The sequence below is a fragment of the Lotus japonicus genome, chromosome 4 (assembly GCF_012489685.1).
Source record: "Lotus japonicus ecotype B-129 chromosome 4, LjGifu_v1.2".
Classification (NCBI taxonomy): Eukaryota; Viridiplantae; Streptophyta; class Magnoliopsida; order Fabales; family Fabaceae; genus Lotus; species Lotus japonicus.
The window spans coordinates 61,537,938-61,610,026 of record NC_080044.1 but is presented as its reverse complement, the minus strand read 5'-3'; the positions used below and the strand labels follow the sequence as shown (position 1 = coordinate 61,610,026).

General features: G+C 39.5%; 4 protein-coding genes across 4 annotated transcripts; 1 reads left to right on the top strand and 3 right to left on the bottom strand.

The window, feature by feature from the left end:
* Window positions 1-11,309: 11,309 nt before the first annotated feature.
* On the bottom strand, window positions 11,310-12,830 carry LOC130714549 (protein STRICTOSIDINE SYNTHASE-LIKE 12-like). The gene is made up of 3 exons (XM_057564456.1): window positions 12,578-12,830; window positions 12,157-12,432; window positions 11,310-11,856 (listed from the first exon to the last, which is right to left on the bottom strand). Exons 1-3 carry the CDS (start codon window positions 12,799-12,801, stop codon window positions 11,367-11,369), a joined length of 990 nt encoding a protein of 329 aa, XP_057420439.1. The 5' UTR covers window positions 12,802-12,830; the 3' UTR covers window positions 11,310-11,366.
* Window positions 12,831-18,523: 5,693 nt separating this feature from the next.
* LOC130713087 (putative F-box protein At1g67623) lies at window positions 18,524-19,180 on the top strand. Its single transcript, XM_057562888.1, has one exon. The coding sequence runs from the start codon at window positions 18,524-18,526 to the stop codon at window positions 19,178-19,180; it is 657 nt and encodes a 218-aa protein (XP_057418871.1).
* A 17,710-nt stretch (window positions 19,181-36,890) lies between these two features.
* Window positions 36,891-38,455, bottom strand: LOC130714503 (protein STRICTOSIDINE SYNTHASE-LIKE 11-like). Its single transcript, XM_057564403.1, has 3 exons — window positions 38,180-38,455; window positions 37,762-38,034; window positions 36,891-37,457 (listed from the first exon to the last, which is right to left on the bottom strand). The coding sequence occupies exons 1-3, from the start codon at window positions 38,419-38,421 to the stop codon at window positions 36,968-36,970; spliced, it is 1,005 nt and encodes a 334-aa protein (XP_057420386.1). The 5' UTR covers window positions 38,422-38,455; the 3' UTR covers window positions 36,891-36,967.
* Window positions 38,456-41,486: 3,031 nt separating this feature from the next.
* LOC130713086 (protein STRICTOSIDINE SYNTHASE-LIKE 12-like) lies at window positions 41,487-71,613 on the bottom strand. Its single transcript, XM_057562887.1, has 4 exons — window positions 71,457-71,613; window positions 47,393-47,588; window positions 47,051-47,314; window positions 41,487-41,865 (listed from the first exon to the last, which is right to left on the bottom strand). The coding sequence occupies exons 1-4, from the start codon at window positions 71,611-71,613 to the stop codon at window positions 41,664-41,666; spliced, it is 819 nt and encodes a 272-aa protein (XP_057418870.1). The 3' UTR covers window positions 41,487-41,663.
* Between the last annotated feature and the right edge of the window lie 476 nt (window positions 71,614-72,089).

Sequence of the window (72,089 nt, the reverse complement as noted above, 5' to 3'; positions counted from 1 at the left end):
AACGACTAATTTGCACTTAAAGACACGATGGAAACTAATTCCAAAAATCTTCAGAGAAATGTTAGAACTTCTCTTAATTCTTCCATGACAAGCGTTTTGATGCGAAACCCTGGAATGCACGAACGTCCGATTCTAATTCTCGGAGGTTTGCCGAAACTAAAACCTTGATAGCTCAAGAAACCTAGAATAAACGGTTGATGAAGACTTTTTCTATTCGGAGCTTCAAATGAAGATTCCACACGCATACACCTATTTCTCCTGATGTTTCCCATCTTTCTTCAGAGAGAAGTTTTCTCATCCGACATTCACTGCAAAAAGTAACTTTTCGGGTAAAATAGATTTACACCAACTTTGGATTGTTTACCTTAATTCCAAGAAACCTCTTTTGAGTTTTGGAATTCTGCCGCTAGAACCTATCTTAGAATTCACAGAGGAATGCGCAGGAAAAAAATCGGAATCACTCTTATATTTTTATCTTAACTCTATGAGTTAAATCCTCCGATATCTAAACTAATCTGTACCGGTTTACAAAATATCTATTCATCCTTATCTGATCTCTACAAATATCTATCCATCCTTATCTGATCTTTACAAATATCTATCCATCCTTATCTGATCTTTACAAATATCTATCCATCCTTATCTAATCTTTACAAAATATCTTCCATTTCATTCACTATATATATGTTGTAGCTTGAAAAATGAAAAACAAAAATCTCCCCAAACACCCACCCAAACCCGCGGCCAAGGAGGAGAAGAAAGGAGGAGAGTTTTTCGCCGATTCTTGCCTGATCGTCCCACAGTTCGTTGCTACTCGTAGGCCTCAAGGTACTGATGCTAATCCTTACTTCTGATCGTAAATTCTGCCGCTTTTCTCTATGTTTTTCTGTGCTCTAAGTTTTGAGCTTTTTGCAAAACTATCCAAATAACTTCATCTTTCTATCTAAACTTATTCCCTGCGTGCCCCTGAGCATGTTTACCGGATTTCATTTCGTCGATTCTCGCCGAATTGCCGCCGAGTTTCAATTCTGCTCATAATACCCATTTTTGGCTAAAGTTCCAACCTTTGGGCTTAAAACCCTCGACTGAGCTTAGCGTTAGTAAGATTAGTCGTCATAATCGTCGTTGGTATCAACCCCATCTAATTTGTTTTTTGAAATTCTGATTTTGAGTTTCCGAGCTAAAAATATTGACCAAAATACCCCTGCGACAGTTTTCGATTCGATAATTTTTCTGAGAGTTTCTCTGGCCTAGATATCGCCTAAGAATACCTAAGAATACCTAGGAATCGCCTAAGAACACCTTCGGAAACCCTATTTTACATAGTGGCCGAAACCTATTGCTTAGGGTACCGTGTTCAAAAATAATTTTTGGGTCTCTATGACCTGAGCCATTGCGTAGCTCTTTCGATTGTCGAAATTTTGGCACTGGTTTCGTGTCATTCCGAGTTCTGTAGCTCGAGTTATGCTCGTTTTAGCGAACGAAGTTCTGTTGTCAATTCGTGCCTTAAGAGGAACTCTGAAGCTTTAAAAGCTTTCTTTCCGGTTTCGATTAGCGTTATTAGATAGTGTTACTTCTAGTAGGGCTTGTGTTGATGATTGTGTTTCCTTGTTCTAGGTTCACAACTTCCATGCCCAACTTCTACTCACGAAGGTAAGGGTAACTCAGTTTTAGAGCGTCATTTGAGTCTTGCCTGCTTTTATCGTAAGGGTAACTCAGTTTTAGCGCGTCTTTGAGTCTTGCATGCTTTTATCGCACTGCATGTGTTTGAGATGAAGATGTTTATATTGATTGGCTTCGGATTATGATTATTATGCTTGCAATGTTGTATGCTTGCTTATAATGACTGTTTCTGAGGCTTGTGTCAAATGTTTCTTGAAGACTTCGGCCGAGTAAACTTATTGAGACGTGTGTCTCCGTTTTCTGAGAGGCTTCGACCGTTTACTGGTTTCTGTCATTGAACTGAGTTAGTATGTGAGTGAATTGAGTTATGTTCGTTGATAATAGGAATAACATGTGGTTACTCCGAATAAATCATTGGTTTGGGCATTGTGGTTGATTGACTTGGCATATAGGGCTTGGTCTTGAAGTGGCAATGTGGTGGTGATTGTCCCACGTGATTGTCCCGTCTTTTAAGGCGTTATAAAGTGGCGGTGTGGTGGTGATTGTCCCACGTGATCGTCCCATCTTTCGGGATGTCCTAAAGTGGCAGTGTGGTGGTGATTGTCCCACATGATTGTCCCGTCCGTAGTGGCGTTAAGTGGCATTCAGGGGAGTTCGTTCTCCGTTTGTCCCGTCTTTCATGGGCGTTATTTGGTGATAGTTCAGGGGAGTCCGTTTCCCGCTCTGTCCCGTCTTGAGAGACACTATTGATCGATCCATTTTGGTAGCAGCATATAGTTGCATTATAGGGAACTAACACCTGACCCTATGTTGTTGGATTTTAGTTATTGGTTTATTGATATCTGAATTGATATTATACTGTTGAAGTTTTTGATATCTGATTTGATGTTATATGTCAAGTTGTTGATATATGAGTTTAGTTATGTTGCTAGTTTATTTACCATGCTAGGAAATTAAATTCGAATAGCATGATTTTCTCTTTTGTACATGGTAGTTGCATGGAGTTAACCCTTTCTGTTTGCTACTTGTTGTTTGGGCGCTTAACGCTATTAGGCGATGGTGAGCCTTCCGCTGAAGCTTAGCCGTTCGAGTTGGAGACCGTGACCATGGGAGGTCGTGTAAAGGTGGATGAAGCAGTTGCTTCTTCCTTTTGGTGGACTATGTCTGAGTTTCTTTCCCCATCTGAAAACTCTGTTGTTTAAACTTTATCTCCGCCACTGTTCCAGTGAGCGTACTTATTTTGGAAACCTGCTTACGATATTGTATGACACTATTATTATATGTCGGGAACGGGTTGTTGAATAAAGTCTATGTTATGTATTCAATTATGTTCAGTTGTTTCGAAAAGGAAAAAAATATATTGTGTTTTCTTAGGATTACAAAATAGTCCTTAGATTTTGTTAGGTAACTAATGTGATTCCTCAGTTGAGAAATTGGGGCGTTACAGTTAGAGTACCCTAATTGTTCATACACAATATAAACTTGTTATCATCAAAACATAGTGTTGTACCACCTTACCAAATCTTGGTCTTACAGTGATTTTATTTCCATTTCACCTTTTCCCATTTCTGGGTCAGGTTGAGTTCTGTAAAGTTTTTTTTTTTTTTAATTCAGATATGGTTTTGAAATGAAATTTAGCTTGGAATGAATTATGGTTTTGATTTCAGTTCTGTAAATGTGTTCTTTTGGTATTCAGATTTGGTTTCACATCTAGTTTCAATTTTGATTCATTTTTATGAGGGTTCAGCTCAAGATTCTTTTCATCAAGAGAAATTATGATTTGAGGTTCTTGCTTTTAGTTCATTGGCTACGGATGGGGTTTATGGGTTTGTTCCTGAATCTGGAGTTGGGTTTGGAGCCATTAAGAAGTTGGGTTTGCGGTGAGATCCAGGAAGGTTGCTGGGAATTCAAAGATGATTGATTGAGCAAGATTTTTTTTCTGGGTTAGAGATCATGAAGGGAAGAATATTGATGATCCTCATGAAATTTCTTTTGTGTTTATTTAGGATTTCTGAAATTAGAAATTAAGAATTTTTTAATTAATAGTTTTAATTTAATTAAATATGTATCATTTAAAATTAATTAAAAATGACGTGGATAAAGCCAAATCAGCATTCATTTGCCACTTCAGCGAGGACTGACTCCATACATTTTGCGTTGATGCAGACCTTTTGCACAAATTTTTCCAGGGAGGGACTTAGATCAGACGACGAGACAAAAACACTAAGACAGTGACTAATTTGAGGATTAAGCCTATAATTTTTTAAAGTTGAAATTTCTATAAATAATAAAATATTAACTATTAGACTTAAATATGTTTTTATCCTTGAAAATATAGCAAATGACCATTTTAGTCCCTAAAAAGGTATTTTTCTTTATTTTTGATATTTGAAAATATACATGGTTATCAATTTTCATCATTGCCTTTAAATTATACCTATATATGTGTCTCACAAAAAGCTCTCACTCATATATTGTTAATTAAAAGAAATCTCTTTCTAGAAACTTTCCCTCTCTTACTCTCTCTCTCTCTCTTGACCTAAACTAGTGGTGCGGCTAAGTGGTCGCCGCGCAGCCTCTCTGCGCCGCGTTAACCACTTTTCCCTTCTTCTCCTTCTTCCCTGCGTCTTTCTTCATTTTTCCTGTGTTGTTCAAGCACGGGGCAACCATATTTTGTTGCTCTCAAACCTCTCCTCCCTGTTGCAGCGTTCGCTGGACACCGACGTATACCACTTGAAATTATGGTACTCGCACAGGACAGATGTCGAACAAAATGTCCAGAACAACGCGTACAACATGTGGCACAGGATAAATCACAGCAGCAACATCAACACAGTAAGAATAGAGAGAATTGGTAACCCAGTTCGGTGAAACTTCACCTACATTTGGAGGGCTTCAACTCGAGAAATGTGAGACCCAAGTTTTTAAGCTTAGGATAAATTGAATAAAATTCCTTTTCACGATTAGTTTGATGTAACGTGAAGGAAAACCTGAACAAGTGTTTATCGAATGGAATAAATTGTGAAGGAGAAAGTTCAGGAAACAGCTGAGGATTGTATCAAGGTCGATAAGCGTTATAGCACGATTAGTATTCGCTTTAACCTAGGACGAGAACCTTAGGAAAGGATTAATTCCACCCCTTGGAACACTATAGGAATAAATTCCAAAAATCTTCAAGAGGAATATAAGACTTTCTCTTATTCCTTTCCATAACAAGCGTTTCGATACGAAACCCTGGAATGTACGAACGCCAAATTCCAATACTCGGAAGTTTGCCGAAACCGAAACCCTGATAGTTCAGAAACCCTAAAATCAACGGACGATGAAGACTTTTTCTATTTGGAGCTTCAAACGAAGATTCCACACGCGTACGCCTATTTCTCTCGATATTTCTAATCTTTCTTCAGAACAAAGTTTTCTCATCCGACATCAACTGCAAAAAGTAGTTTTTCGGGTAAACCGATTTACACCGACTTTTGATCGTTTGATTAAATTCCAAGAAACCTGTTTTGAGTTCTGGAATTCTATCACCGGAACCTATCTTAGAATTCTCCGAGGAATACGCAGGAAAAATCGGAATCGCGAAATTTTCATTTTTCCAAATTTTCTAAAACCTATAAATAGCGAGAAAATGAAAATTTTTCCAAAAACTCACCATTTTCTTTCTCAAACCCGCGAGCAAGCCAAGGAAGGAGGGAGGATTTGATTTTTGCCGATTCTTGCCTGATCGTTGCACCGTTCGTTGCTACGCGTAGACCTCGAGGTACTGATGCTATTCCTTGCTTCTGATCGTCAGTTCTGTCGTTTTTCTCTATGTCTTTCTGTGCTCAAAGTTTTGAGCTTTTTGTAAAAATGTCCAAATAACTTGATTTCAGTGTCTAAACTTATTGCCTACGTGCTCTAGAGCATGAATATCCGGTTGTTTTCTGTTGAATCTCGCCGAATTGCCGCCGAGTTTCAATTATGAGCAAAATACCCATTTTTGGCCAAAGCTTCGTTCTTTCGGTTTAAAACTCTCGACTTAGCTTAGCGTTAGTAGGATTAGTTGTCATAAACGTCGTTGGTAACGTCCCCATCCAATTTTTTTTTCGAAATACAAATTTTGAAATTCTGAGCTGAAAATAATGACCAAAATACCCCTGCGACAATTTTTGATCCGAAAATTTTTCTGAGCTTAGATTCGTCTTAGTTACGGCTAATGATAACCTAGGAACCAAGTTTGATCGAAGAAAAATCGGCGCACCCAATTGTGAAAAGTGGCCGAGAGCTCCTCTTTAGGGGCAGGGAAATTTTGTTTTTCGAAAACTTGTCTTAACGCGTTAGATTGTCGTACTTCGGAGTTTGTAATGTTTCGTGTAACCCTAGTACGTATTGTTTGCTGAGTTTCTGACTCATTGTGATTGAATTCTGTGATTTTGCTCTAAGGTTCGTTTGTGGAAACCTTGGGCTTGACTGAACAAGCTTGTGAGCGAGACCTGCACCGCGAGACTAGAACAACTCGAGGTTAGGGCAACTTACTTACTAGCTATTGATTTATAGGCGTCGATAAATTCGACTTGAATATTGCTTGATATTGAATATTGCATTGAATGTTGTTTATCGCTTTGAACTGGAAAATGTTTTCTGGAGGCTTCGGCCGGGTGAACTTATATGAGACGTGTGTCTCCGTTTTCTGAGAGGCTTCGGCCGTTTAATGGTTTCTGTCTTATGATTTCCGCACCGTATTATTGTTGCATCGCTCTTTAGAGCTGAGTATTGTTGAATTGATATCGAATTGTGCGTGTTGACGCGATTGCGGAGCGTAGGACATTTGAGTTGATTTTGTTGATCCTTCGGGTTGAAAGAATAACCCTAGACAGGTCCTGACCTGAGGTCTGAGATCTAGCCCTCTTTGAAATACTTAGACTTTTCCCGGGGACTATATTTGGGGGATTTGGGAAACTTTGAATAGTTGGAATTTGGAACTTGAGAACTTATGGAACTTGGATTTCGATAATAAACCTCATAACTTGATTAACTCAACTTGAAATGCTTTGATTAACTAACGAGACCTTTAGGGAAACTTAAGACTTGGAAATGATTGTGAAAAACGGGAAATAGTCGAACAGCCTTGAACTTGAGATGATTTGATGGTCGTCACGGGGATGAACCATAGTGACCATGGAAATGTCACTGAGTGCAATATGTACTCCGGCTTTGCACAGCCTAGTCGCAAAGACGACTTTGACCTTCGGGTACTTTTAAATGGAGATTTGTAGTTAAACACGTACGAGCGAGGACGATTCGGTGTTTGACTAACCATATTGCATTATGCATACGTTTGGGGTTTGGGACGGTCAAAAGACCGGCCTTTATCAAAGAACACCTAGAGTGTATCTTCGACTTTGCGGCAAGAATCCGTATGTCCAAACCCGACGGGTTGGACCGATTCGGCAATAATTGTTTGACACGCGCGAGTCCGTATATTCAATCCGATGGATTGGATCGATTCGGTGATAGTCACTTAGGCACGCGTGAGTCCGTACATTCAATCCGATGGATTGGATCGATTCAGCGATCGCCATTTTAACTCGCGTGAATCTGTATGTTCAATCCGATGGATTGGATCGATTCAGCGATAACCTTTCGACACGTGCGGATCCGTATGTTCAATCGAATGGATTGGATCGATTCGGCGATAGTCATTGGACGCGCGCAACGTCCGTATGTTCGACTCTATTGAGTGAACCGACTTGGCGTTGTCATTTGTTGCGTGTGCGAGTCCGTATGTTCAACCCAATGGGTTGGATCGACTTGACATGCCTAATTGTGGGAGATGCGTGTGCGAGTCCGTATGTTCAACCCAATGGGTTGGATCGACTTTACATGCCTAATTGTTGAGATAATCTTCTGAGTTGACATTGCATGCATACATGCCCCTTATTGATTATTTGAGCCATTGTTTATTGAACTGTTGAGATAGCAGATATCGAATTGTTTATTAGAGCTTTGATAACATGTTATGTATATACCTTAGGGTAGGCAATGCATAAATTACATGTATATATACAACATATATATATATACCCCCTTATTCTTCACACGTTGGTTATATTATCTATTTTATTCCGTGAGTTGACCCTAGCGCCTTGGCTTTGTTTGTATGCTTGTGTTTGGGTGGTCGGCCTGCTGCCAGGCGTCCGTCAGTCGATTCGTGATGACTCGTCACTCGAGGAGGACCAGGAGCGTAATGACTATTACTGAAGCTTTCGACGAGGACCCGGACTGAATGCATGACCAGATGAGGGTCGATGATGGAAGTATAGGGTATGGGTGTTTAGAGCCTACTAAGGTTGGGTGTTAGTGTCATAGCTCTGATTCGTCATTTGTACTTTTGGGACAGGGTAGTTTCCGACAGGTTGCTTTCGGTGTGGTTCTCCGTAGATGGGAATCGCATGGAGTAGTCGGACGTAAGAAGTCTTTTTGGAAGCCGTTTTGGGCTGACTTACTTTTCGGAGGACTGTATTTATAAAACTTATGACTCTATTTATGAGTCGCACTTGTTTGCCGTTGGGCAATACTTTTAGTTACTTGATGTTACTTTTCGTCACTTGAGGACACTCGTGACGATGATTTTGGTTGCAACGAGGGCTGTGCTTATATTGTATATTAATCGCTGTTAATCGCGATTGAGTTGAGTCTTTATTTCGACAAGTCTTTTTATTTAAACAAAACGAAAAAAAAATACCTGCTTTTCCGCTTTATTTTATTTTTGAGTTACTAAAGTGACACCCGGAAATCAGGGTGTTACAAGAAAGATAATCCACTATTATAGAGAATCAAGTACAAAAAGGGCTTAATTGAACAGCCCATGTTCACAGTCTTTCTACCTATTCCTACCAGTGGCTAATTACTTAGGTCTCCCCTAAGTATGAGAACCCCCTCTCACTTTCTCTCACAATCACTGCCATAGGGATTGATCTCTTACACAAGAATAAAGACAGATCTCAAGATCAAACAACAAGATAAAGATGAAGAGATTACAACTCAACTAAACAAACAAACTCTATGCCTTATGATTTTCAATGCTGACAGTAGAGTGGTGTACAAATAACACAATAAGGACTCACAACCACAAACCCTAAAAACACCATCAAACGGTGCCTAACGCACATCTAGCAACTAGGGTTAAACCTCCTTAAATAGTCGTTTTTCAGCAGGCCTTGATCTTCAATGAGCTTGCACAAAAATAGAGTCCACAAAACAGATCTAGAACAAATCTTTTAAACCAGTAACAAATCTTATCAAATAAGATTTGAACACAAGAAGATATAATCTTAATCTTCTACAATTTAAACCAAATCAAATCTTCTTCAGCAGATTTGATTACACTTTAATATATTCCAGATAGCACACAGAAGCTTCTTAAAAAATCCTAACTTGTTGACCACGCAATCAATCCAAAGCTTCCAAAATAAACACGCACCACACAACAGCTACGCAGAGACAAATGTTGCACCAGATGCTCCAGCATCATGTCCGACATCTTGACAGATAAAACATCTTAGCTAAAATGTAGACAGCTAAGAAAATAGGAACAACACCATTGTCTTCCCTCTATCGTTCTGATGGGCCGTCGACGTCCACGACTCTCCTTGCTCTCGAATCTGCTCGCTCTTCCCCTGTTTTGACCATCTCTGTCAGATCTGTCGTTCCTCTTTCTCGGTGTGGCTCCTCATCACGTTGGTGGCTTATGGCTCTGGTACGTGAGGACCCGTGGTTTCATTTTATGAGCTTTTTCGGGTTGGGTTGCTCGCGCTTCTCTTGCTTTGGCCAGATCTTTCAAATCTGTGGTTCCTTTTTGCTCTCGCTGGTGTACCAGCGCGGTGGCGGTCCCTGGCCGTGGTAGGTGAGGAGGTTAGGGTCGCATTTGTTGAGCACTTTGGGTTTGGGGATGGTGCTCTAGGTTGGCAGTGTTGTTGGGTGCTCCTTCAAGGTTCGGTGCGGTGGTTTTGGGTGTTGTGGGTACGGCTGCTTGGTTCTTGCAAGGTTGGTCCTGGTGCTTCTTGAGTTTTTATGGAGGTGTTGAGGCAACGATTCCCTTCCAGCTTCAATGACTTGCTCCCTGCAGGTTTTTGGTTTATTGATCTTCATGGGGACTGCGGCAGCGGGTTTGGAGGTGTCTTGGAGGCTTCGATTGACGTTTTTCGTCGTCGTATGGGTGTTGTTTGTTCATCATTATGTGGTTTGTTGGTTTTTTATTGTTAGGTTTCTTTGTCCTTGCTCTATGGCGGTTTGTTGGTTTTCTATTGTTAGGTCTTTCTGTTGCACGCTTAGGGTCGGTTCTTGTTTTGAACTTCTGGTAGGTTTCATGCGGTTGATAGGTATCTTGTTTCTGTTGTCGTTCTTCGGTTGCAAATGAAGACCTACCCAAGGTGGCATAGACGGAGGTTGTTTGTTGGGCATTATAACATTTTCGCAATAATGATATACTCACACCTCATTTTTTTCTCCACTTCATTTCCACCTATTTTTATTTCTATCTCTCTCCTCTTATCATCTATCACATCTTATACTTTCTCCCTCTTACTTTTTCTTTTCTTCCTATCTCTCTCCTTCTTCACCTCTTTCCACCTCATTTTTTAGGTGTGAAAGAATAATTATTCGCATTTTCGCGTGTTGATGAGTTTTATGTTTGAGGGACTTGCTTGTGGGGTTATTTGCGAGGTTTACACCATAGTGGTAGAGTTTTTACCGACTTTTGTTGGCTTGATTACTAAACCCATTGTTGAGAGGGGATATTTCACAACTTTGTTATATATATATATATATATATATATATATATATTTGTTTTAAAAAAAAAGCTCTAACTCATCGTACTTCGGACATTTTAATGTGATTTGGCTATAGAACCCACTTTTAACACAACTCATTGTCACATGAGAGACACATGGAGAAATTAGGGTTCTTAAATTTCTTCTTCCCATCCCTTCGACTTTGTTTGGTAGTGCAGAAAAGGAAGAGAAAGATTAATGATAGAAAGAAAGAAAAAAAACCAATGCACTTTCTCTTGTATTGTTACATGAGAAAAGGAGTGAGAAAGAATCTATGAGTGGGGGCCGTCAAATTTCTTTTCTGCAATTTGGTTGAAAGTCTTTTTTTTTTGAAAAATAATTTGGTTGAAATATGCCCTATATGGATTTTTTTATATAAAAAGTTAAATATCATATTTATCACATTTTATAAATATTTCTTTTTATTTTTTCTCAACCAAAAAAACTTTAAAATCATTTCATTTAATATTATTTTTCTTTTCTCTTACTTTTCTTCTTCAAGTTCATGCAATACAAATGAGTAGACTAGAAAGTGTAGCATTTGTGAAGAGATTTGATTCAGGAATTTGAACTAGCCTGAAAAATTGACAGTGGACATACTGAGCGTACCTCACAACTGTATCAAAAGAGTATATTTGCAAAAGAAAGTGATATTCATGAAAAGTGTATGATATATAGACTCAGGAAACTATCCACTCATGATTGAATTCCCCAACGATATTGGTTATAGAATTATAGAAAAATATAGCATTTAACATGTCAGTATCCAAGGACAATGTTAGAAATTCCCAATGTTAGTCTATATATATGATGATGGAAAGAGAGAAGAGATTTTCAGAAGCCATTTCATGTATGATCAATAACTCCTTTAACTTATATTATACTTAAATTGTTCATAGCCATACAGAGATGTTGCAGTAATTGAGAAACTAGGGGATGAAAATGCTAGCATAGGAAACAAAGAGAGACCCAGCATAGAGGGTCCCATTAAACTCTTGAACCTCACTTGCGGGTTCAGTGCCATACTCTTGACCAAGAGACACAACCTGCAAAACCAAACCGTTCTCACTGATTCTAACTCCTGAAGGCAAAACTCGACGGATCGGGCGCCGAGGCGGTCCTAAATAACTATTCACTGCCACCCAGAACTGGCCTCTAGAATTCCTCTTGATGTTATCTGGTTTTCCTGCAAGTCTTATGAATGTGTCTGATAAATTTGCTCTTGGCCCTTTCAGCCAGAATCTCTGGATCCTGTTTTCCATGAACTCACTAACAAGCACAAATGAACCATCTCTGCTCACTGCTACCCCATTTGGCACAGCAAGATCACTCAGCAACACTGTTGTTTGGTTGGTGCTTGGATCATATTTGAGAAGTCTTCCAGTACTATCTCCACTTGTCAGAATTGTACTGATATCTCTACAAAAATCAAGCACCACATTTATTACTGGTCTAGACTAGAAAAATTAAATATGCTACAGCTTCTATGTTTTTCCTGAATTCACTGCAGTCTATTATCTAACCGATCAAAATGAATCAGATTTAAAAGCTTGATTTCAAGTGTACAATCATCTTTTTAAATCTGAGTCATCTGATCTTAATTTGACGGCCACAAAATTATGACCCTAGTGAATTTAGAAAAATTCAATTGAATGAAATGAAAATTCATGACTTTGTTAAAAAAATCCTTCTAATTATCTTAGGAACAGACAAAACTACTCACTTGATCTGGAAATAGCACTGGCTTCAGTGAAATAAACGATTCCTGTGTCAGGGTCTATATCCAAACCATCAGCAAACATAGAAGAATTGCCTTGTGCGGGTCCAACTAACTGGATTGGAGGCCCTCCATTGGCACCAATCTTGAGAAGCCCAAAATAGGCATCAGCTACATACAATTCCCCTGTCTGGTGATTGAAACCCAATCCTAAAGGCCTCCCACATGTAGCTTGGAGTGTTGAGAAGTCAGCAAGGCCATCACAAGTTGTCTTGTTCCTGCAGAACCAACAAATAACACATAATAAGAATCAGTTCAAGTACCCAGAAGCTAGTTACATAAGCTTCTCTTTAGAACTGATTTTGACTTCAGAATCAAATGTAGAAGTATTTTTGTATAAAAGAGTTCACTTTTGATATTTACCTGTTAGGGGAAGTGTAAGCATATTCCTGGAAACCCTCATTTGGACCAACATATTTGAAAATTCTTCCATCAGAAGAACTAACATAAGGCCCTGAACCATTCCTGTCAAATGCAAGTGCCTCAGGGCCTGTAAGAGGTGAAGGTAGCGGTAGCCTGTTGAGTAATAGAGCTGCTGATGGAGTACAAACGAGGAAGATGAAAGTTGCAAAGACAGAAATCATCATGGTCACAATGAGGGGCGGATCTACCTTATGTTCAGTGAACAAAAAAAAAATTGCCCTTATTTTCCTATATAATTTTTTTTGAACCCCCTGAAAATTTTAAATTATACTAGTAGACTAAGTTTTGCACCTATTTGCACCAAAAACCTATGACTTGTATACTTTCTGATGTATAAACATATTAAAGTTGTTTTTATTTATATTTTTATCGATGTGTTCATTTAAAAATTTTGAACCCCTGACCCCGGGGTCCTGGATCCGCCACTGGTCACAATGTTTAACATGGTATTCTCAACAATGTTTGATGTAAAGCACAGAGGATATATGGCTAATGAAGAACTCACTAATATTTATAGGCATGCTATGCCTTATGATTATTTGGTGGAAACGTGAAAATGCCACACCAAAAAGAAAATTGGCACAACTCAGCAAAACAATGAACCTCGTGAAACAGAACACACAGGGCAAAGCAATAGCAAAACCTTTGCTGTCAGAAACGCTCAAATTCAATGTGCAGAATGTGAATGCAAGATGAAAAATGTGTAGTCATAATTGTAAGAAGTAAATGGACGTTTTTAGTTTGCAGTTTCGAATCATGCATGCTTAAAATTTGTCCTCAGTGGCTTTGTCTCGTGGTGTGACTCGTGGAAACTCCTCTTCTACCTGCTGTAACTTGCACTCATGGCATGGCCAATGACCATGAGCTGATCTGTTTTTCAAGTGCGTGAAGTTCGTGCAGAGTCTGCGCTGTGTTTGGATCAAATATTGGTTGACAATATGAAATATTCAGGATTATTTTCTTCATAATTCATTTGAAGATGAGTCTGCACTGTTTTTCACTTAATTCATTTGAATTGTTTTATGTATTATTAGTTGACAATATGAAAAATTTTACACCATACTGGATTTAGAATTCAAGATTTAATTAAAGTTAAAACTCATCTTCATTCATACCGTCAAAATGTATTGTATGAGGATCGAACCTAGAGTTTTTCCCGTACACTTAGCTTGTGAAACAAATTATACATCAAACTATTCTTATACATTAAAATGATAGATTTTTAGGGCTCTTTTGGTATGTTGTATAGTATTAGGCCTGATTGTATTAGACATGATAGAATAAGGCCTGATAAAATTTTAATACTATACAGCGTTTGGTCATGCACTGTATAATTTGATGGCGACAACGGTGGTGTGGTAGTGGTGGTATTGGAAGGTGATGATGGTAGCAGTGGTGGTGGCAGCATCGGTGGTAGTAGTGGAGGTAGCAGCGATGGTGGCAGTGGTGGAGGGTGGTGGCGACAGTGTTAGTGGCGGCAACGGTGGTGGTTGTGAAGGGTGGCGGCAACGGTGGTGATGGTAGTAGTAGCAGTAGCTGCGGTTGTGGTGGTGGTGGGTGGTGGTAGAAGGTGGTGGTGGTGGTTGTGGAGGATGGTGGCGACAGTGGTGGTAGAGGCAGCGGTGGTGGTGACGGTAGTGGCGATTGTGGTGGTGGAGGCAGCAGTGGTGGTGGTGGTGGTGGTGGTGGAGGAGGGTGGTGGTGGCGGCAAAGGTGGAGAAATTCTTGCATGAACACACACCTAACACATCATTCTTAAGCACAGCCAATCAAATCACTCCAACACATTAAAATAAAAAGAAAAAAACAACCTGTAAAACTACGCTCTCTCTCCTCGTCAGAATACCCGCTCCACTACGTCATTTACTTCTTTAAGATCCAGAATATAGAAACAGGGGAAAAAAGGGAAGCATGACATTGAGGTATATCCAACAATTTTCTATCCTAGAAGTCTTCAACCAATTGAAATAAGATCCCAGAAGAAAAATAAATCAAGTTTTACAATAATAGATTATAACCGTGTTTGAGCAAATAATTATTGCTAAATAGATTAATTGAATAGTTAAGGTCCAAATAATGTCATCTGGTTGGTGGTTGTTCTGGGAGTGTTCCCTCATTTCCCATCTCGTGGTGGTTTGTGCGGAGCGACTGTTCTCATCAGAGACACCTTTCTCAGGCGGTTGCGACATGCCCTTGGCCTCGTTGGCAGGAAATTTCTTAAGCGGAAGGGAAAGATTTGGGGAAGAAGAGGGGATTTGGAATTCGCACCCCACGTATTAGATTTCGCACCCCACAATTTCGGTTTTTTAAGTTCTGAATTAGTTTGGAATTTTATCTTCTGAATTACAGGTTGTTTTTTTACAGGTTGTTTTATTTATTTTAAAGAGTTTAGAGTGGTTTGATTGGTTGTGCTCAAGAATGATGTGTTAGATGTGTGTTCATGCAAAAATTTCTCACAGAGGTGGTGGTAGTGACGATAACGATGACAGTATCAACGATGGAGGCAATGGAGTGTGGCGGTGGTGGTAGTAGTAGTGGCGATAACGATGACGGTATCAACGATGGTGGCAGTGGTGGTGGTGGTGGTGGCAGTAGTGGTGGCGGCGGTTGTGGTGGTGGTGGAGGGTGGTGGTGGTTGTGGCTGTTGATTAAATATATTCAAGTAGTTTATACATCACACTCTTATCATGTCTTATCCATCATCTATAGGGTGGATTAAATAATCCATCATTTTGATGTATAAGAGGGGATTGATGTATAACCCTATACAATACAATGTGAGCACCAAACAATTGATAAGTCTATGATGTATTGTATAAGCTTATGCTATTATGCCTAATACAGCGTATCAAACGAGTCCTTAATCCACCCTTTAGATTATGGATAAGACATGATAAGAGTGTGATATATAAATCACTTGAATATATTTAATCAACCACCACCACCACCCTCCGCTACCATTGCCACCACTGCTGCCACCGACCACCACGCTCCACCACTACCACCATTGTTGATACCGTCATCGTTAGCGTCACTACTACTACCACCGCCGCCACAACCCTCCACCACCACCGCCTCCTCCACCACCATTGTCGTCTCCACTACCGTCGCCACCACCACCACCACGTTCCACCATTGCCACCGCCACCACCACCCTCCACCACTGCTACCACCGCCCCTACTACCACCGCCGCCGCCACCATTATTACCTTCCAATACCACTACGACTACCACCACCACCACCATTGTCCTCACCAAATTATAGTGTTTGACCAAACGTTGTATAGTATTAAAATTTTATCATCGTTATCTTATCGATCTAGTATAATACAATTAGTCATTATACTATCAGGTCTTATACTATACAGCATACCAAACGGACCCTAAATAATAACAACAAAACACCAGTGCTATATGGCACGAGGGTGCGGGTGCACGATTTTGCACACCCTTTGCATTTATTAGTCATTTATCAATTTTTCAAATTTTAAATTGTTACATGGCTCAATGACCTATGCTTTCGTTCTGTTTGCTAGAAAATTGATTGTCTTCAGCTGTTCGAGGCTTGGAACCGTTTCCGTTTTAGTTTCTCTGATTTATATTTGGTTCTAAAGGATTGTAAGGACCTTTGTTTGCAATTTTCTTCGTTTTCGCTTTCTTTTGTGCGTAGAGGCGATAATCAGGTTGCTAATTATCTAGCAAAGAACGCAATGTTGTTCCCTGGTACTGTTTAAATTGAAGAAGTCTCTTCTAGTGTCTCTTCTATACTTGCTTTTGATGTAATGGCCTCTGACCTCATTTAGTTCTTTAATAATATTTGGCTATTTTTAAAATAAATAAAAAACTGGGGTCGTGCATCGTGCTATGAAAAGAGTCGTGCCCTTTAGCATTATTCACGACCAAATATCCAATTGGATATAAGAGTATTGAAATCACACAGGGGCGTTATATGTCTAGCTAGATGAGAAATAGAGTACTCAATCAAATTATAAGCAATTCTATTAGCCTCCCTAAAAATCTGGCAAAATGAAATGGAAGCAAACAAGGAGATCAGAGACTTAATCTCATCTATCACCAAAGACTCCCTTTCATGCATTGATTAAGAAAACCCTATTAAGGATCAATTTCAAAGTTCAAACCCTTCTTAATGCCCATAGCTTCAGCAAACTCTATGGGGGCATGATAAAAATTTATAACAATCACTCATAAGTAGGCCTTGTACTTCTTTTTTAATGTAGTTTGTTCTTTGGCTGATAAAAAAACCACATGTTTAAATTCTAACTTACTGATTCTATAACATCCATAGCTTAATTACTCTAATGACAATAGAAATATAATATCTTGAATATAATTAGATAGAGATTTAATTATATGTGTAAATCATTGATGTGTAATTATGTGTAAAAAATCTAGAAAAAACACCAAAATATAAAATTCATAAAATCAATAACATAAAATATTCAGGATCAAAGGATACCAAAATTAAACAATTATATTGATATGGGAGTAATATAAAAATATTTTAAAACAATTATAACTACATGTCTAAACTATATTTAGTGATTCTATATTCTATAACATTCATAACTTACTCCGATGTCAATAGAAATATCATATCTCGAATTAAGATTATTTGGAAATGTAGTTATATGTGAAAATCTTTTATATGTAATTATGTGTGGAAGTTGGATAAAAATACCGAAAGAAACCATTCATAAAATTAATAGTATAAAATCTTCATGACTTATCTAATGATACCAACGATAATTCTATTGAAATGGGAGTGAGATAAAAATCTATTAAAACAATTATAAGTACATGTCTAAACTATAATTTACTAATTCTATAAAATTCATAACTTACTACGATGTCAATAGGAAGATTTTTTTTGAAACAATTTCTCGAAGATAATTTAGAATATATATATATAGTTACATTACATGTGGAAATCTTTTATATGTAATTATGTGTGGAAATTTGAAAAAAAAAAACCAATAGTACCATAAAACCAATAATATCTGTTAAAAAAAACCAATAATATAAAATATTAATGACCTATATAAGGATACCAAAGACTATTAATCTATCGACATGGGGGTAAGATAAAAATATTTTAATACATGTCTAAATTATCTTTGTGTGTACTTTCTTAATTTCCACACATAAATTTGTCAGATTTATATTGATATGTCCGTTTTTTTAATTAATTAAAACTTATGACCCTTCTCAAATTGATTTTATAATATGAGGTTATCTAAATAACTCATAACTTCCTCCGATCTCAATAGAAATATCCTATTTCAAAGATAATTTAGAAATGTAGTTATATGTGAAAATATGTTATGTGTAATTATGTGAGGAAATATGGAAAAAATACCAAAAGAAACCATTCATAAAACCATATAATTAATATAAAATATTCATGACCTATATAAAGATACCAAAGTCAATTCTCTTGACATGGGAATAAGATAAAAATATTTTAAAACAATTTTAACTACATGTCTAAATTATCTTTGTTTACATTTTCTTGACTTTCACACATAATTAGATTTATCTGATTTATATAGGATATGCGCAATTTTATAATTAATTATAAAATTATTTATGACCCTTCTCAAATTAAAACGAGCACTTATGACAAATTCTATCGTCACAACAAAAAAAATCAGCCTAGATTGTATATATAGACACACCAACCAAACATTCTCCAAGTGTTCATTCAAAATTTCAAAGTTAATATCATCTAACCATATGACTTATTCAAGATTTGTAAAGATGGCAAGAAGCAAGTGATTAGTGAAGAAGGCAGGAAGTAAGAGGTCATGTGTTCGTAATAATGGACCACCCTCTCCTACCACATTCATCAAGGCGCTTCCAAGAGACATGTTAGTCGAGGTGGTTGCCATTGTGGGCTCACATTCCTTCGCCGACCTTCACAAAATCAAAGTGTGTTGCAAAGATTTTCTTGATGCTGCGGAAGATAGCTATGTATGGCGAAGAGTTTCTTTGAATATGTTTCCATTAATTCAGTGGTTACCCAATGATAAAGCATCATGGTTCTTGAATCGTTGCAAAGAATGTGAAAATGTGGAGAGCATCTATAGAGAAGGGTTGAGAAAATATTTTATTTCTCCAAATGGGAAGATTGATGGTCTTGACATGTTGAAGGTGGCTGCTCAAAAGAATCATAAGGAAGCAAAATATATGTGTGGTATGATTTTATTATGCTCTAAAGATGATGAGTTAAGAAAACAAGGACTCGAGCATATGCGTTTTCTGAGAAAGTCTAAATGTGTTGTAAGCTGTAGAAATAAAGTGAAACAATTATTGATCGGCTTTATATGGAGAAATAATTCAATATTGGTGCGCAATTTGAGCCCTCTATGCAACTTCAAGAGCACGTGTAAAGGGTGGAAAGTGAAGACAAGTAGCTGGATTTTAGTAGATGATGATGATGATGACGATGATATTAATTTATGTGAACACTGTAGATGGGATCATGAGTTAGAATTTTCTTACAAGTTGTTCAATGGTCATTAGTTTTCAGTTTGGCTTATGCGCCCTTTGCTCTGTTCTTTCTTCTTATGTTTTTATTTTTTTTTTCTATTTGGCCTTGATGGTTCTGACTTTGTATTGGCCCCTTGTGTTGTGCCTGTATCTGCTCATGAGCCTTTCGTCTCATGTCTTTATTTAATGTCAATGACTCAATGATGTGTTTTGCTTCCAAAAAAAATGAATCAATTTTATGTTTATGTGATCGATTGTTCTACATGTTATCATCTAAAGCCGATGGATATCATCTGTTTTCCTCTAAAAGAAGATCCTCCTACTATTCATAATCATGGAGAAAAGGTAATGCCAGCTATTAGGAGTGTGACCGACAAAACTCTTAGTGCGGTAGACCTAAGTGGACCAAGCCATGTGATAATGCAAGATGCACAAGACCCTTATCCAGAACCATCTCAAAAGCAGGAATCAGAAGAACCTGAGCCGATGCTTTTTGATGATACGGGTAATCTGTCTGATATGAACATGTCACCAGAACATGAACCTATCCATAAAAGATGGAACTAGTGTGCTGAGTCATTTGTCGTCTAAGGGTAATTATGTAAATATGGTGTGATGATGTCATAATAAGGTCATGATGATGTAAGATAATGATGCAATCATGATGTATACATCCATTAGAATAATGTGGAATGCTTATGTAAGCATCCACTAGGTAATGTTTGTATTTTGTTGTATTAGGTCTCCTTTGCCTATATAAGGAGCACTCCTCTTCACTTATGATCATCAAGTTTCATTTCCATCAATAACATAAGTGTGTTCTACAACATGTCTTTCTAAACTCTTTCCTTTCCTTTCTGAAAGCTCGATTCTTATTATTATGCCATAGATTCTTGAGTTCCAGAGAAGGTGGCTCTTCGAGATATAGAGTATGCTCTACACTTGCCTCATCATGAGGATCTGGTGTATCAGAAATATATCTGACCAAAGATCCATTGCTACGGTCCTCTTTGTTATTTGTATGATGTCAAATATAGTAACTGTGGTTCGAGAAGTAGGCAAATGGCTATGCCTGCCGAAAAACTCATCTTGTGAACTATTTGATCATTGTACACATAGCAGAGGGGCTCCCGGCCAACAGCGAGATTAACTTTTTAATGGACCAGGTGAAACCGGATTTGTGTCTTCTGAAAACATTGTACGGACTGAGAAGCGGTGGTACTGCTGTTTCGATCTGAGCACCTTCAGGAACATAGGAATATTCCACAAGGTTTTCTATTTTAGAAGCTAGAGTTTGTTTCAGAGTGGTATCAGAGCCTAACTGCAGCCAGAGCAATCTTCTCTGTTCTCTTTCTCGAGGGTACATGTTATAATAATAGGATGAAGGTGAGTAAGAAGGAAACCCCCACACATATGAGTGACACCCAGATAGACTCCCCCCGACCCAGCTCTGTAAACCATACTTCTAAAATTTCAATTCCTGCCTCTTGTAAACAAACTCTAGCTTCTAAAATAGAAAACCTTGTGGAATATTCCTATGTTCCTGAAGGTGCTCAGATTGAAACAGCAGTACCACCGCTTCTCAGTCCGTACAATGTTTTCAGAAGACACAAATCCGGTTTCACCTGGTCCATTAAAAAGTTAATCTCAACTCCCCGACCAGGAGTTAAGGAGATTATCCAGACCACTAAACTGGATAAGTGCCAGCTTAAGGCCACTTCTGCAGAACAATATGTGGATCTAGAAATAGATCCTTCACTGATCAAGTTATGGCAACAAGAAGGTTATGTAGCTTTACATCTTGGAGCAGTCCGTCTCATACTAACTCTCCACGGAAGGAAAGGACTTCCGGTAACTGCAAGAGTCTCACTTATAGACTCAACTTACCACCACTATGAACATGCAGTTATTGGAACGGTTCTGACTACCTTGAATGCTGGGAGCGTAGTACTTACTATGTTTCCAAATTTCAACGTTCACCTAGCAGATCCAACAATACCAAGAAGATTCAAGGTCCAAGTCCAGATAGTAGGTGCTCCTCAAGATTCAGAAGCTTTTGCAGCCTCCCTGAACCATCAGATTGTTTTCCGTCTGCAAGATCATTTTATTGATCTTCCCATGGAAAACAAACTTTCAGAGAATGCTTTGATGATTATAGCAAATTCTGAAAATCATGCTCCATGTATTGTCCAGATTCCCAAGCAAATTCCTAGAAAGGAACTTGAAGAACTAATTCCACTTGAGTGGATTAGTAATTATGAAATTTTTAAGAAGGACCAGCAGCCTGTGATGTCCACAGAATCCATTATGAGAAGACTCCCTGATGGTGCTGTCAAGACTGTTTTTAAGAAGAAGGAAGGAGCCTCATCTTCCTCTTCTAATCCTGTATTCTCCACCATGATGATTACTCTTGGAGAAAAAGAAGGAAAGATTCCTGTTCACTCCTTTAGAGAGGATGGCACTCCTATTTATAGTGACAAGATAAATGGTCACTTTATGTGGGATGTAGCCCCAGAGATGTGTGACGAAGACTGTGATTGCTGGATGGATCGTGATGAGGATGAAGAAGAAGAGGAAGAAGAAGAGAAACCAAAATCTCCTTGTCAACCACCACCAAAACCAAGGAAGCCAAAACCAAACGAACAACCTTGGTCTCTCTCCTCAAGACCAGAGCCTCTGCCTCTTTATCGGAAGGGCCTGATGGCCTTAAGAAAAGAAAATCCTCCACCAAATGATCCTACCCTGATCACTTGGCCTCCTCCTCCTTCAAATTGCAAAAATAACAACAGATTTTCCATCTCAAAGCCTCTACCAAAAGAAGCATGCATGATGTTCTCCTCTTCCAACACCTATGACTACAATTTTCCTCCTCTTGAGAGGAAAAATGACCCAGTCAAGAAGGTTCAAACCAAGCCTTTTGTTACTAGTTCAGAAATGCTTCCTGATGGAGCTTCAAAACCTGTTACTCAAGCTGAGGAAGTTCTAAACTGGCAGACAGAGAACTCTTTAGCTCAAAACAAAATTCTGCAAAAGATTGATGAAAAAGTTGATTTCTTAGAACAAGAAATTAACAAGATGTCTACCAAGTTGCAGAAACATTACAAGGAAGTCAAACAAAAGCTTGGGAGCCTTGAAGAGGAAGTAGGTGTAATGAAAAGAGAACGAATCTTCAATACCGCCTTTATGGAAAAGGAACGGGAATTAAGAAAGACACAAGCTCAGTATGAAGAACTGAAAGAGCATGTTTTCAGATGCCAAAGTCCAACGGTTTTTTAAGGTGATCCTTACTATGTTCTACCTTCAAAGATCTTTCCAAATACTACTCTGTCAAAACCTCAAATGACTACTCCTCTCTTCCCTCCTTATCTAAAAATAGACACCGGCACCTTAAAAGAAAAAAGGAAGGAAAAGGCCATCCCTGAACCTATGTGCTCTCCAGAAACATCACCAGAACCTTCTCCAAAGAAGACTGAGATAGCCTCCACTGCATCCTCTCCAAAGCACACATTAATGGTATCACAACCTGTTTCAAACTTTTCAGTTGAAAGTGAGAAGTCTTCAGATGAATTATCAGAAGTATCTGAAAATTCAGAAGACTCTTCTCAATATGCAGATCTGACAAATGCTCTTATGGCCACTTCCATAAATGAAGAACCTCCAGTAACGATGGATTATGAGTTGTCAAGACTACATCCTCGAGAGGTCAATACTCCAACTCCTTCAGGAACTCCTTTGTTCTCTATTGACAACATTCCTCCATCCCAATGGAGAAAGAAGTTTTTAGACTTCAAAGCATGGCTGGATGCAAAAATGGTAAAACCTGATTCTGATCAATATAAAGTCATTGAAGAGTTCTGTGCAAACATGACAGGAGTTCTGAAAGAATGGTATGAAAGTCTTGGAGCAGTTCATCAAGACTCATTTCATAGAGTCTCTATTCCACAAGTAATTGCAACCTTGCAATTCCAATTTCTAGGAGATCAATCTCTCCTAGATAAGGAAGTCCGAAGAGAATACTTTGAGATGAAATGTTGTTCCCTCAAAAAGCCAGACTTGGAACGACACTACCAAAGGATGTCCCAGAGGTTCTATCAGTTGAATGGTGTAAATGATCCCAGTCTGAAGAATACCTATGTCAGCTCCCTTCCAGATGAACTACAAGAAGAAATGTGGAGAATACTTCAGACTATGAACAAAGAGGTCACACAGATGACTATGGGAGAAATCTATCAGGTCAGCATCGCTGCCCTTGAAAAGATTTGCAGCCAACAACAACTTTTTGAGAAGTTGGTAAGTGATAAAAAAAAGTACAGAGGTATTTGTAAAAAGAAATACCAAAAGATCAAATGCAAGGATGAAAATTGCAACTGCAAAACTTCAAAGCCTTTCAAAAAAGGAAAGAAATCATTCTTCAAGAAAGGGAAGAAGAAGAACTTTAAATTCTTCAAGAAGAAATCTTTCAGAGGCAAAGGGAAAAATAAAAGGTGCTTCATCTGTGGAGAAAAAGGACATTTTTCAAAACATTGTCCTAAGAAGAAAGACAAAGCGGCCAAGCTTATTCAAACCCTTCTCTTAGACGAAGATTAAGATGTTGAATCCTTGTACGAAGAGCAAGAAGTACCAGATGATCTTACAGCCTTTGGCATACAAGATTCAGAAGCTGAATCTTCTGAAGATACAGAAAGCTCTAATGATGAGGATGGTGCTGAAATTGAACATTTTCCAGTATTAAACATGCAGGAAATCAAAACGGAGATCAATGTTGTAAATCCTGAATCTCCTTCACTGCCAAATGTTGAAATACAGATACTTCCTTCAAAGTATCATGTGCCAATACGCGCCATTGCTTTTATAGATACTGGAGCTATGCGCAGCATGATGAATCCAGCTATCCTGCCCTCAGAATACTGGGTAAAAGAAACTCATCATTTCAAAGCAGCAAACAGGGAGACATTCAAAACTACCCTCATGACTAAAAATAAAATTGGGATTAAATTCTTCCCTAATTTTGTTTTTTGGACTAAAGTCATAGGGTCAGAACTTCCAGACAAGGATATCCTTATTGGTTGGGACATTTACGTCCAGTGCCAAAAGCTTAAAGTTCTTGCAAATGGGATCAGGTACAAAAGAGACTTTAAGCCATTCTGCCTAGTTCCAAAACTTTTTACCCTAGCGGAAGCTCCACCAGGCTATGAGGAAATACAAGAAAAGCTGTTAAAGCTTTGTGCTGATAGCCATGACCTTTTTAAACATCCAAATCCTCTCTGGAAGAAAGAAGAATTTTTTGTTCAATTGCCTTTCAAGCTAAATGAAGATATCAATCCTACAAAGGCAGCACATCCTGGAATGACTCCTTCAGAACTTAAGGCGGCACAAGAGGAATGTCAACAACTTATCAAACAAGGTCTGATAGAACCAACAAAATCAGAGTGGGCTTGCACAGCATTTTATGTGAATAAAAGATCAGAACAAGTCAGGCAAAAGAAAAGGCTTGTAGTGGATTATCGTCCTTTGAACCAATTCATCAAGGATGATAAGTTTCCATTACCAAAGATCTATTCTCTTTATTCCTACATAAAGAATGCCCACATCTTTTCAAAATTTGATATGAAGTCAGGATTTTGGCAACTTGGCCTTGATCCAAAGGATAGATCCAAAACGACTTTCTGTATTCCAAATGCCCATTACCAATGGACAGTTCTTCCATTTGGTCTCAAGGTTGCACCATCACTGTTTCAGAAAGCCATGATAAAAATCTTTGAACCAATACTGCATACCTCTTTGGTATACATTGATGATGTGCTTTTATTCTCTCCTGATGAAGAAAGTCATAAAGAACTCCTTCAACAGTTCTATGACATTTGTAACAAGCATGGTGTCATGTTATCATCCAGGAAATCTCAGATAGCAACAAAGGAGGTGGACTTCTTAGGAATGCACTTTACTGAAGGAAAGTATGTTCCACAACCTCATATTGTTGAAGAACTTCCAAAGTTCCCTGATGAAGGACTTACTACAAAGCAAATTCAACAATTCCTTGGAATCTTGAATTACATTAGAGATTTCATTCCACATGTCTCTAAATACACTTCGAAGCTTTCCAAGATGCTAAGGAAAAATGCACCACCATGGGGAAAAGAACAAACAGAAGCAGTAAAGTTCTTGAAGAAAGCTGCTCAGAATCCTCCTCCTTTGAAGATTCCTGGAGATGGGAAAAGAATTCTTCAAACTGATGCAAGTGATCACTATTGGGCCGCAGTATTGATTGAAGAAATTGATGGCCAGAAATTTTATTGTGGACATGCTAGTGGACAGCTCAAGGATGCTGAACTTCATTATCATACTACCTTTAAGGAGACCTTGGCAGTTAAGTATGGGATCAAGAAATTTGATTTTCACCTCAGAGGGCATCATTTTGAAGTACAAATTGATAACTCATCATTCCCAAAAATGCTTGAGTTCAAAAACAAAACACCTCCAAATGCTCAGATTCTCAGACTAAAGGAATGGTTCTCCCTGTATGATTTTTCTGTAAAGCATGTTCAAGGGTCCAAGAACCTCATTCCAGACTATCTTTCCAGACCTAAACCACCAGGAAAGTCCATCCAAATGATTTCATCCACCAATTCCTATCCTCTCATCATGATGAATACTGATCCATCATCCTCTGTAAGATCAAGTTTTGATCTAGTAGTACAACTCTATGTTTTGATGATTACAAGTTAACCTTTTGATATGAACAATTGTGGTACTCTAACGTGTTTTTCTGAGTGTGCTATTTACAGGCTCTGACCTCAACTCAATCTCACACAAATCAGAAGCACTGTGTATAAAGAGCGACCCAAGCAACGCTTTCGCATTCACCATGTTCAGTATGAACAGTGGAAAAGCTTCAGAAGTTCTGAAGTTATACAAACTCTGATGTGGACTCAGTCACTAGAAGCTCTGAAGATCCAGAAAGTCTGATAACCAAGAAACACTGAAGGCTCAGATATTCTGATGGTGTAGAAGACTCTGAAGATCCAGAAGCTGATTAGTGAAATTCTGTTGTCCAGAAGCAAGATACTCTGAAGACCATGTTCTTCCCTCTGAGTTCAGAATCAGAAGAAACAATGGTCAGAGGATCTGGGCTTTCCCTCTGACTCTGATCAACCGGCTTCACAAGTTCCAATATGAAGCATTCCCCTGATCAGAAGTCTCCTAGGTTTAAAGGTCAAGTCGCTATCCAAGTACAAAAGCAACTGTACCTTCCTGACGACCTACCTAACAGTCTCAGACACAGCAGAAGCTGGATTTTCCAGAACTGCCCTCCAACGGTAGCATTTCCCATGCAACGCTCAACCCTAATCCTTGGAGTATATAAAGAGGCTGAAGACTGAAAGAAGCGGCGAGAAGCATTCACATACGCGCAAGACAAACTTAAATTCTTCTAAGCTTTCTTTCATCTGAAATTCACTGAGTTTACTATTAGCTTTTTAGAAGCAAATCTCTTGTAAACAATTCTTTGATAAACAGTTTGTTTAGTTCCTTTAGGAGATCAAGGCTGATCGGATCCTAGAGAAGACTAAGAGAGTGAATCTTAGTGTGAGCTAAGTCAGTGTAATTGTTAGTCACTTGTAGGTTTCAAGTGCAGTTGTAACTCTTACCTGATTAGTGGATTGCCTTCATTCTAAGAAGGAAGAAATCACCTTAACGGGTGGACTGGAGTAGCTTGAGTGATTTATCAAGTGAACCAGGATAAAATCCTTGTGTGCTTTTCTATCTCTTATCTTTAGCACTTAAGTTCTCGAAAGATTTGTCAAAATCTTTAAGGTGGAAGTTTTATACTGAAAACGTTATTCAAACCCCCCCTTTCTACCGTTTTTCATACCTTCATCCTCCTCTTCAGCTTTTCCAGCCAAGAAGAAATACTTTCCACCTGAGCTTTCAACGGATTTCTTAAATCCGAGCATCATTAGGAGATTTGCTGAGGACCACATGTTTCATTATTTAGCACTATCTTTGCACAAACATGGAATCATACCAAAAGCCACATGGTTTCACCCTGCAGCTCCTTTTCTAAATATTTTTGCTCTTTTATCAGGACAACCCTTCATCGAGGAAGACTTATGGTATTTATGGTGTACTACTTTACTCCATAATTATCCTATATTATTCCCAACTATGAAGATGATTGAGTTTTTAGAAAATCCAGAGAATGAAGCCTCATTACTTTGGAATTTACTAGAGTGGCACCAGCCACTGGATCTTTGGAAGAAAAATCTTCATTCAGAGCTTGAAAGAATGGAGACTTGGAAACTAAGTAAAGAAGAACAGGCTGAATATGTTACTGTTGCAATAATTCATCGTCCTTACTTCCAGCACACTACAACAAAGTTTCTCTGGACTCAAAATCAAGTCAGAATTTGGTCAACATTTCCCAAAATCTCGATCTTTCAAGGAGAAGACAAGCCTCCCTTTCATCAAGCTTATCTGATAATTCAGCTCCATGAGTTGAATGGAACTTATGGTGAAGTAATTAACCTAAGTTCTACATGTTATCATCTAAAGCCGATGGATATCATCTGTTTTCCTCTAAAGGAAGATCCTCTTACTATTCATAATCATGGAGAAAAGGTAATGCCAGCTATTAGGAGTGTGACCGACAAAACTCTTAGTGCGGTAGACCTAAGTGGACCAGGCCATGTGATAATGCAAGATGCACAAGACCCTTATCCAGAACCATCTCAAAAGCAGGAATCAGAAGAACCTGAGCCGATGCTTTTTGATGATACGGGTAATCTGTCTGATATGAACATGTCACCAGAACATGAACCTATCCATAAAAGATGGAACTAGTGTGCTGAGTCATTTGTCGTCTAAGGGTAATTATGTAAATATGGTGTGATGATGTCATAATAAGGTCATGATGATGTAAGATAATGATGCAATCATGATGTATACATCCATTAGAACAATGTGGAATGCTTATGTAAGCATCCACTAGGTAATGTTTGTATTTTGTTGTATTAGGTCTCCTTTGCCTATATAAGGAGCACTCCTCTTCACTTATGATCATCAAGTTTCATTTCCATCAATAACATAAGTGTGTTCTACAACATGTCTTTCTAAACTCTTTCCTTTCCTTTCTGAAAGCTCGATTCTTATTATTATGCCATAGATTCTTGAGTTCCAGAGAAGGTGGCTCTTCGAGATATAGAGTATGCTCTACACTTGCCTCATCATGAGGATCTGGTGTATCAGAAATATATCTGACCAAAGATCCATTGCTACGGTCCTCTTTGTTATTTGTATGATGTCAAATATAGTAACTGTGGTTCGAGAAGTAGGCAAATGGCTATGCCTGCCGAAAAACTCATCTTGTGAACTATTTGATCATTGTACACATAGCAGAGGGGCTCCCGGCCAACAGCGAGATTAACTTTTTAATGGACCAGGTGAAACCGGATTTGTGTCTTCTGAAAACATTGTACGGACTGAGAAGCGGTGGTACTGCTGTTTCGATCTGAGCACCTTCAGGAACATAGGAATATTCCACAAGGTTTTCTATTTTAGAAGCTAGAGTTTGTTTCAGAGTGGTATCAGAGCCTAACTGCAGCCAGAGCAATCTTCTCTGTTCTCTTTCTCGAGGGTACATGTTATAATAATAGGATGAAGGTGAGTAAGAAGGAAACCCCCACACATATGAGTGACACCCAGATAGACTCCCCCCGACCCAGCTCTGTAAACCATACTTCTAAAATTTCAATTCCTGCCTCTTGTAAACAAACTCTAGCTTCTAAAATAGAAAACCTTGTGGAATATTCCTATGTTCCTGAAGGTGCTCAGATCGAAACAGCAGTACCACCGCTTCTCAGTCCGTACAATGTTTTCAGAAGACACAAATCCGGTTTCACCTGGTCCATTAAAAAGTTAATCTCAACTCCCCGACCAGGAGTTAAGGAGATTATCCAGACCACTAAACTGGATAAGTGCCAGCTTAAGGCCACTTCTGCAGAACAATATGTGGATCTAGAAATAGATCCTTCACTGATCAAGTTATGGCAACAAGAAGGTTATGTAGCTTTACATCTTGGAGCAGTCCGTCTCATACTAACTCTCCACGGAAGGAAAGGACTTCCGGTAACTGCAAGAGTCTCACTTATAGACTCAACTTACCACCACTATGAACATGCAGTTATTGGAACGGTTCTGACTACCTTGAATGCTGGGAGCGTAGTACTTACTATGTTTCCAAATTTCAACGTTCACCTAGCAGATCCAACAATACCAAGAAGATTCAAGGTCCAAGTCCAGATAGTAGGTGCTCCTCAAGATTCAGAAGCTTTTGCAGCCTCCCTGAACCATCAGATTGTTTTCCGTCTGCAAGATCATTTTATTGATCTTCCCATGGAAAACAAACTTTCAGAGAATGCTTTGATGATTATAGCAAATTCTGAAAATCATGCTACATGTATTGTCCAGATTCCCAAGCAAATTCCTAGAAAGGAACTTGAAGAACTAATTCCACTTGAGTGGATTAGTAATTATGAAATTTTTAAGAAGGACCAGCAGCCTGTGATGTCCACAGAATCCATTATGAGAAGACTCCCTGATGGTGCTGTCAAGACTGTTTTTAAGAAGAAGGAAGGAGCCTCATCTTCCTCTTCTAATCCTGTATTCTCCACCATGATGATTACTCTTGGAGAAAAAGAAGGAAAGATTCCTGTTCACTCCTTTAGAGAGGATGGCACTCCTATTTATAGTGACAAGATAAATGGTCACTTTATGTGGGATGTAGCCCCAGAGATGTGTGACGAAGACTGTGATTGCTGGATGGATCGTGATGAGGATGAAGAAGAAGAGGAAGAAGAAGAGAAACCAAAATCTCCTTGTCAACCACCACCAAAACCAAGGAAGCCAAAACCAAACGAACAACCTTGGTCTCTCTCCTCAAGACCAGAGCCTCTGCCTCTTTATCGAAAGGGCCTGATGGCCTTAAGAAAAGAAAATCCTCCACCAAATGATCCTACCCTGATCACTTGGCCTCCTCCTCCTTCAAATTGCAAAAACAACAACAGATTTTCCATCTCAAAGCCTCTACCAAAAGAAGCATGCATGATGTTCTCCTCTTCCAACACCTATGACTACAATTTTCCTCCTCTTGAGAGGAAAAATGACCCAGTCAAGAAGGTTCAAACCAAGCCTTTTGTTACTAGTTCAGAAATGCTTCCTGATGGAGCTTCAAAACCTGTTACTCAAGCTGAGGAAGTTCTAAACTGGCAGATAGAGAACTCTTTAGCTCAAAACAAAATTCTGCAAAAGAATGATGAAAAAGTTGATTTCTTAGAACAAGAAATTAACAAGATGTCTACCAAGTTGCAGAAACATTACAAGGAAGTCAAACAAAAGCTTGGGAGCCTTGAAGAGGAAGTAGGTGTAATGAAAAGAGAACGAATCTTCAATACCGCCTTTATGGAAAGGGAACGGGAATTAAGAAAGGCACAAGCTCAGTATGAATAACTGAAAGAGCATGTTTCCAGATGCCAAAGTCCAACGGTTTTTGAAGGTGATCCTTACTATGTTCTACCTTCAAAGATCTTTCCAAATACTACTCTGTCAAAACCTCAAATGACTACTCCTCTCTTCCCTCCTTATCTAAAAATAGACACCGGCACCTTAAAAGAAAAAAGGAAGGAAAAGCCCATCCCTGAACCTATGTCCTCTCCAGAAACATCACCAGAACCTTCTCCAAAGAAGACTGAGATAGCCTCCACTGCATCCTCTCCAAAGCACACATTAATGGTATCACAACCTGTTTCAAACTTTTCAGTTGAAAGTGAGAAGTCTTCAGATGAATTATCAGAAGTATCTGAAAATTCAGAAGACTCTTCTCAATATGCAGATCTGACAAATGCTCTTATGGCCACTTCCATAAATGAAGAACCTCCAGTAACGATGGATTATGAGTTGTCAAGACTACATCCTCGAGAGGTCAATACTCCAACTCCTTTAGGAACTCCTTTGTTCTCTATTGACAACATTCCTCCATCCCAATGGAGAAAGAAGTTTTTAGACTTCAAAGCATGGCTGGATGCAAAAATGGTAAAACCTGATTCTGATCAATATAAAGTCATTGAAGAGTTCTGTGCAAACATGACAGGAGTTCTGAAAGAATGGTATGAAAGTCTTGGAGCAGTTCATCAAGACTCATTTCATAGAGTCTCTATTCCACAAGTAATTGCAACCTTGCAATTCCAGTTTCTAGGAGATCAATCTCTCCTAGATAAGGAAGTCCGAAGAGAATACTTTGAGATGAAATGTTGTTCCCTCAAAAAGCCAGACTTGGAACGACACTACCAAAGGATGTCCCAGAGGTTCTATCAGTTGAATGGTGTAAATGATCCCAGTCTGAAGAATACCTATGTCAGCTCCCTTCCAGACGAACTACAAGAAGAAATGTGGAGAATACTTAAAACTATGAACAAAGAGGTCACACAGATGACTATGGGAGAAATCTATCAGGTCAGCATCGCTGCCCTTGAAAAGATTTGCAGCCAACAACAACTTTTTGAGAAGTTGGTAAGTGATAAAAAAAAGTACAGAGGTATTTGTAAAAAGAAATACCAAAAGATCAAATGCAAGGATGAAAATTGCAACTGCAAAACTTCAAAGCCTTTCAAAAAAGGAAAGAAATCATTCTTCAAGAAAGGGAAGAAGAAGAACTTTAAATTCTTCAAGAAGAAATCTTTCAGAGGAAAAGGGAAAAATAGAAGGTGCTTCATCTGTGGAGAAAAAGGACATTTTTCAAAACATTGTCCTAAGAAGAAAGACAAAGCGGCCAAGCTTATTCAAACCCTTCTCTTAGACGAAGATGAAGATGTTGAATCCTTGTACGAAGAGCAAGAAGTACCAGATGATCTTACAACCTTTGGCATACAAGATTCAGAAGCTGAATCTTCTGAAGATACAGAAAGCTCTAATGATGAGGATGGTGCTGAAATTGAACATTTTCCAGTATTAAACATGCAGGAAATCAAAACGGATATCAATGTTGTAAATCCTGAATCTCCTTCACTGCCAAATGTTGAAATACAGATACTTCCTTCAAAGTATCATGTGCCAATACGCGCCATTGCTTTTATAGATACTGGAGCTATGCGCAGCATGATGAATCCAGCTATCCTGCCCTCAGAATACTGGGTAAAAGAAACTCATCATTTCAAAGCAGCAAACAGGGAGACATTCAAAACTACCCTCATGACTAAAAATAAAATTGGGATTAAATTCTTCCCTAATTTTGTTTTTTGGACTAAAGTCATAGGGTCAGAACTTCCAGACAAGGATATCCTTATTGGTTGGGACATTTACGTCCAGTGCCAAAAGCTTAAAGTTCTTGCAAATGGGATCAGATACAAAAGAGACTTTAAGCCATTCTGCCTAGTTCCAAAACTTTTTACCCTAGCGGAAGCTCCACCAGGCTATGAGGAAATACAAGAAAAGCTGTTAAAGCTTTGTGCTGATAGCCATGACCTTTTTAAACATCCAAATCCTCTCTGGAAGAAAGAAGAATTTTTTGTTCAATTGCCTTTCAAGCTAAATGAAGATATCAATCCTACAAAGGCAGCACATCCTGGAATGACTCCTTCAGAACTTAAGGCGGCACAAGAGGAATGTCAACAACTTATCAAACAAGGTCTGATAGAACCAACAAAATCAGAGTGGGCTTGCACAGCATTTTATGTGAATAAAAGATCAGAACAAGTCAGGCAAAAGAAAAGGCTTGTAGTGGATTATCGTCCTTTGAACCAATTCATCAAGGATGATAAGTTTCCATTACCAAAGATCTATTCTCTTTATTCCTACATAAAGAATGCCCACATCTTTTCAAAATTTGATATGAAGTCAGGATTTTGGCAACTTGGCCTTGATCCAAAGGATAGATCCAAAACGACTTTCTGTATTCCAAATGCCCATTACCAATGGACAGTTCTTCCATTTGGTCTCAAGGTTGCACCATCACTGTTTCAGAAAGCCATGATAAAAATCTTTGAACCAATATTGCATACCTCTTTGGTATACATTGATGATGTGCTTTTATTCTCTCCTGATGAAGAAAGTCATAAAGAACTCCTTCAACAGTTCTATGACATTTGTAACAAGCATGGTGTCATGTTATCATCCAGGAAATCTCAGATAGCAACAAAGGAGGTGGACTTCTTAGGAATGCACTTTACTAAAGGAAAGTATGTTCCACAACCTCATATTGTTGAAGAACTTCCAAAGTTCCCTGATGAAGGACTTACTACAAAGCAAATTCAACAATTCCTTGGAATCTTGAATTACATTAGAGATTTCATTCCACATGTCTCTAAATACACTTCGAAGCTTTCCAAGATGCTAAGGAAAAATGCACCACCATGGGGAAAAGAACAAACAGAAGCAGTAAAGTTCTTGAAGAAAGCTGCTCAGAATCCTCCTCCTTTGAAGATTCCTGGAGATGGGAAAAGAATTCTTCAAACTGATGCAAGTGATCACTATTGGGCCACAGTATTGATTGAAGAAATTGATGGCCAGAAATTTTATTGTGGACATGCTAGTGGACAGCTCAAGGATGCTGAACTTCATTATCATACTACCTTTAAGGAGACCTTGGCAGTTAAGTATGGGATCAAAAAAATTGATTTTCACCTCAGAGGGCATCATTTTGAAGTACAAATTGATAACTCATCATTCCCAAAAATGCTTGAGTTCAAAAGCAAAACCCCTCCAAATCCTCAGATTCTCAGACTAAAGGAATGGTTCTCCCTGTATGATTTTTCTGTAAAGCATGTTCAAGGGTCCAAGAACCTCATTCCAGACTATCTTTCCAGACCTAAACCACCAGGAAAGTCCATCCAAATGATTTCATCCACCAATTCCTATCCTCTCATCATGATGAATATTGATCCATCATCCTTCTCTTCAGCTTTTCCAGCCAAGAAGAAATATTTTCCACCTAAGCTTTCAACGGATTTCTTAAATCCGAGCATCATTAGGAGATTTGCTGAGGACCACATGTTTCATTATTTAGCACTATCTTTGCACAAACATGGCATCATACCAAAAGCCACATGGTTTCACCCTGCAACTCCTTTTCTAAATATTTTTGCTCTTTTATCAGGACAACCCTTCATCGAGGAAGACTTATGGTATTTATGGTGTACTACTTTACTCCATAATTATCCTATATTATTCCCAACTATGAAGATGATTGAGTTTTTAGAAAATCCAGAGAATGAAGCCTCATTACTTTGGAATTTACTAGAGTGGTACCAGCCACTGGATCTTTGGAAGAAAAATCTTCATTCAGAGCTTGAAAGAATGGAGACTTGGAAACTAAGTAAAGAAGAACAGGCTGAATATGTTACTGTTGCAATAATTCATCGTCCTTACTTCCAGCACCCTACAACAAAGTTTCTCTGGACTCAAAATCAAGTCAGAATTTGGTCAACATTTCCCAAAATCTCGATCTTTCAAGGAGAAGACAAGCCTCCCTTTCATCAAGCTTATCTGATAATTCAGCTCCATGAGTTGAATGGAACTTATGGTGAAGTAATTAACCTAAGTTCTACATGTTATCATCTAAAGCTGATGGATATCATCTGTTTTCCTCTAAAGGAAGATCCTCCTATTATTCATAATCATGGAGAAAAGGTAATGCCAGCTATTAGGAGTGTGACCGACAAAACTCTTAGTGCGGTAGACCTAAGTGGACCAGGCCATGTGATAATGCAAGATGCACAAGACCCTTATCCAGAACCATCTCAAAAGCAGGAATCAGAAGAACCTGGGCCGATGCTTTTTGATGATACGGGTAATCTGTCTGATATGAACATGTCACCAGAACATGAACCTATCCATAAAAGATGGAACTAGTGTGCTGAGTCATTTGTCGTCTAAGGGTAATTATGTAAATATGGTGTGATGATGTCATAATAAGGTCATGATGATGTAAGATAATGATGCAATCATGATGTATACATCCATTAGAATAATGTGGAATGCTTATGTAAGCATCCACTAGGTAATGTTTGTATTTTGTTGTATTAGGTCTCCTTTGCCTATATAAGGAGCACTCCTCTTCACTTATGATCCTCAAGTTTCATTTCCATCAATAACATAAGTGTGTTCTATAACATGTCTTTCTAAACTCTTTCCTTTCCTTTCTGAAAGCTCGATTCTTATTATTATGCCATAGTTTGCTTCTAAAATAGCAAGCTCCTGCAATGCACGTCTAATATAATAGTCAAATTCAGTATTAATTAATTCTATTCAATCATAATATGGTGATGGGAGCCTTCGCCCTGGCCATCAACGTCAACGGTAGCTAGAGCGCTTCGCTGCAGACGATGGGATGCGATGTTGTACTCAGGGAGGCAGGTGGTAGATGGGTTTGTGGTGTGAGCACTAGCTTTTGGTGCTGATAGTGCTTATCTGGCTGAGGTGCTTGCTATTGAATTAGGGCTCCGACAGGCTTGGGACCTCAGTTACAAAGAGGTTGATTGTCTCTCTGACTACTCCAATGCGGTAAATGGTTTTTGCTCTGATGTGGATGTTAGTCGGTTCTGGGCAAGGAAGAAAATCCAGAGGGTTCGGACATGCTTAAGTGAAATTGGACAGTTATGATTGATTTTGCTCCCAGGAGTGCATAGAAATAATGCAGCGGACCTCATGGCCAAGCAAGCTTCTCACGAGAGATCCCTGTGACGTGTTTGGCACAACACCATCTCGTTAGCTAGGCTTTCTTTTAGCATTCATCTTGTTACAAAAAAATATGTTTTTTTCCATGAAAATATAGCAAATGATAGTTTTAGTCCCTAAAAAATATATTCTTTGTTTTTAATATTTGGAAATATACACAGTTATCAATTTTCATCATTGTTGTCAAATTATGCTTAGGTGTCTTATAAAAAGCTGACTCACTCATCTTACTTTGGACTTTTTAATGTGATTTGGCACTATAGAACCCACTTTTAACACAAGTCATTGTCACATGAGAGACACATGGAAAAAGGGTTCTAAAATTTCTTCTTCACATTCCTTCTACTTTGTTTGGTAATGCAGAAAAGGAAGAGAAAGATTAGTGATAGAAAGAAAACAGAAAAACCAATGCAGTTTCTCTTGTTTGGTTACATGAGAAAATGAGTGATAAAGAAACTATGAGTGGGGCCCGTCAATTTTTTTCTGCTCTCCCAGGGAAAGAAAACGTCTAATTTGGTTGAAACTCTACTATGCCCTATATGGTTTTTATTAATTATCAGATTTATGTCATTTTCTAAATATATCTTTTTCTTTTCTCTTATTTTTTTTTTTTCATCCAAACAACTTTAAAATCATTTCATGTTATTTTTCTTTTCTCTTACTTTTCTTCCCCAAGTTCGAACATGCAATACAAAGATGACTACACTAGAAAGCAGAAAGCGTAGCATTTGTTAAGAGATTTGGTTCAGGAATTTGAACTAACCTGAAAAATTGACAGTGGTACTGAGCCTATCTCACAACTGTATCAAAAGAGTATATTTGCAAAAGAAAGTGATCTTCATGAATAGGGTGTGATATACTAAGGAAATTATACACTCATGAGTCATGATTGAATTCCCCAACGATATTGGTTATAGAATTTTAGGAAAATATAGCATTTAACGTATCAATGTTAGGTAAATATAAATGATGATGAGAAGAGTGAAGAGGTTTTCAGGTACTGCTAATGCCATTGCATGTACGATCAATAATTCCTCTTATTTATATTATATTTCTTATATTCTTCATAGCCATACAAATGCTGCGGTAATTGAAAAACTAGGGGATGAAAATGCTAGCATAGGAAACAAAGAGAGACCCAGCATAGAGTGTCCCATTAAACTCTTGAACCTCACTTGCTGGTTCAGTGCCATACTCTTGAGCAAGAGATACAACCTGCAAAACCAAACCGTTCTCACTGATTCTAACTCCTGAAGGCAAAACTCGACGGATCGGGCGGCGAGGCAGTCCTAAATAACTATTCACTGCCACCCAGAACTGGCCTCTAGAATTCCTCTTGATGTTATCTGGTTTTCCTGCAAGTCTTATGAATGTGTCTGATAAATTTGCTCTTGGCCCTTTCAGCCAGAATCTCTGGATCCTGTTTTCCATGAACTCACTAACAAGCACAAATGAACCATCTCTGCTCACTGCTACCCCATTTGGCACAGCAAGATCACTCAGCAACACTGTTGTTTGGTTGGTGCTTGGATCATATTTGAGAAGTCTTCCAGTACTATCTCCACTGGTCAGAATTGTACTGATATCTCTACAAAAATCAAGCACCACATTTATTACTGGTCTAGACTAGAAAAATTAAATATACCACAGCTTCTATGTTTTTCCTGAATTCACTGCAGTCTATTATCTAACCGATCAAAATGAATCAGATTTAAAAGCTTGATTTCAAGTGTACAATCATCTTTTTAAATCTGAGTCATCTGATCTTAATTTGACGGCTACAAAATTATGACCCTAGTGAATTTAGAAAAATTCAATTGAATGAAATGAAAATTCATGACTTTGTTAAAAAAATCCTTCTAATTATCTTAGGAACAGACAAAACTACTCACTTGATCTGGAAATTAGCACTGGCTTCAGTGAAATAAACGATTCCTGTGTCAGGGTCTATATCCAAACCATCAGCAAACATAGAAGAATTGCCTTGTGCAGGTCCAACTAACTGGATTGGAGGCCCTCCATTGGCACCAATCTTGAGAAGCCCAAAATAGGCATCAGCTACATACAATTCCCCTGTCTGGTGATTGAAACCCAATCCTAAAGGCCTCCCACATGTAGCTTGGAGTGTTGAGAAGTCAGCAAGGCCATCACAAGTTATCTTGTTCCTGCAGAACCAACAAATAACACATAATAAGAATCAGTTCAAGTACCCAGAAGCTAGTTACAGAAGCTTCTCTTTAGAACTGATTTTGACTTCAGAATCAAATGAAGAAGTATTTTTGTATAAAAGAGTTCACTTTTGATATTTACCTGTTAGGGGAAGTGTAAGCATATTCCTGGAAACCCTCATTTGGACCAACATATTTGAAAATTCTTCCATCAGAAGAACTAACATAAGGCCCTGAACCATTCCTGTCAAATGCAAGTGCCTCAGGGCCTGTAAGAGGTGAAGGTAGCGGTAGCCTGTTGAGTAATAGAGCTGCTGATGGAGTACAAACCAGGAAGATGAAAGTTGCAAAGACAGAAATCATCATGGTCACAATGTTTAACATGGTATTCTCAACAATGTTTGATGTAAAGCACAGAGGATATATGGCTAATGAAGAACTCACTAATATTTATAGGCATGCTATGCCTTGTGATTATATGGTGGAAACGTGAAAATGCCACACCAAAAAGAAAACTGGCACAACTCAGCAAAACAATGAACCTCGTGAAACAGAACACACAGGGCAAAGCAATAGCAAAACCTTTGCTGTCAGAAACGCTCAAATTCAATGTGCAGAATGTGAATGCAAGATGAAAAATGTGTAGTCATAATTGTAAGAAGTAAATGGACGTTTTTAGTTTGCAGTTTCGAATCATGCATGCTTAAAATTTGTCCTCAGTGGCTTTGTCTCGTGGTGTGACTCGTGGAAACTCCTCTTCTACCTGCTGTAACTTGCACTCATGGCATGGCCAATGACCATGAGCTGATCTGTTTTTCAAGTGCGTGAAGTACGTGCAGAATCTGCGCTGTGTTTGGATAAAAAAGTGATTTGCTAAATAAAATTATAAATAGTGATAAAAGGTAGTTTCCGTGTGGAAATTTACAAAATCTTTTTTTTTAATATAAAAATTGTAAAATAAAAATTATTTTCCACTGAGAGAGTTAGCCCACCGTGATGTAGATGTTCCCGGCTCGAACAGGATTACCTCCGAAGGAAGATACCTGTAAGCGCAAAAAAATAAAATTATTTTATTTGCAATTTTTATAAGATAGGAATTGATTTAATAGTGAAATTCAATCTACTTTTTCCTAAATGACTCATATTAAATATGTCATAAAATCACCATAGTATTAAGGGACGCATTAGTATTTTAACATGTGTCATGAATGAACTGGTAATATCTAAAGAAACGTGTCAAAATGTTACTGGATCATTTTAAATTTTAGATTATGATAATTTTACCTAAAAATTTCTAGGGTGATTTATAAAAAGCCTCATAAAAATTGGCTTAAAGTATTTTATTTTGTGCTTAAAGTGGAAAAAAAAGCTTTCATATAGTCATCGTCTATATTCCAGAGTAATTCCTTCAAGACTATTTTAAGGAGTATATTCTTAATGTGATACATTTAGATATATGACACTGTTATTTCAATTTTAAGGAGTCTATTCCTATTGATATACATTTAGATACTTTTAGATCATTTTGGTAAGAAAAAATCAATTTCACTTTCTTTTCTTTTTTTACAAATCACAAGTTATATTACAATCAACACCAATAAACCACACCTTATGTTGCTCATCTTCATATTAGTAATAAAGTTAAAACATTCCAGTATTCAACTCAACCTATAACAACAACTCATGTTGCTCAACTTAGGTGTAAATATATCATAATACTTATATATTATCCTAAGACAATAATATAAGACAAGTGTCTAACAGTACGCCAACCTGAAGTTGGCCATTTCTAGACAAATCATTTGGAGCATGTTGTTGACGCCAAATATGAAGGCCGCAACGGCGGAGTGTGTGGCAGCAGCCAAACGACAACTCAGGAGGCACAACATCGGCGGAGACTTTGGCAACGAAGACTATGGCAATGGTCAGGCGGCACCTGAAGTGACGACAACGGTGGAGAGGTTGTGGTAGCCACGACGGTAAGGGAGGATATGTATGGAGGCAACACCATAAGTGACAGTAGTTGTGGAGGTCGATGCAACGATAACGACCATGGTGGGGAGCAGATTAGAGGGAGCGATACCGATACAGAGGGCAGTCAAATGAGAGGTGGTGGTGGTGAGGGACGACTGGTGTGGTGGAGTCGACGAACATTCTGGTCGATGGGCTAGATATGGTGGTTGAAGGGGAGGGATATGATGGTGGAGCGACGCGAAGGGATATAAACATGGTGGCGGAGATGAGAAAGGGCGATAGAGGTGAGGTTTTGTTAGGGGAGATGTGGGGGCGAGTGGTAGCATTGAGCGATGAGCGGCGAGTAACGACACAAAATCGTCGGTGGCAGATCGGGGTCACGACGTTTTGAAGAGGGCGAAGGAAGAGATGTAGAGGTTAGAGTTTGTAAGAAGTGTGATGAGGACTTTTGAGAGGGGAATGACGTATAAGGAATCCTATGCAGAGAAATCTATGGTTATAAGCGTCGTCTTGGTCGACACTAACTTTCCCGCTCATGAAGTGGGTCGTACACACGCAAAGTTAGTGTTGGCTTTGGTTGATGCTAATCTGGTCGATGAATGTAGCGTCGGTATGTTGCCACCATTATTTCAAGTGGGCGAACGCTAAGTAGGTTGGTGATTTTAGCATATATCGCAATCGACGCTAAATGATGCAAAGCTGCTACCAACTTTAAGTGATATTTTTTTGTAGTTTGCGTCTACTTAGCTGATATAAACCTATCAAATTTACCGTTGGTGTCGTGGATGACGCTAAATCAACACATTCTTGTAGTGCACAGCCGAGGAAAGAAAATGGTTTATTGGATAGCCAGGAAAAGAAAAGGGTTTGTGATTGGGAGACGGTGAGGGAATGACAATAGCGTGGTAGCGGTCGCGCGGGAAAGGAGAAGAGATGTGAGCTTGGGGAGGTTTTTTTTTCAGAATGTGGTCGCAAGGTTAGGTATGACCATATCATTTAAATTTAGTGTCGGCCTTTTTGACACAAATGTTTTATTTTGATATAGAGCCAACCCAGTCGACACTATTGGCTATATGATCTGCGCTTGCTTAGTGTCGGTTATTATGACCTTTAGATTGAGCTAAACCAACGCTACATAGAGTCAATTAGGTTGACGCTACTTTTAAGTACTACAAATTTGAACTCTAACGCTTTGCGTCAAATGGACCAGCACTAGACACTAAATCAGACATTTCCTGTTATAGTATTGTGGCTTGAATCCACGTGGTATTGGAGCTAGTCTTGTCTCCTAGACAAAGAAGACAACTCTTCAGCAATGGCTTCAAGTAGGTTCGCAGGAATGCTCTAATCAACTTTAGGAGGCATTAGGAAGAAGCAATGAAAGAACCAATTGGTAGACGAAAATTCTTCAGATTCTTCAAGCACAATTCTAACGTAAAATTAAGTAAGAAAAACACAAGAAAATTTTGCTGAGCCATTGCTCAATTTTCATATGAAACAATAAGCATATACATTTAGCCAATTGGCTTATTTAGTTTCCCTTAGGCCTAGAAGGTTGGGCCAAAGATTGGATGGTACCATAGAGATATATGTAGCGTAATTCAAAAACTAGGGGGTAAAAATGCTAGCATAGGAAGCAAAGAGGGGCCAGCCTAGAGTGTCCCATTAAATTCTTGAACCTCACTCACCGGTGTAGTACCATACTCTTGAGCAAGGGACACAACCTGCAAAACTAAATCGTTCTCATTGATTATGACTCCTTCGGGCAAAGCAGGACGGATTGGGAGTGGAGGTGGTCCTAGAAAACCATTCACTGCCTCCCAAAACTGGCCTCTAGAATTCCTCTTTATGTTACTGTTATGATAAAAAGGTCGTTGGTGCCACCTCAAAGGGCCCAATGGATCCAGGTAATGACAAAGTGGAGCACAATTTGGTTAGACGGAGCAGCCGAATTAGAACAAGGCCCACACGCTTTAGGGATTGAGAAGGGAAATATATAAATTGGGGGAAAAGAGTATCTAGGGTGTAGAGTATTTTGTGGTGTCTCTTCTCTCTGCCGTATCTAGTTATTTCTTCTCCTCTTAGGATTTTGTCTTCTTCTTGGTTACTTTGCTGCATAATAAACATATATGTACTCTCATGACAGATTTATGAGACAATAATAATACTTGTTCCTTGTTGTTTTATCTGCTGCAATCTCCTATCTGTTTTCCACACTGTAGGGTCACTTCATTGGTGCTTTCATTGACCTCTGATGGCGGAGAATACTCGTTTGAAGGAGATGGCCGCTGAGATTAAGCGGGTATCAGATACACTCGTTGTTCATGATCAACAGGGCATCGCAACCCAGCAACATCTGGACTGTATAGAAACAACTTTGGCTTCTGTTCAGCGTGCTCTAGATTCCATAACCCTTGCTGTGGCCAACCTTTCTTCTTCGCCGATTGGAGCATCACACTCACCTCCTCAGATGCTTTCGGTGCGTTTGGACTTTCCAAAATTTGATGGCACGGACCCTCTGAATTGGATCTTCCGAGCTGAAAAAATTTTCTCCTATTACGTGACTCCTGATTCACAAAGGCTCACCATTGGCGTTGTTCATTTTGAAGGGTCGGTAGTTCCCTGGTTCCAAATGTTGGTCAAGAACAATCAAGTGGCAACATGGGCAGATTTAGCTCGGGCAGTAGAGGAACAATTTGGGCCTTCACAGTTTGATTCTCCCCGGGCACGATTGTTGAAGCTCACCCAAGTTGGCTCTGTAGCGGATTATTATGCCCAATTCATGACTCTCGCCAACAGGGTAGATGGTTTATCCGATGCTGTGTTATTGGATTGCTTTGTAGGCAGACTTCGGGATTCCGTTCGTCGTGATGTTATTTCCCAGAGTCCCCAATCACTTTTACGCGCGACATCTCTTGCTCGTCTCTTTGATGAGAAGGTTAGTCAGGGTTTCTCCTCGCCTACTGCTCGCACAAACTCTGCTTCAGCATCACCGAAACCAGTCTCCTCCACCACTACAGCTAGTTCGCTCTCTTCCTCGTTGCCACCACTACTTCCAAAGCCGGTGCCTAAACTCCAACCTCAGGCCAAGCGTATTTCGCCTGCTGAGATGCAACTACGCAGGGAAAAGGGGCTTTGCTTTACATGTGATGAGAAGTACTCATGGAATCACAAATGCCCAAACAAACAACTCATGTTGTTCTTGACGGATCCGGACGAATCCAATCCAGATTCTTCTAATGATATTGCTTCTCAGCTACAACCAGATTCTGACGATCCTGAATCGCCTTCGCACCACCATCTCTCTCTGAATGCTTACAATGGTTCGCAAGGTTGTGCCACTATTCGATTTCAGGGCTCCATTGCGGGAAAATCAGTGCAGGTTCTCCTTGATGGGGGAAGCTCTGATAGCTTTATTCAACCTCGATTGGGTCATTACCTTCAACTCCATATTGAACCAGCTCCGAATATGAAAGTTATGGTGGGAAACGGTCATTATCTTCATGCGGAGGGTGTTATCCGACAACTGCCCCTCCACATTAATGGCCACTTAATATGTTTTCCAGCTTTTGTGTTACCTGTTTCAGGTTCTGAAGTAGTAATGGGAGCATCATGGCTGGCTACACTGGGAGCCCACATTGCAGATTACAGTTCGGCCACCATCAAGTTCTATTTAGACAATGAATTTGTCACTTTGCAAGGCGACAAATCTTACCTTCCTACTGTGGCTCAATTTCGTCATCTTAAACGTTTTTGTGCCACTAACTATATTGCTGCCATGTATACATATTGTCCTATTTTGCCTTGGATATATCTCTAGAGAGCGCCAAAGAATTGCCTACGGAATTACCAGATGACTTGTATGTTGTGATACACAAATTTGCCTCTGTTTTTGCAGTTCCGCACGATTTACCTCCACTACGCACTCAGGACCACTCCATACCCCTTCAGGACGGTGTTTCAGCCATCAAAGTAAGGTCATATCGCTACCGTTTTTCTCAAAAAGCTGAGATTGAACGCATGGTCGATGAAATGCTAGCTGAGGGTCTTATCCAACCGAGTACAAGTCCATTTTCAGCTCCGGTTCTCTTGGTCCGGAAGAAAGATGGTTCATGGCGTTTTTGTACTGATTATAGGGCTCTAAATGTTGTCACGGTTAAGGACTCTTTTCCTATGCCTACGGTGGATGAGTTACTAGATGAGCTTCGCGGCTCTCAGTTCTTCTCTAAATTGGATTTACGATCCGGGTATCACCAAATACTAGTTAAGCCGGAGGACCGCCATAAAACTGTTTTTCGCACTCACCATGGGCACTATGAATGGCTTGTCATGCCTTTCGGCCTCACCAATGCCCCTGCTACATTTCAAGTTCTGATGAATGATGTGTTCAGACCTTTTCTGTGCAAGTTTGTTTTGGTTTTTTTCGACGATATTCTAGTTTATAGCTCGTCTTGGACTTTGCATTTGGAACACCTAGCTATTGTCCTTGAGTGCTTGCAACGACACCAGCTTTTTTCTAAGCTCTCCAAATGCTCTTTTGGCCAGACTAGGCTGGAATATTAGGGTCATATTGTCTCGAATCAGGGTGTTGAGATGGACCCATCCAAGGTTACAACTATTCAAGAGTGGTCTCTCCCTGTCGCCATCACTCATTTGCGAGCATTTCTTGGCTTAACTGGTTATTATCGTCGCTTTATTAAAAACTATGCTTCAATTGTTGGGCCTCTTACTGATCTATTGCAAAAGGACAATTTTCACTGGTCACCGGCGGCGGAGTCAGCATTCATTGCTCTCAAACACGCCTTGCTTACTGCACCTGTCTTGGTACTCCCTGATTTTACTAAGCCTTTTATTGTTGAAACTGATGCATCCGGCCAAGGCATTGGCGCTGTTTTGTTGCAAGATGTCCATCCTATTGCCTACTTCTCTAAGAAGCTCTCCACTCGCATGCATAATCAATCAGCATATGTCCGTGAGCTTTATGCCATCACGGAGGCGGTGGCTAAATTTCGCCATTATCTGGTTGGACATTCCTTTGTCATTAGAACAGATCAGCGAAATTTGAAGCACCTTACTGATCAAGTCATTCAAACTCCGGAACAGGAGGCCTTGCTACCCAAGCTTTTGGGTTTCAATTTTTCTTTTGAATATAAACCAGGTCCTACTAATCAAGCAGCAGATGCACTGTCACGGTCCTTCCACATGGCCATTTCGTTTTCGCAGTCATCCATGCTCGCTGACATCAAGCGTGAAGTATCTTCCTCTACTTCAATGCAGCAATTGATTCTGCAATTCAAGTCTGATCCTGCCGCAATGCCCCACCACACATTAAGAGATGGCATGCTGTTTTTGCGCCAGCGATTGTTAATTCTTATGGAGGCTCGCAACCTTATTACAGGAATTTCACTCCTCATCTATTGGTGGTCATGCTGGTTATCATCGCACACATGCTCGCATTGCTACTTATTTCTCTTGGTCGGGTATGCGTCAAGATATTCGTGACTTTATTCGGCTTTGTCAGGTTTGTCAGCGTGCCAAAACCTCACAAACCCATCCTGCTGGATTGTTGAGTCTGTTACCAATTCCCAACCAGGTATGGGAAGATGTTGCTATGGATTTCATTGTTGGTCTTCCATTGTCTAAAGGTTTCTCGGTCATCTTCGTGGCCATTGACCGCTTGTCTAAATTTGCTCATTTTGCTCCTTTGAGGTCTACTGTCACAGCGCCTCAGGTTGCAGAAGTGTTTCTGAATATTGTTGTCAAGCTACATGGAATTCCTTCCTCTATAGTTTCTGACCGTGACAAGACGTTCACTAGTTCCTTTTGGCAGCACTTGTTCAAGCTCCAAGGCACGTCCTTACGAATGAGCTCTGCATATCACCCTCAGACAGATGGTCAATCTGAAGCCCTCAACAAGTGTTTAGAGATGTATTTACGTTGTTTTGTATCTGAGTATCCACACTTATGGGTTTCCTTTCTGCCTTGGGCTGAATTTTGGTACAACAGCTCCTTTCAAACGTCCATTGGCATGACACCCTTCAAGGTTTTATATGGTCGTGATCCTCCAACAATCATTCCTAGCTCCGTCCGTGAAGACACCCCTTTTGATGTACACGTCCAGTTAGTGCAAAGGGATCGTCTTCTTTCTCAGCTAAAACTTAACTTAGCCCGTGCACAGACACGCATGAAGCTGAATGCTGACAAGAAGCGTACTGAGGTGGAATTCAAGGTGGGTGACTATGTTTTTGTGAAGTTGCAGCCATATCGCCAACACTCCTTGCGCCTTCAACGCAACCAGAAGTTATCTATGCGCTATTTTGGTCCCTTTAAGATTATTGAGCGCTTGGGTACAGTTGCATATAAATTAGAGCTCCCTTCAGAGGCCAAAATTCACCCGGTTTTCCATGTGTCCGTATTGAAATTGTGTCAAGGGGATCCAGCTGCCCAAGATATTCCCATCCCGCTCCTCGCAACTCCAACTGGTCCTCAGCTTGAGCCCCTGGCAGTTCTTGACACTCGCCAGATTCTCGTGCACGAAACTTGGGTTCCTCAATTGCTGATTCAATGGGAGGGTGCTGCTAACTGCACTTGGGAATTATTGTCCTATATCCAAGATAGCTTCCCTCAGTTTGCCCTTGCGGACAAGGTCACTTTTGATGGGGAGGGTAATGTTATGATAAAAAAGGTCGTTGGTGCCACCTCAAAGGGCCACGTGACAATGGATCCAGGTAATGACAAAGTGGAGCACAATTTGGTTAGACGGAGCAGCCGAATTAGAACAAGGCCCACACGCTTTAGGGATTGAGAAGGGAAATATATAAATTGGGGGAAAAAGAGTATCTAGGGTGTAGAGTATTTTGTGGTGTCTCTTCTCTCTGCCGTCTCTAGTTATTTCTTCTCCTCTTAGGATTTTGTCTTCTTCTTGGTTACTTTGTTGCATAATAAACATATATGTACTCTCATGACAGATTTATGAGACAATAATAATACTTGTTCCTTGTTGTTTTATCTGCTGCAATCTCCTATCTGTTTTCCACACTGCAGGGTCACTTCAGTTATATCTGGTCTTCCTGCAAATCTTATGAAAATTTCTGATGAATTAGCTCTTGAGCCTTTGAGCCAGAATCTTCGAATTCTACTTGTTGTGTACTCACTAACAAGGACAAATGAACCATCTCTGCTCACTGCCACCCCAGCTGGTATAGCAAGATCACTCAGCAAAACTGCTGTTTGGTTGGTGCTTGGATCATATTTGAGAAGGCTTCCAGTACTATCTCCACTACTTAGAATTGTATTCAAATCTCTGAAAAATCCAAGCACCACATTAAATATCACTTACAATTTACATGGAAAAAAATATTAGGAAGAGAAAAAAACTCACTTGATCTGGAAATCAACATTGGTGACACCAAAATAAACGATTCCGATTTTAGGGTCTATATCCAAACTATCAGCAAAGAGAGAGGAATTGCCTTTTGCAGGTCCAACTGGGTTGGAGGACCTCCAATGGCAGTATGGCACCAACCTTGACAACCACTTTGAGCCGCACCCAACAAGTATTGTTAGAGCCGATGTGACTTAACGGCCCACAATTCAAAATAAGAAGCTAAAAAAATGGACTTAATGAAGAAAAAAAATAACAATTATGCTCACACAAATGGAATTTGAGATTTAATTTGAATACAAACCCAAGCAGAACAAATCTTTTTTTTTTTGGTCTGAAGTTCATAATTCATTGATAAAAGGGGAAAAAACCCAGCCCACAGAGTGGGAAAACAAATCTAACCAGATGAATTCAATCAGTTTGGATGGGAGCTAATAGGCCTGTTCAAAATATCCGGTTATATTGATCCAGTCCATAACCAATCTGAATCCAAATTTAAAAAATCTAAATTTCCTAAAACCGGTTATGAATTGATCCACTTTTATATTTTAAAATCAATTTGGTTATCCAAAGTTGAAAACCGGATATAAAATATGGATATCCATACCCATATTTTAAAACTTGTTTAGTTATATTGAATCCCCTTCCTTGTTTATCCCTCTCCTCTGTCTCTTGCTTTTCTTTCTCATTTTCTTTCTCTCTCCCCCGTGCGTTCCTCTCTCTCCTTTCCTATCTGCGTTTCTCTCTCTACGTTTCACTCTCCCACCAACGTTTCTCTCTCTTCTGCGTTATTCTCTCCCTCAAAGTTTCTCACTCTCTTGGTCTCTCTCTCTCCTACGCCTTTCTCTCACCTTCCATTTCTCACTCTGTTTCTTTGGATTTATCACATTTTATGTTTTGAGTTTATATTGTTTAGTTTCAATTCAATTTTTTACTTATCTTGTTTTCAATTTTGGATTGTAGTTGAAAAAAAAATATTGATTTGATTCAATTTAAATTTTATAGAACGAAATCCACTTTTATTTAAACCAAATCTTGTTTTAAAATGATTTAAAAAAACGGTTTTAAACCGGTTTTTAATTATATCCATATTTTAAAACCGGTTTTTAACCATATTCTTATTTTTAAAACTGGTTTGGATAATAAACCAAACCATATAAATGGTTTTAAAGTGAATATAGTTTGGTTTGGTTAAGAACCAAACCATGAACACCCCTTCATGGGAGTGTTAAAACTAATTGTTCCAAATATTGAAATTTGAAAGGACAACAAGACTTTATAAGTGAGGGTATAATAAACCCAAAATGTCTCAAGGCATTTTTGGACCACTCCATATATACCCAAGACACATAATTGAAGCACGAACACAATTTGTATAAAAGAGTTTAACTTTTTTCATATTTACCTGATTGGGGAAGAGCATTGTTGTGAATCTCTAGATATATCTCTTAATCTCTTACGAGATTACGATATCCCGTACCAAAAACGAGACTAGCGGGGGGTAGTAATTGTTTTTTCAAATCTCGGCTGATATCTCGAGATATCTCTTAATCTCGGGTAATATCGCGAGATTGCCACGAGATTACGAGATTAGCTTGTTTTGTTAAAAATGTCAAAAAATGTTTTGTCTGAGGCTATTTCAGTCATCTAACCCAAAAATTTTAGGGTTTTCACTCGTCTAAGTCGTTCTTGCCACTCAGCTCTTTCGTTCTTTCCAATTCTTCTCTCATCTCTGCATGCGCAGCCTTCACTCAACCTCTCGCGCGACCACCAGCGCAACTTCCTCCTCCTCCGACGCGGCTTCCTCTTCCTTTTAATGAAATCCAATCTGATGATGAATGGATAAATAAAGAAGTAGATGTAGAGGAGAATGATATTGATGATCATGATGATATTGTGGATATCATTGAATTAGTTTAAGACAACATTGAGAATTTGGTTCTTGATCCTAATGTTGGAGGGTCTAAGTCTATCTCATATGAGGAAGAACTTGATGGTGATGATGGAGATTATGATTCTAGTTGTTCTAAATTCGACGGCGTTGTAGGATTTTAAATTTGGATGACTAGTGACTTATTTGTTCTTATTTTAAGTTTATCCTAACTTGTATTGATGTGTTTGTTAACTTGTTATGACTTATGTACCTTAGGTTTGGATATTTGGTAATTTTATGCATGATTTTAATTGTCATTGTTGAATAATTTGGATAAATTTTAGTACTATTAGTGTGACTTAATGATTATTATAGTTTTAAAAGTATTATTTTTGCACGAGGTAATCTCTTACGAGATTACGTTACGAGATTACCTCCTCTCCACGAGATTAGATAGTCTTTAGAGATTGACAACCATGGGGAAGAGTAAGCATATTCCTGTGGAAACCCTCCTTTGAACCAACATATTCAAAAATCCTTCCATCAGAAGAACTAACATAAGGCCTTGTACCGATCCTGTCAAATGCAAGTGACTCAGGGCATGTCAGTGGTGACGGTAACTGTAGCCTCCTGAGTAATATAGCTTCTACAGTTGGGGTAGAGCAAAGCATGAAGATGGGAGTTGCAAACACAGAAACTGTCCTACTTTATGTTTCAATCTTTAGTTTACTCAATTTTGAAAACTTTGTCGCGATTTTGAATTACGACGGGCCCGTTTGGGGTGATTGTCAGTTTTCAATTTTTTTGTTTTTAAGCGTAAATTAGAAAACAAAATATGTTCGTCAAAAGCAGAAAATGGAGTTGAAGTGGGTTTTTACTGAATTTCAAAACCATTTTAGCTTGTTTTTTAAAACCACAAAATATGGTTTTGTGATTATGGTTTTTAGTTTCAATAACATGTAAATTCATCACTATCCCTACCGACCGCCACCACCCACCACCATTGTACCCTCCACCGCCCCCACAACCACCTTCACCTCCTCCACTTGCATCCTCCACCAATGTCGTCGCCGCAACCACCACCCTCCACTGCCGCCACCACCACCCTACCACACCACCACCACGTCGCTTTTCCACCACCATCATCGTCATGACCACCAGGTAACATCCTCTCCACCACCACACCTCCACCGCCACCACAACCACCTCTCCCGACACCACCATCGTCATCGGTGTTGGCACCACCACCCACAGTACCACCTCCATTGTCGTCGCCACCCCTACCACTGCCACAACCGCCACCACTACCATACTCCACCACCACCGCCACCAGTTAACATCGAAACTCTACCACCACTACTACATGCCTCCTCCATTATAATTTTGCCGCAACCAATCATTGTTATGAATACACAAAGTTGATAATTATTGTGATTATTGCGGATTTACAAAGTTGACTACAACTTTTTTAAAACTGAAAACCTCAAAAAACAAAAACAGAATTTATAAAATTGAAAACTAGTTTTGGTTTTTAAAATTTTTAAAATATAAAACCAAAAACCACCCCGAACATGGTCTAAGTTAGTGTAAGAATAAAAGTCAAAAAACGTTAATGTAAGAATATAATTAAGATGATTAAAATTAGTATTATTCTTAATTATGGAGGATAAATATATAAGAATTATTCTCAATTTATGGATAAATGGGAAGAAAAGTAGTAAAAAAGTTAAATGTATAAATAGAAAATCAAACCATAATTTCAACTAAAATGAAAATATTAAATTTATTTCTTAATTTTAATGGTGAACCTTTAAAATATTGATGAATAAATGAGGAGGAAGGCGGTATTTTTTATTTAATAAATCGCTCTTCCAAATTCATGATTCCACTCACTTATTTATATGGAAAAGGAATAATTCTAAAACCTCCACTTAAAATTTATAGAATCAATTTTTTTTTATTACATGGAAGGCCCCAAAAAGAAAACTAAACCGACAACGCATCACCAAGATGAGAAACACCTGAGTCAAAGTCTCTAATGAGCAAACGATGACATTCTCCAAAACGAAAGTCAAACCAATGAGTACCACGAATAATTCTAAAACCTCCACTTATAATTTATAGAATCACTTTTAAACTTTAATTTTTTTACCAAAATAAATAAATTAGAATTAAATGGTAAATTTTTATTTTCAAAATTATGTAAAAACACACACGAGCTAGAAAAAACTTAAATGAATATTAAAGCTTAGGTAGGGGTTGACTTGAGGGAGGCGCTTGCTACTCGTGCTTTTCATTAGGAAGGGGTTTTGGGGGGGGGGGATTTGGTGTTGTTGTTGGCCCTTTTTTGGGGTTTTGTTACGGGGTGTGATCCCCTGTCTTTTTTCACAAACTTTCAATAATGTAAATTATAGTTTTTCAAATAATTTGAGTTAACTAATTAAGGGAGTAGAAAATAGAAATGATTTTTACTCTACATTGACCGGTCAACATGAATACACAAGCTAACGTGATAACATACTCATTATTTGCATAAAAATTAAAAATTGTTCCAAAAGTTAAATATAGATTAAACATGAATATTATTTAATATCATAAAAATTTACAATAATAATTTCTAATTCTTTTTAAATTTGGCTTTTTTGAATTTCAATTTCTATATTAAATATTGGCATATTCATCTTTTCTTGACTCACATTCTTCACACAAAAACTCACCCATAATACTAATATAACTTACTTACTTTAGATGAGTTCCTATATATATTACTAACCTCATCATTCAAATCATCTTATCACTAAGTTTTTCTTTTTATCTAAAGCCAATATCTTGTTCAACAATGACCCGGGGGGGGGGGGGGGGGGTTTGGTGTTGTTGTTGGCCCTTTTTTGGGGTTTTGTTACCGGGTTTGATCCCCTTTCTTTTTTCACAAACTTCAATAATGTAAATTATAGTTTTTCAAATAATTTGAGTTAACTAATTAGGGGAGTGGAAAATAGAAATGATTTTTACTCTACATTGACTAGTCAACATGAATACACAAGCTAACGTGATAACATACTCATTATTTGCATAAAAAATAAAAATTGTTCCAAAAGTGAAATATAGATTAAACATGAATACCCTGTCAAAAAAAAAAGATTAAACATGAATACTATTTAATATCATAAAAATTTACAATAATAATTTCTAATTCTTTTTAAATTTGGCTTTTTTGAATTTCAATTTCTATATTAAATATTGGCATCTTCATCTTTTCTTGACTCACATTCTTCACACAAAAACTCACCCATATTACTAATATAACTGACTCACTTTAGATGAGTCAGCCCCCTCCTATATATATTACTAACCTCATTATTCAAATCATCTTATCACTAAGTTTTTCTTATATCTTGTTCAACAATGACGCGGGGGGGGGGGGATTTGGTGTTGTTGTTGGCCCTTTTTTGGGGTTTTGTTACGGGGTTTGATCCCCTTCCTTTTTTCACAAACTTTCAATAATGTAAATTATAGTTTTTCAAATAATTTGAGTTAACTAATTAGGGGAGTGGAAAATAGAAATGATTTTTACTCTACATTGACTAGTCAACATGAATACACAAGCTAACGTGATAACATACTCATTATTTGCATAAAAATTAAAAAAATTTCCAAAAGTTAAATATAGATTAAACATGAATACTATTTAATATCATAAAAATTTACAATAATAATTTCTAATTCTTTTTAAATTTGGCCTTTTTGAATTTCAATTTCTATATTAAATATTGACATATTCATCTTTTCTTGACTCACATTCTTCACACAAAAACTCACCCATTATACTAATATAACTGACTTACTTTAGATGAGTCAGCCCCCTCCTATATATATATTACTAACCTCATCATTCAAATCATCTTATCACTAAGCAAGAGACGGTCCGCTCGCAAAGGTCCCTCCTATATATATATTACTGACGACTTATGAAAGATTAGTGAAGAGGGAAAGAAGCAAGAGACGGTCCGCTCGCAAAGGTCCCTACTCCACCGCTGCGATGAAGGAAATTACATGTCACAATTCTACTACTACCATAAAAGCGCTTCCAAGAGACTTGTTAGTAGAGGTGATTGCAATTCTGGCTTCACAGTCCTTCATTGACCTTCACACAATCAAAACGTGTTGTAAAGATTTTCTTGATGCAACAAAAGATAACTATGTTTGGCAAAGAATTTCTTTGGACAAGTTCTCGTGAATTCATTGGTCTCCTAACGACAAAACAACATGGTTCTTGAATCGTTGTAGGGAATGTGGAAACATTGAAAGCTTGTACCGAGAAGGGTTGCGAGAGTATTTTAATTATCCACATGGAAAGATTGATGGTTTTGAGATTTTGAAGGTGGCTGCTCAAAAGGGTCACAATGAAGCAATATATGTGTACGGTATGATTTCCTTATGCTCCAAAGATGATGAGTCGAGAAAACAAGGACTCGAGCATGTCCGTTTTCTGAGGAAGTCCAAGTGTGTTGTAAGTAGCAGGAACAATGTTAAACGATTGTTAAAATGTATGTGGAAAACTAATGCACCTCTTGAGCTCAATCAAAACCCTCTATGTCACTTCAAGAACACATGCAAAGGGTGGAGAGTGAAGACTGATAGATGGGTATTACTAGATGACGAGGACGATGATATTTACTTATGTGAGTATTGTAGATGGGACCATGAGTTAGAGTTATTTTACCAATTGTTCAATGTTCATTAGTTATATAGTTGCCTGGTTTGCTTTTGTTGTTCTAGTTTCTGTTGGCTGTGTAAATGTGGCTTCACGCCCATACCCCTGTGTGGTGTTGGCTTTGTGTGTCAGGTTGGCTTTTACGCCCCCTGTTCTGTTTTTTCTCTCAGTTTCTTCTATTTTTTCTTTTTGGCCTTGGTGATCCTGCCTTGTGTTCGAATCCCTTGGGTTGTTTTTGTATCTGCTCATGAGCCTTTTGTCTCATGTCTTTATTTAAATTCAATCAAGTGTTTTGCTTAAAAAAATTCTTGTAATGATTGAAATAACTGAAATAACTTTTTTAGTTCTGATAAATTTTCTTCTCAACCAGCAAGAGAATGAACAAAATCAGAAAGAAATGTGTCATATTATAATGTTTAGCTTTCTATACATGATTAATATCATAGCTTTTTTACCTTATATATTGTTCTAGGAATGAACATTGAGGATAGGTATAGTACCTAGAGAGTAGAGAATTGTGCTAGAGAGAATGAGAATGAGAGAGAGAATGCTGAATTTCATGTGCAATTTCATCAAATGAGCAAAAAGTCCCTTACAATTGATGACTACCTCCTATTTATAGGGCTTGGGCACTACCTATTGGGCTGGTTGGGCCTCCGGAGTTGAGGCCCAACCCAAGGCCAAGCTCTCGCTCTTTGGCGAGCTAACCCCTGGGCGTTGCCCCTCTAGGGGCTCGCCCAGTCCACAAGTCCACAAGACACCGAGCGCGAAGTATGAGAGCTGAGTGTGTCTTTCAAATGTCTTTACATGTATCCCATAATACACCGGGATCTAAGCTGCCAACATGGCTTGAGAAAGAATAAGTAAACTATATCGCCAACATGGCGTAAATGAAAGGAAACAAGCATTTTTGGTCTTGGTGATCAACCCAAACCGGCGAGTCCACAAGTCCACAAGCGGCGAGAGCGATCGCTTCATACCGGCGAGTCCACAAGTCCACAAACGGCGAGAGCGATCACTCCGTACCGGCAATTGGTTGGAGTAGGTGAGCGATCATTCCCCGATGATAAAGGTGGCGAGTATTGACCAGGTACTGATCACCCCAGTGTCGGCTGGCGATGTCCCTGGCGAGCGACTAAACTTTAATGCTAGTATTACTTGTTAGGCGGTGGCGTTTGGTTTCTATGATGGCGAGGTCCTTCGCGCTTCTTCTTATTTCAAAATCCTTCAAATCCTTAACTGTAAGACCCAAGATTTTAAGCTTAGGATCAGTGGAAGAGATTTCCATTTACGATTAGGGTTGATGTATTGTGAAAGGAAACCTGAACTAGAGTTTACCAAATGAAATAAATTTATGAAGGAGAAAGTTCAGGAAAAGTCTGAGGTTCGTATTGAAGTCGATAAAAGTTATAGCACGATCGTTTTACGCTTAAACCTAGGTCAGAAACCCTAGTATATAGCTAATTTTCACTTTTAGGCACGATGGAAGTTAATTCCAAAAATCTTCAGAGAAATGTTAGAACTTCTCTTTTTCCATATATCACAACCGTTTCGAGGCGAAACTCTAGGATCTACGAACGTCCGATTCCAATCATCGGAAGTTTGCCGAAACCGAATCCCTGGTATTTCAAAACCCTAGAATTTCTCGACAATGAAGACTTTTTCTATTCAGAGCTTCAAATGAATATTCCACACGCGTACACCCATTTCTTTTGATGATTTCAATCTTTCTTCAGAAGGAAGTTTTCTATTCCGACATTCGATGCAAAAAGCAACTTATCGGGTAAAATAGTTTTATACCGACTATGCATTAGTTGCCAAAAATACAAGGAGACCTCTTTATAGTTTTGGAATTCTTTTGCCAAAACATATCTATTAATTCACGGAGAATGACGCCGGAAAAATCAGATTCGCGAAACTTTCATTTTCCCGCGATTTGCCATCTTCTATATATAGCAAGCAAGTGAGAAGAAATCACAAAACTCCACCATTTTCAACCCATTCAAGGCCGCGAGTTTGCATAGGAGAGGAGGAGGAGAGATTTTCTTCATTTCTTGCTTGATCGTCGATCAATCAGTTGCTACTTCAAGGCTTCGAGGTATAGTCGCTAATCCTTACCTCTGATCGCTTTTTCCATAGCTTTTCTGTAAAGTTTTCTGAGCGGATAGTGTAAGATCAAGTTTTGATCTAGTAGTACAACTCTATGTTTTGATGATTACAAGTTAACCTTTTGATATGAACAATTGTGGTACTCTAACGTGTTTTTCTGAGTGTGCTATTTACAGGCTCTGACCTCAACTCAATCTCACACAAATCAGAAGCACTGTGTATAAAGGGTAACCCAAGCAACGCTTTCGCATTCACCATGTTCAGTATGAAAAGTGGAAAAGCTTCAGAAGTTCTGAAGCTATACAAACTCTGATGTGGACTCAGTCGCTAGAAGCTCTGAAGATCCAGAAGTTCTGATAACCAAGAAACACTGAAGGTTCAGATGTTCTGATGGTGTAGAAGACTCTGAAGATCCAGAAGCTGAATAGTGGAAACTCTGAAGTCCAGAAGCAAGAAACTCTGAAGGCCATGTTCTTCCCTCTGAGTTCAGAATCAGAAGATACAATGGTCAGAGGATCTGTGCTTTCCCTCTGACTCTGATCAACCGGCTTCACAAGTTCCAATATGAAGTATTCCCCTGATCAGAAGTCTCCTAGGTTAAAAGGTCAAGTCGCTATCCAAGTACAAAAGCAAGTGTACCTTCCTGACGACCTACCTAACGTTCTCAGCCACAGCAGAAGCTGGATTTTCCAGAACTGCCCTCCAACGGTAGCATTTCCCATGCAACGCTCAACCCTAATCCTTGGAGTATATATAGAGGCTGAAGATTGAAAGAAGCTGCGAAGAAACTAAGAAAAGAAATACACACGCGCAAGACATATTCAAAATATTCTAAGCTTTCTTTCATCTGAAATTCATTGAGTTTACAATTAGCTTTTTAGAAGCAAATCTCTTGTAAACAATTCTTTGATAAACAATTTGTTTAGTTCCTTTAGGAGATCAAGGTTGATCGGATCCTAGAGAAGACTAAGAGAGTGAATCTTAGTGTGAGCTAAGTCAGTGTAATTGTTAGTCACTTGTAGGTTTCAAGTGCAGTTGTAACTCTTACCTGATTAGTGGATTGCCTTCATTCTAAGAAGGAAGAAATCACCTTAACGGGTGGACTGGAGTAGCTTGAGTGATTTATCAAGTGAACCAGGATAAAATCCTTGTGTGCTTTTCTATCTCTTATCTTTAGCACTTAAGTTCTCGAAAGATTTGTCAAAATCTTTAAGGTGGAAGTTTTGTTCTGAAAATGTTATTCAAACCCCCCTTTCTACCGTTTTTCATACCTTCAATTGGTATCAGAGCGCAAGTTCTGATTACCACACCTAACAGTGTTCAGTGATCCGGGCCGGTGTGAAAAACAATGGCTGCCACCACCAGTGAAACTCAAAGAGATGGTTACAACGCAAAGCCTCCTATGTTCGATGGTCAAAGGTTCGAATATTGGAAAGATAGACTGGAAAGTTTCTTTCTGGGTTTCGATGCAGATCTCTGGGATATTATTGTGGATGGCTATGAGCGTCCAGTTGATGCAGATGGCAAGAAGATCCCAAGGTCAGAGATGACTGCAGATCAAAAGAAGCTGTACTCACAACATCACAAAGCAAGAGCAATTCTTCTAAGTGCTATTTCCTATGAGGAGTACCAGAAGATTACAGATCGTAAGTTTGCTAAAGGCATTTTTGAATCTCTGAAGATGTCTCATGAAGGAAACAAGAAAGTCAAAGAATCAAAGGCATTGTCTTTGATCCAAAAGTATGAATCATTCATCATGGAGCCAAATGAGTCCATTGAAGAAATATTCTCCAGATTTCAATTGCTTGTAGCTGGCATACGACCTCTCAACAAGAGCTACACAACAAAAGATCATGTCATAAGGGTCATCAGGTGTCTTCCTGAAAGTTGGATGCCTTTGGTGACTTCAATAGAGCTCACGAGAGACGTTGAGAATATGAGTTTAGAAGAACTCATCAGCATTTTGAAATGCCATGAGCTGAAACGCTCAGAGATGCAAGATCTGAGGAAAAAGTCCATAGCCTTGAAATCCAAATCTGAAAAGGCTAAGGTTGAGAAGTCAAAGGCTCTTCAAGCTGAAGAAGAAGAATCTGAAGAAGCATCAGAAGATTCTGATGAAGATGAGCTGACTCTGATCTCCAAGAGACTCAACCGCATCTGGAAGCACAGGCAGAGCAAGTTCAAAGGCTCTGGAAAGGCAAAAGGAAAGTATGAGTCCTCAGGCCAGAAGAAGTCACATGTTTTGAGTGCAAAGAATCTGGGCACTACAAAAGTGATTGTCCAAAGTTGAAGAAAGACAAGAAGCCAAAGAAGCACTTCAAGACGAAGAAGAGTCTGATGGTGACATTTGATGAATCAGAGTCAGAGGATGTTGACTCTGATGGTGAAGTCCAAGGACTCATGGCAATTGTCAAAGACAAGGAAGCAGAGTCAAAGGAAGCTGTTGACTCTGACTCAGAATCAGAAGGAGATCCTAACTCAGACGATGAAAATGAGGTATTTGCTTCTTTCTCTACCTCTGAACTGAAACATGCTTTGTCTGATATCATGGATAAGTATAACTCCTTATTGTCTAAGCATAAAAAGTTGAAAAAGAACTTATCTGCTGTCTCCAAAACTCCTTCTGAACATGAGAAAATTATTTCAGATTTGAAAAAGGAAAATCATGCTTTGGTAAATTCTAACTCTGTGCTTAAGAACCAGATTGCTAAGTTAGAAGAAATTGTTGCCTGTGATGCCTCTGATTGTAGGAATGAATCTAAGTATGAAAAGTCTTTTCAAAGATTCCTAGCTAAAAGCGTGGATAGAAGCTTAATGGCTTCAATGATCTATGGCGTAAGCAGAAATGGAATGCATGGCATTGGCTATTCTAAACCAATTAGAAATGAGCCTTCTGTGTCTAAAGCTAAATCCTTGTATGAATGCTTTGTTCCCTCTGGTACCATATTGCCTGATCCTGTACCTGCTAAAATTGCTAAAAACCCTCTTAAAAGGGGATCTTTCTCTATGACTAAATATCATGCAAATATTCCTTTAAAATATTATGTTGAGACACCCAAGGTGATCAGAACCTCTGGGGTAACTAACAAAAGAGGACCCAGAAAGTGGGTACCTAAGGACAAGATTATCTATGTTGCAGATATCCTTGATAGCTCCACTGAAACACCAATCATGGTATCTGGACAGTGGATGCTCGCGTCACATGACGGGAGAAAAGCGTATGTTCCGAGAGCTGAAACTTAAGCCTGGAGGCGAAGTTGGCTTCGGAGGAAATGAAAAGGGTAAAATTGTTGGTACTGGTACTATTTGTGTAGATAGTAGTCCATGCATTGATAATGTTTTATTGGTAGACGGCTTAACACATAACTTATTGTCTATAAGTCAATTAGCTGACAAGGGTTATGATGTTATATTCAATCAAAAGTCCTGCCGAGCTGTAAGTCAGATCGATGGCTCTGTTCTGTTTAACAGCAAGAGGAAGAACAACATTTATAAGATCAGATTATCTGAGTTGGAGGCTCAGAATGTGAAGTGCCTTCTGTCTGTTAATGAAGAGCAGTGGGTATGGCATAGACGGTTAGGGCATGCCAGTATGAGAAAGATTTCTCAGCTGAGCAAGCTAAACCTTGTCAGGGGCTTACCCAATCTGAAGTTCGCTTCAGACGCTCTTTGTGAAGCATGTCAGAAAGGCAAATTCACAAAAGTCCCTTTCAAGGCAAAGAATGTTGTCTCAACCTCAAGGCCGTTAGAACTTCTGCATATCGACCTGTTTGGACCAGTGAAAACTGAGTCTATAGGTGGCAAGAGATATGGGATGGTTATCGTTGATGACTATAGCCGCTGGACATGGGTAAAGTTTCTAACCCGCAAGGATGAGTCTCATGCTGTGTTCTCTACCTTCATTGCTCAAGTGCAAAACGAGAAGGCTTGTAGGATTGTGCGTGTCAGAAGTGACCATGGTGGAGAGTTTGAGAATGACAAGTTTGAGAGTCTGTTTGATTCCTATGGAATTGCACATGATTTCTCTTGTCCCAGAACTCCTCAACAAAATGGTGTTGTTGAGAGGAAGAACAGAACTCTTCAGGAGATGGCTAGAACCATGCTCCAAGAAACTGGCATGGCTAAGCACTTTTGGGCAGAGGCAGTAAATACAGCATGTTACATTCAGAACAGAATCTCTGTGAGACCAATTCTGAATAAGACTCCTTATGAATTGTGGAAGAACATAAAACCCAACATTTCTTATTTTCATCCTTTTGGCTGTGTTTGTTATGTTCTCAATACTAAGGATAGATTGCATAAATTTGATGCTAAGTCTTCTAAATGTCTATTACTTGGTTATTCTGATAGATCTAAAGGTTTTAGATTTTATAATACTGATGCTAAGACTATTGAAGAATCTATTCATGTTAGATTTGATGATAAGCTTGACTCTGACCAGTCAAAGCTAGTTGAAAAGTTTGCAGATTTAAGCATTAATGTTTCTGACAAAGGCAAAGCTCCAGAGGAAGTTGAGCCAGAGGAAGATGAACCAGAGGAAGAAGCTGGTCCCTCTAACTCACAAACTCTGAAGAAGAGCAGAATCACTGCAGCTCACCCTAAGGAATTGATTCTGGGCAACAAAGATGAACCAGTCAGAACCAGATCTGCCTTCAGACCCTCTGAAGAGACCTTGCTGAATCTGAAAGGATTGGTGTCCTTAATTGAACCCAAGTCCATAGATGAAGCTCTTCAGGACAAGGAGTGGATTCTGGCCATGGAAGAAGAATTGAATCAATTTTCCAAGAACGATGTTTGGAGCTTAGTGAAGAAGCCTGAGAATGTTCATGTTATTGGAACGAAATGGGTATTCAGAAACAAGCTAAATGAGAAAGGAGAAGTAGTCAGAAACAAGGCAAGGCTAGTTGCTCAAGGCTACAGCCAGCAGGAAGGAATAGACTACACTGAAACATTTGCTCCGGTAGCAAGACTGGAGGCAATTAGACTGTTGATCACAACATAGTTCTACATCAGATGGACGTAAAGAGTGCCTTCCTAAATGGTTATATCTCAGAGGAAGTCTATGTTCATCAACCCCCAGGTTTTGAAGATGAAAAGAAACCAGACCATGTGTTCAAATTGAAGAAATCACTCTACGGTCTGAAGCAAGCTCCCAGAGCATGGTATGAGAGACTTAGCTCATTCCTTCTGGAGAATGAGTTTGTAAGGGGTAAAGTAGATACAACTCTTTTTTACAAGACTTATAAAGATGATATCTTAATTGTGCAAATTTATGTTGATGATATTATATTTGGTTCTGCTAATCAATCTCTATGCAAAGAATTTTCTGAGATGATGCACGCTGAATTTGAGATGAGTATGATGGGAGAATTAAAGTACTTTCTGGGAATACAAGTTGATCAAACACCAGAAGGAACATATATCCATCAGAGCAAGTACACTAAAGAACTTCTGAAGAAGTTCAATATGCTGGAATCTACAGTGGCCAAGACTCCAATGCATCCTACATGCATTCTGGAGAAAGAAGATAAAAGTGGTAAAGTATGTCAGAAGCTCTATCGTGGCATAATAGGTTCACTTCTATACTTAACTGCATCTAGGCCAGACATACTATTTAGTGTTCATTTATGTGCTCGTTTCCAATCAGATCCAAGGGAAACCCACTTAACTGCTGTTAAGAGGATCCTAAGGTATCTGAAAGGCACCACTAACCTTGGCTTGATGTATAAGAAAACATCAGAGTATAAGCTTTCAGGTTATTGTGATGCTGATTATGCTGGAGATAGAACAGAGAGAAAAAGTACTTCCGGAAATTGTCAATTTCTGGGAAGCAATCTAGTCTCATGGGCAAGCAAGAGGCAATCAACCATTGCACTATCAACTGCAGAGGCAGAATATATCTCAGCAGCAATATGCAGCACACAGATGCTCTGGATGAAACATCAGCTGGAGGATTATCAGATCCTTGAGAGCAATATCCCAATTTATTGTGATAACACTGCTGCAATCTCGTTGAGCAAGAATCCTATCTTGCATTCAAGGCAAAGCACATTGAGGTAAAGTATCACTTCATTAGAGATTATGTGCAGAAGGGCGTACTTCTTCTGAAGTTTGTTGATACTGACCATCAATGGGCAGATATCTTTACAAAGCCCTTAGCAGAGGATAGATTTAATTTTATTCTGAAAAATCTAAACATGGACTTTTGTCCAGAGTGAAGATGGATCAGAACCTCTGACCATGATACTTCTTGATCAGAAGATGTCTAGTCCAGAAGGTAACTCAATCAGAGTGTGTGTGCCCACTGGTACTGACTCTGAAGCTGAGACAATAACACGTGTGTCAGAATTTCTGATGCATAATTCCTTGTGCCCGTGTGACAGTCTGCTATGATTGCGTGTAGATATGCTTATCTCCTGTGTGTGATTGTGTATTTTACTGTTACTATCTATCTTTAATTTTCAACCGTTGATCTTAAAGTGCTTTTTGAATCAACAACGGTTATTTGATAAAACCCACTATACACACACGTTCTCGTTCACTTCCGGTTTTCACTCTCGCACTCTCTGCTTTTCAAAACCGCCTCTTTCTTGATTTCTCTCTCGATCTCTCTTCATCCTTCAAACTTCATCTTCTACCTCAAACCTTCAACCTCTTCAAAATGGTGAGACAAACCAGAAGATCTACTGCAGATGCACCTCAGTTCCCTCACATGGTAGTTGGTTTGGCAACGGGTCAAAGGGGCTCTGAGAACCCGGCACAAGAACAAGTTCAAGCTCAAGAGCAGATTGTTCCAATTGCAGAACGGGGCTGTGCCGTTCACTGCGTATTTGCTCCTGAGGAACTCCAAGTCCTAGCAGAATGGAGATTCGACCTCGACAACCTGGCTGCAAATGGGTTTGATCTTCGTCCTGAAGTCCAAGCTCAAGGTTGGGGAAACTACTTCAATCGACTTCGAGGACCGGTGTATGAGAAACTGGTAAAGGAATTCTGGAAGCACGCAGACTGCGATGACACTCAGGTGGTCTCTCACATTCTTGGCAGGAAGATCATTATCACTGAGAAGTCATTCGTGAATCTGCTAGGTGCAGATACTGCTTATGGGTATCGGTTCCAACTGACGGAATCGAAGCTGAAACCCAGCACCAAGGACATAGTCAACCAGGCTCTGTACACCACTTTTAAACCGGGCAAGACAAGTTACAAGGTGATGGACCTTCACCCCAAACTCAGGATCTGGCACAAGATCCTGCTCAACTGCATCAACCAGAGACCGAAGGGCAGTTCCCCAGACTACATCAACTTCAACCAGAAGGCGATGTTGTTCTTCATCCAAAATCAGGAGAAGATCTGCCTTCCCTACTTCCTGTTCTCTTACTTGAAGGAATGCATCCGGAAGTCTCGCACCACCGCCTCCATCAAGTCTGCAATCAAATATATCCCTTTTGGGAGGCTGCTCTCAGACTTTCTCATTGAAAGCAACTTGGTGCAAGATTTGATCAATGCTGGTTGCACAGAGGATTTGAGCACAATTGTCAGTGATGTCTTCACTGCAAACTCCTTGAAGAAGATGGGCTTAATCCAGAAGAAGATTGCTCCTGCTCATGAAGACACATCTTCTGAGATCAGAGGAAGAAGAATGCCTCTGAATGACTACCCTCTGTGGACACAAGCGGACAATCCTGACGCCATCAGATGCTATGTTGAAGACCTCAGGGCTCAAGGTTTCGAAATTGACCTTGATGATTTTGTCAGCAGACTACCGCCAGGTCCAGAGTTTCCTTCTCCTCCAAAGAAGAAAGCTCAGAGGAAGATGGTTCTGGAAGAATCCTCTGAAGAATCTGATGTCCCTCTGGTCAAGAAGACAAAGAGAAAGCCTGATGATGGTGATGATAGTGATAGTGAGGATGGTCCTCCAAAGAAGAAGCAGAAGAAGGTCAGAATCGTGGTGAAGCCTACTCGGGTGGAACCAGCTGCTGCAGTGGTCAGAAGGACTGAACCTCCTGCCAGAGTGACTCGATCATCAGCACATTCAAGTAAGCCTGCACTTGCTTCTGATGATGATTTGAATTTATTTGATGCACTTCCTATTTCTGCCTTGCTTCAACACTCCTCAAATCCTCTCACTCCTATTCCTGAATCCCAACCAGCCGCACAAACCACCTCTCCACCACATTCCCCAAGATCCTCCTTCTTTCAACCTTCTCCTACTGAAGCACCACTCTGGAATTTGCTTCAGAACCCAACCTCTAGGTCAGAAGATCCAACCTCTCTCCTTACCATTCCATACGACCCATTATCTTATGAACCAATCGTCCAAGACCAACCTGAGCCCAACCAAACAGAACCACAACCCAGAACGTCTGATCACTCTGCTCCCAGAGCATCAGCACGTCCTGCTGCCAGAACCACGGATACAGACTCTTCAACAGCCTTCACACCTGTATCCTTCCCAATCAATGTTATTGACTCTCCTCCCTCCAATACCTCTGAATCAATTAGAAAATTCATGGAGGTTAGAAAAGAAAAGGTATCTGCCTTGGAAGAGTATTACCTTACCTGTCCAAGCCCTAGGAGATATCCTGGCCCTAGACCTGAACGTCTAGTTGACCCAGATGAACCTATCTTGGCTAATCCTATCCAAGAGGCAGACCCCTTAGTTCAACAAGCTCACCCTGTCCCTGACCAACATGAGCCCATTCAACCAGACCCTGAACCCGAACAATCAGTGTCTAACCAATCCTCGGTTAGATCACCTCACCCTCTGGTTGAAACTTCAGACCCTCACCTTGGAACCTCTGAACCCAATGCTCCCATGATTAACATTGGTTCTCCACAAGGTGCCTCTGAAGCTCATAGCAGCAATCACCCAGCCTCTCCTGCACCCAACCTCTCCATAATTCCCTATACTCACCTTCAACCCACATCTCTCTCTGAGTGCATCAATATCTTCTATCATGAAGCCTCCTTGAGGCTCCGCAATGTGCACGGTCAGACTGATCTCAGTGAGAATGCTGAAAATGTGGCTGATGAGTGGAACAATCTGAGCACTTGGCTAGTGGCTCAAGTTCCTATTATGATGCAGCTCCTGCATGCAGAGGGCAGTCAGAGCATTGAGGCTGCAAAGCAAAGGTTTGCTAGAAGGGTGGCTCTTCATGAACTAGAACAGAGAAATAAGCTTCTTGAAGCTATTGAAGAAGCCAAGAGAAAGAAAGAACAAGCAGAAGAAGCTGCACGTCAAGCAGCAGCTCAGGCTGAACAAGCCAGACTTGAGGCAGAGCGTCTTGAAGCTGAGGCTGAGGCAGAGCGACTTGCACCAGTTGTATTTACTCCTGCTGCTTCTGCTTCCATTCCAGACCCTCAAGCTGCTCAGAATGTTCCTTCCAGCTCTACTCAGACAAGCTCATCCAGACTCGACATCATGGAACAACGTCTTGATACTCATGAATCCATGCTGATTGAGATGAAGCAAATGATGATGGAACTTCTGCGCCGCACTGACAAACCTTAGTTTTAGGATCTCTTCTTTTTCTTCTTTTTCGTTAACTTTGTTTTCTTTTTGTTCAACTCTGTTTCTTTTTACTTATTTATGCTAATTTGTTCGTTTGTGATTATATATGCCTATCTATATATTTATGTCACATATGTTTGCAAAAGTCTTTTTTTTTCATAATTCTATGTTTACATCATATTTCTTTACATCATATAATCTAGAATGGAGGATCCCTCCTCATTCTTCTGCACTCCTGGCGCTGCTCTGACCTATCCTTCTCCAGACGCTCCAGTACATGCTGGATGTTGTTGAGCCTGATCTTTAGCTCATCCCTCTCCAGAATCTCTTCTGAAGTCTTGAGCTTCTCTTCCAAACTCTCTTTCTCTTCCAGCAGCTTGAGTTCAAGCCGGCTGAGTTCTTGCACCTCCTCCACGAAGGCAAGAAATTCCTTCAGGTCTCTCTCCAACTCTGGACGCAGGTCCTCTTCCAGCAGTGTCCGTGTCAGCTCCGCGATGGTAGTTGCACCCTCTGGATGCCTGATGTTCAGGAACAAGTCCTCTTCAAAGGCCTTCTTCCTCAGCTCTTCTAGTGCTACGTTGTATGATGCCATTTTTTTCTTACTGAAAATTATTCGAGGTGTGAAGCTTACCTTTCTCTCCAACGCTTTTTATAGGCTTCACTTTCTCTCTGAAAGTTAATGCTCTTACAGTTTCTCGAGGTTAAGTTCTTGGTAACTGACCCTTCTATTTACTCACTTGACCGGTGGTAAACGTTCATCCCTTGCATTAACTCTTCTATTTATTTTCGCCTAACTCTGATTCTTACATCGTTTTCATTTTCTTTTAAACTTAGACCTTCTCTAAGGGGGAGTACCTTGTACTTCAAGATGAGTTTTTCACACCCCAAGCATTTTGCTTATGACAAAAAGGGGGAGTAAACCCAGTTTTTGATGTGTAAGATGTGTTAGTGTGACTTATTTTTCTTTTGGAGATTTTAAGAGTTCCACCTTCATGACCATAGATGTGTCACTGGGCAAATACAAGGAATACATTTCACTTCTTCTGAAGTGATTCTAAGTTGACTCTGATACCCAAGACTCTGATACCTTGTCCCTGACTCTGATCACCTATGCGCTCTGATTATTCGTTTTTCATCTATGTCATAAGTGTTTCACTCTGAACTCTTATATTTTTTAGCTCAGAATCTAGACTTTACTAACGTTTTCATCAAGTATTAGATTCAGGGGGAGCTAAGCTCAGAATCAAGCAGTGACTTGAATTCAGAATGAGCAAGATAAACTATTCACATCAGGATAAGTCTTATTCTATATCTCTAAACTCTGAGTGAATTCAGTTTAATGTTTAAGAATTGTTCATCAAAAATCTTAGTTTTGTCATCATCAAAAAGGGGGAGATTGTAAGATCAAGTTTTGATCTAGTAGTACAACTCTATGTTTTGATGATTACAAGTTAACCTTTTGATATGAACAATTGTGGTACTCTAACGTGTTTTTCTGAGTGTGCTATTTACAGGCTCTGACCTCAACTCAATCTCACACAAATCAGAAGCACTGTGTATAAAGGGTAACCCAAGCAACGCTTTCGCATTCACCATGTTCAGTATGAACAGTGGAAAAGCTTCAGAAGTTCTGAAGCTATACAAACTCTGATGTGGACTCAGTCGCTAGAAGCTCTGAAGATCCAGAAGTTCTGATAACCAAGAAACACTGAAGGTTCAGATGTTCTGATGGTGTAGAAGACTCTGAAGATCCAGAAGCTGAATAGTGGAAACTCTGAAGTCCAGAAGCAAGAAACTCTGAAGGCCATGTTCTTCCCTCTGAGTTCAGAATCAGAAGATACAATGGTCAGAGGATCTGTGCTTTCCCTCTGACTCTGATCAACCGGCTTCACAAGTTCCAATATGAAGTATTCCCCTGATCAGAAGTCTCCTAGGTTAAAAGGTCAAGTCGCTATCCAAGTACAAAAGCAAGTGTACCTTCCTGACGACCTACCTAACGTTCTCAGCCACAGCAGAAGCTGGATTTTCCAGAACTGCCCTCCAACGGTAGCATTTCCCATGCAACGCTCAACCCTAATCCTTGGAGTATATATAGAGGCTGAAGATTGAAAGAAGCTGCGAAGAAACTAAGAAAAGAAATACACACGCGCAAGACATATTCAAAATATTCTAAGCTTTCTTTCATCTGAAATTCATTGAGTTTACAATTAGCTTTTTAGAAGCAAATCTCTTGTAAACAATTCTTTGATAAACAGTTTGTTTAGTTCCTTTAGGAGATCAAGGTTGATCGGATCCTAGAGAAGACTAAGAGAGTGAATCTTAGTGTGAGCTAAGTCAGTGTAATTGTTAGTCACTTGTAGGTTTCAAGTGCAGTTGTAACTCTTACCTGATTAGTGGATTGCCTTCATTCTAAGAAGGAAGAAATCACCTTAACGGGTGGACTGGAGTAGCTTGAGTGATTTATCAAGTGAACCAGGATAAAATCCTTGTGTGCTTTTCTATCTCTTATCTTTAGCACTTAAGTTCTCGAAAGATTTGTCAAAATCTTTAAGGTGGAAGTTTTGTTCTGAAAACGTTATTCAAACCCCCCCTTTCTACCGTTTTTCATACCTTCAGATAGTTTATGGGTTTTTGCAAAACTATCCTGAATCTTTCATTTCTGATTCTAAACCTCTTCTATATGTGCCCAAGATCACTTCTGCCGGATTAGATTTTCCGTTATGTCGCCGGAATTCCGCCGGAATCAATTTTAGCCTTAAATACCCATTTTTGGAGTTCTTGGTGTAAAGCTTCAACCTTTAGGCTAAAAACTATCGCCTTAGCTTAGTGTTAGTAGGATTAGTTGTCATAAACGTCGTTGGTGACGTCCCTGCAAAATTTTATTTTTGGGATTTCAGTTTTGAAAATCCTAAGTTAAAAATCATGACCAAAATACCCCTGCGACAGTTTTTGATCCGATAATTTTTCCGAGTTCAGAATACCCTTAGTTACGGCTAATGAAAGCATAGGAACCAAGTTTGATCGAAGAAAAATCGAGCCCCATAATTGTGTAAAGTGGCCGAGCCCTATTAAGGGGGAGGAGGAAAATTTCCTTTTCCGAAAACTTGTCTTTCGCGCTAGATTATCGTACCTTAGAGTATAGATTACTTCGTGTAACCTTAGTAAGTATCGATAGCTTAGTTCTCGATAGATTCTGATAGTATTTCTGTGACTTTGCCTTAAAGGAACTTTTGAGGAATTTCCTGAGGAGCAACGCTTTGCTTGTGAGGAAGAGTTAGAAGATAATCCTGGAGAATCTGCAGGTGAGGGCTTCTCACTGAATCTCTAGTTAATGCTTAGGGTCGAGGTTTCGACATTGTTTACTGTTTATGCACTGGAATTGTGCGTGATTGGAAAATGTTTTCTGAGGCTTCGGCTGACAATGTAGATGATGCATCTACTGAGTGTTTTTGATGAGTGAATGACATGCTATGTGCTATGTGGGTAATCTAGGATGTGTGGTGCATGCTTTAAATGCTAAGTGCTAAGTGTTTATGATGCGATGTATTGATATATGACATGATGTTGATTGTGATGATTTAAATATGCTCTGTACTGGAATCTGAGGTTCTGAATGGTGAGAATAGCGGACAGGTCATGCCGATTTTATTTTGAGAGTTTTGAGAAAGTTTGATAGGACGAACGAGGTTCGGGCCTTAATTTTGTTTAGTGGATCGAGACATCCTCTGGAAGCGACTTGGGATTGGGAGATCCTGCAAATGTATAAGACTTGCGATAAGACAAAATGGAATCTATTTTATAAAGAAAATTCATAAGACCTTAAATAACCTCAAAATCTTTAAGTAAGGATAACAACCTCGAAGGAAGGCATTGGAAGTCAAATCATGGTTTTGGAAAAGCGAGGAGTGTCGTCGGATCCAAGTGTTGAGGAGTTTGGTAAGTTCTGAGTATGTTGGTACTCCTTCGCTCGTTGAGCAGTTTGTTAGCCATCCAAGGGATGAGCCGAGAAGCTTCACTGAGGCGTGAGACCTTGTGAATGCGTGATACTCCACTGAGGCGTGAGACCTTGTGGAAAGCATGGACCTTCACTGAGGCGTGAGACCTCGTGAACAGCATGAAGCTTCACTGAGGCGTGAGACCTTGTGAATGCGGGATACTCCACTGAGGCGTGAGACCTTGTGGAAAGCATGGAACTCCACTGAGGCGTGAGACCTTGTGAGAGCATGAAACTTCACTGAAGCGTGAGACTTCGTGAGAGTATTGATGACCCGAAGAGTCATCGTGAGTGGTTGCACTCATTTTATGATTATTGTATTTTGTCGCAGAATCGACTTTACCTTAGGGTAAGCTTTTAGAAACTTTAATTTACCTAGAACACGTGGCGACGTGTCGAGTGAGATCGGAGACGTTGGTTGACTAATCATCCTGCATTCATGCAACATTAATGGGGTATTAACACAGGACGTACTCTGGACCTCGTCGGATTCCAAAATGGTCATAAGACCCGGATTTCCGTGAAAGAGCGTTTGTAAACGTCTCTTGTAGCAGACCGAAATGGCAGACCTACGGGTTATGGCTGATCTGACTACCTTTGTGTGGTGTAAGAGGCACGCGGGCCGAAATGGCACCACCGTGGCTGGTGAAGGGCTGATCCGTTGATGTCCATCCGTTCCGGATTGCATATTGGTTGACTGGGTTAACCTGCATATCATTTCATGCAACATGCATACTGACATAGTTGATGAGTGTGTTTGATACTTGTTAGTTCTACTTGATGCATGTTAACTGTGATTTACAGTCGTTATATTCTTTGTGGAAATATGCAACCCTAGGATGTTATCCCTAGTTATAAGCCTAAGTGGCTATTATCTTATTTATATTTATTGGTGCTATTATTTACATAATTCTTTGGAGTTGACCCTCGCGTCTTCTGTGTGTGCTTTGGCGAACAAACGCCCTTTGTCAGATGTCTTTGGCGGGCTGATTCATGATGGTTCATCCTTCGGGAGGAACTAGGGTTGAGATGCGGGAACTGGAGCGTATCGCGGTAGCGAGAGGAGGACGGATGGTGTACATAGACTAGGTCGTTCTGGATTCAGATTCGGGCGACGATCATGCTAGCATGTAGGTTTTAGTGCTGGTGTGAGCTCCTCGAGATGGGATTAGTGTAGGAGTAGAGTCTTAGCTCTGAACATCATTTGTTTTCTTTGGGGACAGGGTAGTTTCCCACCTATAGCTTTTTGTGTGGTTCTTTACGAGAATCACAGAGAGTTGGTTGGACTTAGGAGGTCTTGCTTCAGGCCGATGGGCCAGCTTATTCTCAGTTTTGAGGGATGGTGTTGCGGACACTTGACCTTTCTTGTGGATTGTACCTTTTGCCTTCGGGCGTTACACTTTTCTTTCCGTCACTGGAGGTTTACTCGTGACGAGGTTACTACTACAGCGGGGGCTGTTTATATATTGTATATTAGTTCTGATTATTGTTATTGTTGGGTTTTATTTAATTCAGTCTTGTCTTAGTTATTATCGGAAAAAAAAATATTTCACGTTTTTCCGCATTAAGTTTACTTTTGGTTACTAAAGTGACGCCACCGAAATCGGGGTGTTACATTAACTGCTCCACGTGACGCGTCAGTTACATCAGTTTTCCTCTTTCTCCGGAACCGTCACTTCACTTTTCGTAACTGTCCCATCGTGCACAGTAAACCCCATCACACGCGCTCCACTTCCCCAAAAACCATCATGACTTCCAACCTTCCCCACGTGTCCAACACGCGTCACCCTTCCAACTTCTCCCCCTGCCTATAAAAACCCTTCTTCCCTACAATCACCCCTTTCCGAGACCGCTTTTTACCTCCCTTATTGCCTACCAAGCTCCTTCTTCCAACTTCCGCTCCGGTGCCGTTGCCTACCACCCCTTCCGCTACCCACTCTTCACATCCTTCTCCGGTGAGTCCTCCTTCCCTTACTTCTGCATTATATCTCAACTCATCCTTTTCCCCTTTCCTCATTTGGCCATAGAAGATGGATTCAAACCCTAACTCCCCTAATCACTCTTCCTCTTCTTCCGGGAGTGATCCCGACTCTACCGCGGCCGTCGGTCTCCGCTTAGCGGTCTCAGAGGTCCCTCAATATAGATTAAAAACTTTCTCAACCCTGCCCCCTCCAGTCCAAATAGCGCCCTCACACGAGGCCATTGACCAACCTTTCGTCTTCCAGGATAGGGAAACTATCGTGGAATTGTTAAGTAGCCTTGGCGGTTTATCTGATGATGACGAGATAAACGCCAAGCTCCGGATTTGGCCCTGTAGCCCAGAAGTCCGCCCCTGGCTTCACCGGGCCGACGGCGATGTAAAGGGATCTCATTTCTTTTTTACTTATGAGTATATGTTCAGCGAGCTTGGAGTCAGACTTCCTTTTTCGCCCTTTGTACAAACCGTTCTCCGTGATATCAACGTGGCTCCCTGCCAACTTCACCCCAATGCCT

Excerpts from the sequence above, each read along its gene's own strand:
- LOC130714549 (XM_057564456.1), bottom strand. The coding sequence starts at position 12,801 with ATGATGATTTCTGTCTTTGCAACTTTCATCTTCCTCGTTTGTACTCCA. Across the intron at positions 12,433-12,577 it reads GCTTACACTTCCCCTAACAG|GAACAAGACAACTTGTGATG; the intron begins GTAAATATCAAA and ends TTGGTTCTGCAG. Across the intron at positions 11,857-12,156 it reads GCTATTTCCAGATCAAGTGA|AGATATCAGTACAATTCTGA; the intron begins GTAGTTTTGTCT and ends TGATTTTTGTAG.
- LOC130713087 (XM_057562888.1), top strand. The coding sequence starts at position 18,524 with ATGTTAGTCGAGGTGGTTGCCATTGTGGGCTCACATTCCTTCGCCGAC.
- LOC130714503 (XM_057564403.1), bottom strand. The coding sequence starts at position 38,421 with ATGTTAAACATTGTGACCATGATGATTTCTGTCTTTGCAACTTTCATC. Across the intron at positions 38,035-38,179 it reads GCTTACACTTCCCCTAACAG|GAACAAGATAACTTGTGATG; the intron begins GTAAATATCAAA and ends TTGGTTCTGCAG. Across the intron at positions 37,458-37,761 it reads AGTGCTAATTTCCAGATCAA|AGATATCAGTACAATTCTGA; the intron begins GTGAGTAGTTTT and ends TGATTTTTGTAG.
- LOC130713086 (XM_057562887.1), bottom strand. The coding sequence starts at position 71,613 with ATGAGGAAAGGGGAAAAGGATGAGTTGAGATATAATGCAGAAGTAAGG. Across the intron at positions 47,589-71,456 it reads CTTGGTAGGCAATAAGGGAG|TCACATCGGCTCTAACAATA; the intron begins GTAAAAAGCGGT and ends TGGGCCGTTAAG. Across the intron at positions 41,866-47,050 it reads ATAACTGAAGTGACCCTGCA|TAACATAAAGAGGAATTCTA; the intron begins GTGTGGAAAACA and ends TTATCATAACAG.